General features: G+C 47.5%; 1 protein-coding gene across 2 annotated transcripts; it reads left to right on the forward strand.

Annotated features, from left to right (window-relative positions):
• The first annotated feature begins 29157 nt into the window (after nt 1-29157).
• On the forward strand, nt 29158-45602 carry pcdh1b (protocadherin 1b). 2 transcript variants are annotated; one of them, XM_030367805.1, is made up of 3 exons: nt 29158-29964; nt 38231-39069; nt 41683-45602. In XM_030367805.1, exons 1-3 carry the CDS (start codon nt 29910-29912, stop codon nt 43927-43929), a joined length of 3141 nt encoding a protein of 1046 aa, XP_030223665.1. In that variant the 5' UTR covers nt 29158-29909; the 3' UTR covers nt 43930-45602. The 2 variants fall into 2 exon arrangements, with proteins under 2 accessions (XP_030223665.1, XP_030223667.1); XM_030367807.1 differs by lacking the exon at nt 29158-29964 and adding an exon at nt 34897-35278.
• Nucleotides 45603-69872: the final 24270 nt, after the last annotated feature.

A 69872-nucleotide genomic window follows, 5' to 3' on the forward strand; every position in this document is an offset into this window, starting at 1 on the left:
AGGAAACGCACTTAATTGAAATAATAAAAAACAAAATAGGACCTATGTAATTCTAATCAGAAGTGTACAGCAGTTCTGCGTGTCACTATATCAAGTGATGTTCCCAGCAGTAGCTGTTACGTGCTTGCTGTTGGCAGGTACAATGTCAACCACTGTCTGCATTTCATGACTTTAAAATAACATAAAACATCAACTTTAGAAAAATAGAATGTCCTATGAGTTAATTAGGCTCCATCACTGTCGATTCTGAGCATTCTTTTTTTTTTATTCTGAGCATATTCCACACACTAGCTTTTGCATAAAGTTAGGATCCGTTAATAAACTGTACCAATATTTAAATATCTTTAAATTGCTTATTAACTGTTCAGTATTTTGAACATCTTCTAGCTGGTGTGGGGGGGGGGGCACAGAGTCGTGGGCAGATTTTGTGTTACCCAGCCTGGTCCTCTTTAGAAAAAGCTCCTTCAACAGAGGCTTACTAAAATATTTGAGAGATGGTGAAAGCTTCAGAGCCCAGACGGATTTCAAGACGGATGCCACATGCGTTGGTTTACAATTTGCAAAGAATAAATTAATATCAAACATAAACATTGGTTGATCAGCTTACTGTGTAAAATTGTGCTTATCGGATGATTTGTTCCTTGTATTGTCAGTGCCCTCAACAGGCAACCTGTTGTGCTTTAAGTATGGGAAGGAGGCGGCAATACTCTTTCCAATATTGTGACTTTGGATTGCAGTACCCATTTTAAATGCTTGGTTACATATTGTAGCTTTGAAAAAACTACCATTAAAGTTGTGATTGCAGAAATTAAAACATTTAAAAAAACAATAAAAACACAATAAAAACAATCTAACATTTGACATATATATATTTGCCATAATTGGCAAAGTCAATTAATTTGGAATGCTGCATATTGAAAAGTGTGTTTTTAGCTCACAAGCTAATGTTAAGAATGTTTTAATTCCACTACATTGAAAGCTCTTGTGGGCGGTGTTGGATTCATGTCAAAGCCAACGGAAGGAGCTAAGATGTGGTCTATGCCTCCATACTTGAAACATAGATCCATCCGGCTTAATGAGGGACAGCCTGCGAGAGTCAGCAAAACAAACACACTGAATCAGGATCAGATGTGTTGTTGAGTTAAGCGTAAGCTCGAACGCTAAAGACAGCTGACTGGAGGTGACATCTGGGGGTGGGGTGTAATTCTGCAGTAATATTTAGTGTGGCGAAGACATTGAGGTTTATTTCCTCCAATACTTGACGTATCTGTTGATGTGAAAAATCTTGACACCCACTCACCACCAACCACTTGAATAAAAACAAAATGTTCCATGTTTAAAAAAGAAAGAGAATGTGGTGGAAATTAGGAGATACTAGTTTTTCAAAATATTTTGGAGTCAATACGAGCCGTGTGTTCAGGCTGATGTGGAAGTACCCCATGATGATTGTCATTCTCACCTTGAGTGGGAAGTGTTGTGGAGAAGTTCATAATGCATTGTTAGCTATTCAAAAACCTCTGGTCATCGGACCATGAATACAAAAGACCAAAAACCAACCCTGACTTCTGTGTGTGAGCTCAAGGATCCCTCCAGGGACGGGAGAGAGATGGAGTACACAATCCTGTCTCCATTCAACCAAAGCAACCTCTCTCCCAGCCCAGAGATCAAAGTTCAAATGCTGTAAACTACGAGCAGGGCATCCCAAAGACCCCCCATTACCCAGACTACGGTTACTCTGCGAGGGCCCAGAGCGGGAGCACTCTGGATCAGGGTGGGCCTCCTCTTGTGCCGGTGCTGACACATGCGGGGCTCATTACGGAGACATGCTGTAGACGCCGAATGCCAAACATCGAAAAAACATGACATTTATTTATTTCAGCCAGGGGGGCAAAGGTCAATCGTGAAGGCTTGCCCCAGGATCGAGGCATGATGCTGGTGTTTAACTTCCAGAAGGTTATTTTTTTATCTGATCATCTGAACTCGGAGCGATGGAGCTACAACAAACGGTTGACACCTTTCCAATGGGACTTTTTGAAATGTGTCTTAAGGGAGCTATGATCGTTCACGTGAACAACAAAACTGCTTGAGACTGTTGTGATTGACCAACAAATTGGTATTTCAGAAGCTTGCGACCAACCATGCCTCACAGTTTGACTCTAGTATTTCCTGTGCAGTGTCCCATCCGGGGTTCCTTGCTTAATGTTGGACCTTACATTACTGTTTCCTCGCTTTACCAAGAGGTCCTTTGCAGTTCAACTGGCAAAGCATGGCATTGACACTACCAGGATTAGAGGTTCCATTCCCACTACAAACCATGGTAGAAAATGTATGGTACAGAATAGACAACCTTCATTTACAGTTTTCCACCAACATTACATTTTATAATATATTTCAAGCTTAGACCAGACTTAATACGTGCAGTATATTCAAATATTTTGTCATCTATATTGTCATATTCATGCACATTTGTGATGGAATATGGTGGGACGGATCAAGCGATGCATTATGGATTGATGTAGGGGTGGATTACGGATTAGTAACTGGATTAATTGATTAATGAAAAATGAAGGATGGATGGATGGAGGGATGGATGATGAGGAGCTGGGTTTAGGATTGGTGGATGACCATATTTATTTTATTTCTACAAAGCTTACTAACATGAATCAAAATACATTTGTGTTTAATAAGCTCAACAGCTCTATACTAATCGGGTTTGGGCCTCTCCCATCACACCTGTAAAGTACACAAAGTTATATTTATACCGCAGTGTACTGCAGCACTTATTTCATAGACCACATTTGAAATATGTTGCTAAAATAGTATTTCTTAATTGCACCTTCCTGTCGCGGATATTTCTGTGTTGGAGTAATGCTGTTACACCTGTAACAAAAATACAACCACTAGGAAAACCTTTCCCTCCAAAAACAAGAGGCATCGGTCCAGAAGGCATCGAGTGACACCCCAGAATAACCCATTCAGAGAGGCATTATCCTGCTCCCTGATGCAGCACGTGGACATCCGTTTAAATGGATAACCATACCCTGTGTTAATGGAGCCCTCAGCCTTATCACCATTTCAATAGGTCCCCCAGCCGTACAGCAAAGAGCAAAACAAGCCCTGCTTGGTCGAAGTAAGCCGCCGTAATGATCACATACATTAAATAATCCCTTTAAAGGCTTATTTATTTTATGGAACGATGGATGTGCAGGGTGATATACTTACTACCGTTTGGGTAGAGCAATTAAGTTGTTTATAGCCAAAAAAAATAAAAATACCAAAAAGAAAGGTGTCTTCTCATTTGTTATAAGATGCTTTGCTTATGCCTGCCTGAAAACTGTATCATGATAATCTCGCATAAAAGAATGTCCAACTGATGATTAACTTTGCTGAAAAAACGCTTCAAACGTAGCCAACCTTGTACTCTTTTTACTGTCTGAATGTTGATGAATGTTTAACCTTTCCTACTGTTCTGAACTGTAAATAAAAGTGTTCATTTGTTAAGGGCTTAAATTCAGCATAATTCGTTTTCTTGTAGCCAGTTGATTTACGATTGAGTGTAGTATGTTTTGTGTCAGCCATTTGCTTTCACAGGATGTTAATGACATGAAACCAGATAATTCTTTACTTGTTTCATGTTGCTTTATGTTTCTTCCTTGTATGTGCAATATACTTGGCAAAATACAGGTACTTTGATCTATGTTGATTATCCAGAAGTATTTATATTGTTAATTGTAGCACATTCTATGATTTATGTGGCATTACGTGGATTTAATTTATCTTAATTTAGTTCTATAATTAAGTCCTATGAATACAATTTATTTTTCTTGAATTCTTAACATAATGTTCATATGAGTTATGTGAACCCAACATGCTTCAACACTGAGCTAGTCAAAACGTAGTGGGAACAGCACAATTACAAGCAACTATATGCAACGTGAGCTGAGTTTTAGCTAAATTCCAATCTAGTGTGCTGCTCTCTTGCCTAATTGGATCAACAAAGGACATTCATTCAAATGATGACGTCATCAGGGTCAAAATGAATTCCTCTATCCATGTTCACTTGACCCGTGACCGACATCCGCTCCCCTCAGCCATTATTAGCCGTGTCACCCGTGCTGGCACCGCATTAGATAAAGATGATTCACGTAGTGCTTTGTCAGTCTGAATATGAATAGTACAGCAAGTGTTAATCTTATTAGTATGCACATAATTCTATTTATTCTGTACATCTGTAAAAGAGCCAAATCAGGTTGTTATTTTAAAAATCCCATTGTAGTTCATCCAGTAGAATTTGGAAAGCAAATGAGAATAGGGGTGTGTTTTATCTGATTGGTGGAACAAGAAGATTTTCAGGAAGAGGACAAGAGAGGTAGCTTGGGTGGGGGAGGGGGAGGGGGGAGAGAGAGAGGGAGATATAAAGGAATAGAGGGTGAGATGGGATGGAGAGAGAGAGAGAGAGAGAGGGAGACATAAAGAGCAGGGCAATAGAAGAAAGAAACGAGAGCAAACAGAGTGAGAGGGACCAATGAAGAGAGAGAGAGGGGGGGGATGGATCAGTGTGAGAGAAAGCCGGTGTGGTCCAGCGCACGGAGCTGTGTCATTTAAAGATGGCGACGCCATTTCCCGCCTCTTATTACTGCTGTCATTAGAGGCGGTCTCGAGGGAGTGCTGAAGTGCACGTTTATTCCCTCATCCGTCTAATGTGTCATCCTAGCGCACACGCACACGCGCACACACACACTGCCCCCACCACCCACCCCAATCTGCCCCATCCTGGCTTTCACTTTCAGTTCCTCACAAATGTATATTTCCACATCAAGGCTGTACGGGTGTTGATGGAATCAAAGGGCTGTGGGGCTTTGAAGCCGAGCTCATCAGATCAAAGAGCCAAGGTAGCTGGGGCTCACATCCTGTACATCTGACCCCACCCCGCCAGCCACCCAGCCTCTCTCCCCCCCCCACTCATCACCACCCCCCAGCCTCTCCCCCCCCCCCACTCATCCCCACCCCGCCAGCCACCCAGCCTCTCTCCCCCCCCCACCCCGCCAGCCACCCAGCCTCTCTCCCCCCCCCACTCATCACCACCCCCCAGCCTCTCCCCCCCCCCACTCATCCCCACCCCGCCAGCCACCCAGCCTCTCTCCCCCCCCCACTCATCACCACCCCCCAGCCTCTCCCCCCCCCACCCCGCCAGCCACCCAGCCTCTCCCCCCCACTCATCACCCCCCAGCCTCTCTCCCCCCCACTCATCACCACCCCCCAGCCTCTCTCCCCCCCCACTCATCACCACCCCCCAGCCTCTCTCCCCCCCACTCATCACCACCCCCCAGCCTCTCCCCCCCCCCACTCATCCCCCCCCCGCCAGCCACCCAGCCTCTCTCCCCCCCCCACTCATCACCACCCCCCCGCCTCCCCCCCCCCCCACCCCGCCAGCCACCCAGCCTCTCCCCCCCACTCATCACCCCCCAGCCTCTCTCCCCCCCACTCCTCACCACCCCCCAGCCTCTCTCCCCCCCCACTCATCACCACCCCCCAGCCTCTCTCCCCCCCCCACTCATCACCACCCCCCAGCCTCTCCCCCCCCCCCACTCATCCCCACCCCGCCAGCCACCCAGCCTCTCTCCCCCCCACTCATCACCCCCCACTCATCACCACCCCCCAGCCTCTCCCCCCACTCCCCACTCATCCCCACCCCGCCAGCCACCCAGCCGCTCTCCCCCCCCCACCCCGCCAGCCACCCAGCCTCTCCCCCCCACTCATCACCCCCCAGCCTCTCTCCCCCCCACTCATCACCACCCCCCAGCCTCTCCCCCCCCCCCCACTCATCACCACCCCCCAGCCTCTCTCCCCCCCACTCATCACCACCCCCCCGCCCCCCCCCCCCCCCACTCATCCCCACCCCGCCAGCCACCCAGCCTCTCTCCCCCCCCACTCATCCCCACCCCGCCAGCCACCCAGCCTCTCTCCCCCCCACTCATCCCCACCCCCCAGCCTCTCTCCCCCCCAGCCTCTCTCCCCCCCCCACTCATCCCCACCCCCCAGCCTCTCTCCCCCCCCCACTCATCACCACCCCCCAGCCTCTCTCCCCCCCCCACTCATCACCACCCCCAGCCTCTCCCCCCCCCACTCATCATCACCCAGCCTCTCTCCCTCCCCACTCATCCCCACCCCCCACCCTCTCTCCCCCCCCACTCATCCCCACCCCCCAGCCTCTCTTCCCCCCCCCACTCATCCCCACCCCCCAGCCTCTCTCCCCCCCCACTCATCATCACCCCCCAGCCTCTCCCCCCCCACTCATCCCCACCCCCCAGCCTCTCTCCCCCCCCCCCTCCTCCCCACCCCCCAGCCTCTCCCCCCCCCCCACTCATCACCACCCCCCAGCCTCTCTCCCCCCCCCACTCATCCCCACCCCCCACCCTCTCTCCCCCCCCACTCATCCCCACCCCCCAGCCTCTCTCCCCCCCCCACTCATCCCCACCCCCAGCCTCTCTCCCCCCCCCACTCATCCCCACCCCCCAGCCTCTCCCCCCCCCCCACTCATCCCACCCCCCCCCCTCCCCCCCCCCCACTCATCCCCACCCCCCAGCCTCTCTCCCCCCCCCCACTCATCCCCACCCCCCACCCTCTCGCCGCCCTCCTCATCTAGTCTCATTGGCCCCGCTCGCTCTGTCTCTTTCCTGCTTCACCGTGTCTTACCTCTGCTCATTTATGGGATGGGACCCCCCTACCTCTCCCCCACCACCACCCCGCACACGGACATAACACACTGTAGACACACACGCATGCTGCACGCACGCTCGTCCACACACACAAACGCATATTATATGCTATGCACGCCTATAAGTCCGGAGCGAGAGAAAGAAATAGTGTGTTTGGAAGGAGGGAGTGTGTGTGTTTGGAGAGGAGGAGAGAGTGAGAGAGAGAGCGTGTGTGTGTGCGTGTTATAGAAATAAAGAGACTATCACCAGGGACTGAGAACCTTCCAGCACTGCTGATCTGACCTGGACCCTCATAAACGCTTCCATTTCAAATGAAGATATTTTCTCTCTCTCTCTCTCGCTCTCGCTCTCTCTCTTTTCCTAATGCTGTGTTTCCGTCCTCCCATTCTGTAACCAGATGACAATACGGGGGCGAGGACAGCACAAGGTCAGCACCTGCTCTAGGCACTGTGTGTGTGTGTGTGTGTGTGCGCGTGTCCATTGTAGACGAGAGAGTGTCGGTATGTGGGCGGGACCTGAGTGGGTTGAGGGGCACTGTGTGATTGGTTGCCTGCAGGTGTGATTTGTGAGTGGCGTTTATCTAATGAGCACCCTGGAGAGCCAGAATGCTTGACTGTAAGCGGCCTACTGCACTCCAACCCGGCCAGCGGCGAAACAAAAAGCCTCCATCTCCCAGAATGCCTCTTCACACATGCTCAGGTCAGGTTGTAGCGGGTTAGACTAAATTCATCAGCCGCACCGGGCAAAGGACCTTGGGAAATGAAGTTTATCTTATGGTGGACTTGTAAGTTGAACGAGTGCTGTTAGTGGGAGACATATTGGTCTTTGTGAGCAGCTGTGTTATATAATAGAAATAACAATCCACTGTGTTCGATGGGTATGTGGCTGATGTAAGTGTTTCACCCTGTTACTCACTGCATCCCCAGAATAGACTGCACACACGCACACGCACACGCGCACACACACGTGCACACTTCACATCAGTGTATTATCCTGTCATTGTGTCACCTGATGCCTCAATCGAAGCCCGCCGAGCTGTCAATCATTTTGACAAACATATTGTGAGAGAAAGAGCCCAACCGCGGCGGCCCTCATGGCACCAAGATGGCTTCCTGGCCAGGGTGTGTGTTTGTGTGTGTGTGTGTGTGTTTGTGTTTGTGTAGCCCGCATAGTGCGATGAACATTGACCGGCTTCTGCATATTGTTGTGTCAAAGTGGAGTGTGTTCTACCATTAGCCAAGCGAGGCAACCATAGAGAGAGGAGGGAAAGGGAGAGTCATCGATGGGAATCTACTAAATGAATTAGTTGGTGTCAAAGAGAATTGGAGGGAGAAATAGATGGTATGTGCCACAGGCTTGATTTGGTTGCGGGTAAGCTCTGTACAAACTGTGTGCGTGTGCACGTGTTTGCATGCGTGTGTGCGTGCGTGTTTGTGTTGGAGAAAGCGCTTTGTAAGCGGTTGTATAAGAGCAAATAATGTTTGGTGTGTGTGTGTGTGTGTGTGTGTTGGTGATTACCCTGCTATTGTTTACCTCATCGCTACCAGGGCGACCTAAAAACATCAACAATACCATCTATTGTCCAAACCAAATAGCAGTGTCTGTGTGCCATGTTCATAGTTCTGTTTGTGTACACACACACACACACACACACGGACACACACACACGGACACACACACACACACACGGACAATGACCAAACAGGACTTAATGGACATTTATTTAAGAGCATGACATTACAACTTCTACAAAAGTAGCACTTAACTGGCCAAATTAGGAACCTTTTTTCGTCAAACTAACTTACCTCAAGTCGATCGATTGATCTAATATCCTTTAATAACTGCATTTTGTCTTTTAAATTATTTGGAAATAAGGCTGTTATATAATCTTTTTAGGTTTTTAGCTTTCATCTATGAACAACTATTCCTTGGTCCTTCTGTATAATACAATCACACTGTAAGGGCAAATATTCTGTCATCTGTTCTACAACCGTTTTAATGACATTTCTCGTGCTGAACACTTTTTATTTTGCTTTTGAACCGATACATACAGACCGCAAATTTCTATTTCATGTACGACTGTATTTACTATCAATTTAACAATAACTGATAACACAGGGCTACTCTTCCTTAAATTCGGTCAATTCTGAGCTAGGAATTCTCAAAGAGATTTAGTCTAAAGAATTAGTCTAAAAAAACAAAAACATTACTGAAAAAAAAGCCCAGTTCAGACCAAAGATTCACCTTTCAACGGCTTGCAACGAGACGGTTTTAGAACGTCGCAGGGGCGGTGTGAACGGGCCGTTGCAAGGAGTTGCAAGGCGTTGCAAGGAGTTGCAAGGCGTCGCAAGGCGTTGCAAGGAGTCGCCAGAGATTGAACATGTCAAATCGCAAGGTCCAGTTTTAGAACGCGGCGATTTAACTATTTCTCTTCAGCCAATCACAGCACAGAACAACTTGTACGTCACGGCCTTACTCCGTCCCGGTACCGTACTGTCCACTCCAGCATACAAATATCCGAAGATGACAGATTTCTGGTCCGAGGAGAGGGAGGAGAATTTAATTCGCTTGAGGAGCAACCTGTCCTTTACGACGTTGGCATGTTGTTGCGACATTGCGGTGGCACTTGGTGTGGTGTTTTAAAGCGTCTTAGAGTACCATATTAAGCGCTATATAAATGTCTATTATTATTATTATTAAGTTCAACTCGTGACCGTGTTAACTGGTGACCATTAGCTGAATGCGTCGTTTGTTGTCGTGGCTACGCCAGCTGTTGGAAATCGGGCCAGACACGTAGCTGTCCTTGCGAATGCCTCTTTATTTGTCTTTCAATAAAATGTCAAAAAAATTCCCATCTCATTCGTATTTGGAGTGTAATTGGAAGAAACTTGTCACGTAAAACCGTTTAAAGCCGAAATAAATGAAAAATGAATGCTTTAAATATGATTCATTACGGGATTCGATACTCATACTATCGTGGGGGGAAATATTAATAAGGTCGGATTTCATTCTGTTGTACCGTAGACCCACATAGAAATCTTCCGCAAAAAAATATAAACTCTTCGTGAAAACACGAAAGGCAGCCAGATCAACTTGTGAACTTGCGTTCACAGTTGCTAGGGAAACCACCTAGCGTCGCAGCCCGTTGCAGCGCGTTGCAGCCAGTATGAACGTAAGTTACGGATGTAACTATGGATCTGTGAGACCGAGGGATGACCGTCACTACGGTCTAAAAAGGAATGAGTACATCGTTCTGCCTATCACCGAAACCATATGTCAAAAAACGTCATGCCCATGACCTCCGGAAGCAGAACCTCCTGCGCTTGTAAATAGCATGGATTGCTACCGGTTCGTCCTCCTACCTTGATCGCCTCAGGCTGTTCTGAGCGACAGAAGATAGTGACGGTCATCCCTCGGTCTCACAGATCCATAGTTACATCCGTAACTTACGATCTGTATCGACCTCACTCTGACCGTCACTACGGTCTAAAAAGGGATGACTAATACCAAAATGGTCGCGAGGAACGTATTGCTAAAATTGTTAAAAATTAACTTAAAAACCTCGCTCGGTCATGGACATGAGGGCGGCATTGCCGACCGAAGCCGGGCGAGTTACATCCACCCTATAAAATCTTGTGAACGTGCATGGCGTAGACCATAAAGCCGCTGCACAGATGTCATCAGCTGGCACTCCCCTAAGGGCCGCCCAGGATGTTGCCATACTCCTGGTTGAATGAGCCCTTAAACCAGGCGGAACTTGCATCCCGCTCGCTTTGTAGGCATGGGAAATAACGTCTACCAGCCAATGGGACAGCCTCTGCTTTGAAAGAGGTAAACCCCTCTTTGCTACCCCGTAGCAGACGAAAAGTTGGGAGTGTGCTCCCCTTAGCGGCTGTGTATGGGTCAGGTAAGCTCTCAAGGCCCTCACTGGGCACAAAGTGAGCAACCTCTCCTGCTCTGCCTGTGAGGCAGAGGCGGGCTGAAACGCATCCACCTCCAAAACCTGATTAATGGACTGCCTATTAACAACCTTTGGCAGGAAGGCTGGATTTGGCCACAGTGACACACTGGTGCCACCTTCCCTCCACCTAAGGCAATCGTCACTGACAGAGAGGGCACACAGCTCCCCAACCCGTCTTGCAGAGCAGAGGGCTAAAAGGAATGCTGTTTTCAATGACAAAGAGCGTAGATCGGCATCCGCAATGGGCTCGTACGGAGCTCCAGTGAGTGATGCTAAAACCATCGGGAGGTCCCAGCCTGGTGCCCGTAGGGTACGGGCTGGGCGCAAACGGCGTGCTCCCTTCAAGAACTGGCCCACCAAGGGATGCCTCCCGAGAGGCCCGTTGTTCGTGCCCTGGTGGAAAGCAGAAATGGCAGAAGCGTAGACTTTCACCGTACTGACCGCCTTGCCTTGGTCCAACTGGGACTGCAAGAAACGCAGCACGTGAGGCACAGGGCAAGCCGCTGCTGGCTCAATATCCATACTCTGGCACCAGTCTGAGAAAATTCTCCACCTGAGCGCATAGCTGGCTCTAGTTGATGGAGCCCTAGCGTTGTTGAGTGTCTCCTGAACAGACGCATCTAAACGCTCAGTGACGGGCTCTGTACTGGCCAAACCCAAAGGCGCAGGGCGACCGGGTTTGGATGCCATATCTGCCCACCTGCTTGTGCCAGCAGGTCTGCCCTGCTCGGCAATTGCCATGGCTGACCCTGCAGTAGCTGGAGCAGATCTGCAAACCAGGGTCTCGCTGGCCAACGTGGGGCAACCAACAGGACTATGTGTTGGCCCTCCTTGATCCTCTGCAGAACCTGAGGGATGAGAGGGATCGGAGGAAAAGCGTACAACAAGCCTGTCGGCCACTCTTGTGATAGAGCATCCAGGCCCAAACTGCCCCCCTGCCCCCTGAGAGAGTACCACTCTGGGCAGTGGGTTGTTTCCGCTGACGCAAACAGATCCACTTGCGCAACCTCGTAACGCATCCAGATCTGTTCTACAACGTCTGTGTGCAGTCTCCACTCTCCCGGGAGTGGTCCCGTCCTGGAGAGCATGTCGGCCGCACTGTTTGCTACGCCCGGAATGTGCACAGCCCTTACTGAGGCAAGTCGAGGCCATGCCCATGTTAGTAGTTCCTCCGCCACCTGGAGGCATCTCCGGGACTTTGTCCCCCCCTGGTGATTGACGTGATACACCGCTGAGGTGTTGTCCGATCTCACCAGAACGTGGTTGCGCTGTATCGCTGGCAGGAATCGCTGAAGGGCGAGGTGAATGGCCTTCAATTCGAGGACATTTATATGCTCCGATGTCCACGGAGGTTGCCAAATGCCCCTTGCCGAACGTCCTTCCCAGACAGCCCCCCACCCTGTTAGGGATGCATCTGTCGAGATGACCTGTCTCCTGTGTGGAAGACCCCCCAGGGGGACACCTCTGAGCAGGAACTCCCTGTTCCTCCAAGGACGCAGGGCCCAAATGCAAGCTCGAGAAACACACAGCTTGACCTGCCTGTCGTCTCTTGGGTGGAGTTGGAAAGCATTGAACCAGCACTGGAAGGGCCGAGACCTCAGCAGACCTAGTGGAACCACTACAGCTGCTGCAGCCATCAAGCCCAGCAGTCTCTGGACTCTGTTGGCGGTAACCAGCTTGCCCAGCCGAAAATGCCTCAGGGTCTCGATCAAGCTGTCCGCTCTCCGACCAGTGAGAGACGCTTTCATACTGGCTGAATCTAAGTGAATCCCCAGGAACACTGCCTGTTGACGGGGCTGCACATTGCTCTTCTTCCAGTTGACTGTAAATCCCAAGAACTGGATGTGGGCCAGCAATGTATTGGTGTCGCGCACTACCTGCTCTCGAGAGGGGGCGCAAATAAGCCAGTCGTCCAGGTACGGGAGTATCTTCAACCCCCGTGCCTGTAGTGGGGCTAGTGCGGCGGAGACCACTCGGCTGAAAACTCTTGGGGCCAGTGAGAGGCCGAAGGGGAGGACCTGGAACTGGAACGCCCTGCCCTGGAAAGCAAACCGGAGGTATGGCCTGTGTTCCGGGCAGATTGGGACATGGAAATAGGCGTCCTTTAAGTCCAGAGACGTAAACCACTCTCCCTGCTGAATTGACCTTATCACCACTGCGGTGTGGACCATTTTGAATGGCAACACCTTGAGGTACTGATTCAGGGGCCTTAGATCGAGGACAGGCCGCTGACCGCCGTCCTTTTTGGGCACAATAAAGTATTTGGAATAAAACCCAACTTGCTGTGCGCTGAGTGGTACCTCTGCTATGGCACCTTTTAAAAGTAGCTCCTGGACCTCCTTGTCGAGCACTGACTTTAAAATTGGGTCTTTTACAGGCGTTACCTTGACCCCTAAAAAAGCCGGGGGCCGCCGTCGAAATTGTAGCCGGTACCCACGGGCTACTGTTGCCACAACCCAAGGGTCTGGCACAATCCCCTCCCAGGAGATCCGAGACAACTGGGAAGGGCATCCGACAGGCAGCCCCTGACCGCTATGCAGCACCGCCGCGGCGGCCTGCGTACTTGCCCCTACTTGGTCTCTGTCCCCGTCTCCCTCTAGATTGAGGATCTCGGGCTGGACCTTGGTTTGCCGCCTGAACAGGCCGGTCCCGAAAGTTACCAGCTGTCCGTGAAGGCCAGCTGGGCCGCTGTTGCCTGGGCCTACCCCTTGGTGCTTGGTTAGCGGCTAGCCCTGTTCTAATACATACGCGCTGGACCGCCTCCCTAGACGCTACAGCACGTTCAGTGCGGTCCAACACCGTCTGGGTCTCCGGATGAAAAACATGCCCAGGTGTCACAGGGAGGTTGAGCAGCTCCGTCCTGATGGCCTCTGGCAGAGAGGTCTGCGCAAGCCACACCTGCCGGCGGCACAACACTGCAGCCGCCATCGAATCTCCCACGTCACGTGTAAGCTGGGCGTGAGCCGATAGGGCAGCTTCCACCAGGCCCATGGCATCTCCGTCCGCCGGGTCTAGCGTCCTACGCAGAGCCGCCAGTGTCATAGCTAGAGCGTTGCCTGTGCGGGCTGCTCGTGCCGATGCATTAAAGGAGCGAGTGACCAGACGATCCGTCTTTGCACACTCCTTACGTGGGCAACTTGGGTTGGAGGACACCCGGGCAGGGCCCAGCGGTGTCAAGGAGGCAATTAACGCCTCCACTGGTGGCATGTCCCCAAGCCCTGTTTCAGCTGGGTAAACAGTCATTGCCAGCTGACGACAGCCTGCATTAAACTGGGGCCGCTTCGAGGCCCTGCCCCAACTGGACGTGAGCATCCTGGTGTAGTCCCCTGCCACAGGAATAGAAGGTGGGGGGCTAGTGTGCGAGACGCCATCCCAAACACCCCCCTGAGGGACTGGGTCCGGTGTGGGGGGCTGGAGGCCCAGGATGTTAGCGGCGCTCAGCACCCTGGACATCAGAGAGCTAACAGGCGTCTCCCCCACCCCTGTGGACTCATCTCTAGAGTCCGTACGTGGTTCACCACCGCGGCCAGCTCCACCTGTTGTGTCCTCCGTGGCCTGTGATGCCAGGAGAGATAACACATCATTGGCCTCGTCCTCTTGCTCATCCTGACTGTCAGGCCTGCGTAAGGGTAAACCCTGCTGGCCTGATGGTAGGGATGGCGGGCCTCTCTGCTCCTCCAGCCTGCCTAGCCTTTCTGTTAGTGCTTGGAGGGCTGCGAGGATTTGACGCGACTCGGCGCTACCGCCCCCTGCTGCCTCAGCCGGGGCGGGGCGCTTCGCCGGCCTGGGGGTCTCTTCTTTGTCAGACCTACGGGGAGACTCATACTGCTGATCTTCTGAATGTCTGCGTGTGTGCTTATGCCCACGCTTACGGGATCGGGGCGACGGAAGGGGTGAGCGTCGCCTCTCCGCCCTGCCCCCCTGCGCGTGACCACGCACCTGGTTGGCACGGCGAAGTCGCTCCCCCCTGGACAGGTCAACTGCTGCACTGCAGGGGTTGCCTACGTCCTCCAGCACGTGGACGGCCCCCAGGCAATCAGGGCACTCCCTGTGCCCATCGTCAGCGCTCATCGCCGCGCTGCAGATTCTGCAGTGGTGTGGGGCCATTCTGGCAAACTGCACTTCCCCCAACACCGAATAACCAGAGGGCTCTGGTAGCCGGCACGGGCGCGCGAACACACCTGACCCAGCTCACACTTGCCCCAGCGGCTGCGGACAGCGGCTATAGGGCGCTGTTGGATTAAGCACTTCTACCGACGCAAAGTCAGGAATACACCTTGGTGGCCGGCAAGGGCGCGCGGACGCACCTGACCCGGCTCACACTCCCCCCAGCGGCTGCGGACGGCGGCTATAGGGTGCTGTTTGATTAAGCACTTCTACTGACGCAAAGTCAGGAGTGACCACCCAGGTGAAGACAGTAATTGGCTGAATAATGACAATGCACACTAATTGGTAATTCAGAAAGCATACACTAATTCAGTACACCAAAATCATAAATAATTATTTATTTTAAATAAGAATCTCCACTCTACCTGGCTATTTAATAAATGGCAGTAGAGGAGCTAACCACAAATCAAAAGTATATGACACGATATTGTGCCTGCAATAATACAAATTATAGTGGCTCACGCCAGCGCACGGATGCACCAGCTGGCTTAATGCAAAGATTTAAATAAGGGAGACTTCACTCTGGGAATTTAACTCAAACAATATACTACCGGCAACAAACAATCTGCCCGTAGTGCAAGGTGGCCGGCAGGCACGCACGAATGCGTCGCAAAGGCTCGCCTTGTGTCTGGTCACAAACAGCAACTAAAAAGCGCAGCGGTGGCCCGCACCAGTGCGCGGACGCAACCTAGCGGGCTCACACAAACCGCACAGCTGCGGACAGCTGGCTAGGGTGCGCTAGTGCTCTACCAAACAAACGAAAAAGACAATTTTTAGTCCAACGTTAAGTGATCTGTACGTTTAACGCAAGAGAGTTAACTACACAGTCCACACACTGATCAACAGGGACACAAAGGCGCCTGTACCCGTGGGTTACGATCTTGTGGCTGCGTGCTATGGCTCTGAAAAATAGATCAACGTCTTACCTGGTCCGGTGAGGCGATCAATGTAAAGAGGACGAACCGGTAGCAATCCATGCTATTTACAAGCGCAGGAGGTTCTGCTTCCGGAGGTCATGGGCATGACGTTTTTTGACATATGGTTTCGGTGATAGGCAGAACGATGTACTCATTCCTTTTTAGACCGTAGTGACGGTCAGAGTGAGGTCGATACAGATCTGCCCAGTTTTAGAACGTCGCAGCCCGTCTCGTTGCAAGGCGTTGCAAGGCGTTGCGAGTTGCAAGCCGTTGCAAGGTGAATCTTTGGTCTGAACTGGGCTTATGCAAATAATTGATGTCAGTAAATACATATGTGTCTTAATTAATTTACATGATCTAATTAATGAGGTACCTGCAGAATGAGAATATGATACTCTCATTAAATGTGTACTAAACAACGCTCAATACAGTACGTTAATGCACACAACTGATTTCCCTCAACATCTCACCAAACACATTTATCAGATGAATTCCAAACTGGGATGGGAACCCTTTTACAACTTGACTGCCTGGCAGTAGCAGAGGGACATTTTAATAACATTTCTCTCTGTAATTTTTGATATCTGCTTTGGGAGAAAAACAAATAGCAACTGTCAAGCCCCTAATCTCGACCGTGCAAACTTAAAATACACAACAGCCGACCACATAAAATTGAACAAAGAAATTACGTAATGTCTGAGAAAGCAGCAATCGTAGGAGGGAGGGAGAGAGGGAGGGAGGGAGGGAGAGAACACTGGATAATGTTGCACTGCATTCTACTTTTTCAATTTAGAGGTATATTTCAGTTGTCATAATGTCCACACTTCCATGTAATCTAATAGTCTCAGTGGGTACACATTTGAGATTCTTTTGCACTTTTTACTAATAAAAGCTATGTTAACCATGCCAACAAACCCATTTAATTGAATAACAGAGAGATAAATATAGAGAGATATAGGGACATAGAAAAAAATAAGAGCTACACAGATAAATGTAAGGTGAAAGAGTCTGCAATACAGAGAGAAAGAAAGAGAAAAGGGGGATGATGCAGAGAAAGCAAGACAGAGAGACAACGCTACAGCTAGAGAGAGGGAAAGAAAGATGGAGGGGGATGAGGGAGGGACAGATCATTGCAGACTGATAGATACTGGGCGAAGGGGGGGGGAGAGAGAATAATAAGGAGTAATTTTGGAGAGAGAGAGAGAGAGCAGAATGATAGATACAGAGAGAACGAAAAAGAGAACACAAAGAGACACAGGTGAGTTTCTGGTAGCCAGGCGAGTCTGCCGGGCTTTCAATCTCAACAGAGAGAGAGAGAATATTGTGGGGTTATATGACAACAGGAACGCAGTTCAAGACAACATTTGCCTGTGAATCCCACCCCAGCAGTCAGCGCCTCCACTCTGCCCTCGCTGTTGATCGAGCAAGTCACGTGATTGGCTGACCTGACACTTCAACATCAACTTGCTTATTTTCCTGTAGCCCTCCAGTCTAGATCTTCGAAAAACAAACATGGCGTTGCGGTAACTGTGCAAGTAAATACAGGTCATAATGCCAGTTCATGAAGATTTCATGAGTACATTGGTCATAGGCAAAACGAAAAACACAAGCAACGTTCTGCCTCTTGATATGAAAAAATGCTGTGCCCTGTTACTCCCGAGTTAGTTAGTTACCACTGCTGTCTATTAATTTAAATGGTGATGTTATATATTTTGTGTGTGTGGGTGTGCACGTGCTTGCGCTAAAGATCTGACTAACAGAAGCTGATGTCAGGGTTCACTCAAACCAACAAGGCCAGCAGGTCAAATCCCAGTAGTTATTTTCCTTATCCAATCCAGAATTCCAGCCGAAGCCATGCAACTCATGTTGACGTGCATTAGCAACATGTATGGTCAGAGAACTCACACATAAACTTGATCTGCTCTTTTGATTCGGAATATTGAATAGGTCTTATGAAACTAAATTTAAAACAGGGGTATAAACTGTTTTTATACGATTCTAGAATTGAATGTAAGTGACAATAGTTGCCATGTGTTTCCTTTTTGAGTTGCTAGGCACATCTGGATTTGGTTAATTTAGATTTACGATGGTCTTATTATGCTATTTCCTATCATAATCATTTGGTTTGCCCTTCTCATTCCGACAAACAAACTGATTTATGATGACCCAACTTAATTACTTTTAGTTCAAGGTTGCTAAGCAACAGTTTGTTTGCTGGATGCTGTTGCACGTTTTGTTGGACACGCAGGCAGAGCTTTGTTAAAGCGACAGACTGTATGCCTGCACACTATGCAAACACCACTGTAGGGAACGCTCATTCCTCTCTGCAGTCTGTGGTCCTCTCCTAAATTTAATGTTTATATTTAGCTTAATTTATTGTGTTTTTAAGTGAGTTGGCACAACATATATCAAAGTATATGAAATAGAATATTAACAACATAAGCAGGCGCGAGCCGTCCATATGGGCAGGTGGGGTGGCCAACTCCCTGCAAAAGCATGATCCCAAAAAAAAATGTTCCTCAGTAAATCATTGCTCGAAGTTTATTTTTAATAATGTGATTGTCACATTAACTATCTATAGTTTCTGTAGGCTTTCCAACCATTTTTGGTCTGTTGATATTAAATTGATGGTGGCGATTCTAGTTGAGTTTAACGTGTCATGCAATGTGGGGCAGCGGAGCTCAACGACCGCGTCCCTCCGTTTGTTTCTCGCATAACCCTGCAGGCTGCAATAAGAATTGCAATCTGCGCTATAAGACGCCCATATGGTCGTAAAGTAGTCTGCCCCATGGTCATATTCTAGGACTGTTGTTGTTGTTTAAAATCGAATTACTCAGCCTGTATCTTTCGGCATTGTAGTATTGAGAAATTATTATTGAGAAATATCGGATTTCAAAAGTGTTGCTATTGAGAGATTTGCACACATCGTCGGGCCAAGTTCCAAATCAAATGTCTGCTTGATTGATGACTTGTATTTCTACTCTTCATGTATTTGCAATGCACTCGCTAAGCCTGTTGTTAAAATAAAATATGGAAGAAATAACTTCCCTATGAGGGACATCATATGACGAGTGTTGCGGATGGCACTTCAAAAGCGTGCTGTAACATTAGGCTATTAGTTTATTTTTAATTATTTTTCATAATTAGTTTAGTTAACATGTTTTAATGTAGCTCAAAATATACATGTTGAAAATATATATATATTGTGGGTGTGGTCATACGCCAGTAGTTTCTGCCCCACCGATATGAAGGGGCTCTGCACCCTACTGGACATAAGGGTGCTTGTGTTTACGCTGCATGCATCAGCATGACGTTGAAAAGTAAATTATAAGCTAAAAACGAACAAATAACTAAGCTGAAATGTATCAACAACACCCTTAGAAAACGACCGGGAGGATTTCAACTATTTTCTTTGGCCTCCCTTCCTCCACCAACTCCAACTCCCTCATGTTGAGACTGTACCTCACCCTCTCCTCTAGCCTACCTCTCTCTCACTCTACCCCTCCTCCCTCTAACAAAACCTCTCTCTACTTTATCTCTCTGTCCCCATCTTTCTGCATGGGCTGGTGTAATGGTTGAATCAGTGAGAATCCAGCGGCTAATTGGGTGAATAGAGCGACGGCCCATGAATACAGAGAAAATGTCATTCTCACAAGCTGTAATTTGAATTCCTATATTTAAGGGGAAAGGTCACGCACCCCCCTTGAACATCTTCCGCTCACTTCTATTTAAATGTCACTCAGGAACCATTAGTGTGTGCCAGAAAGTGCGGCGTTGGGACTTTCAAAAAAGCGCACACCGGCCCTGCATAATAGCCTTCTGCAGTCCTTCTGAACACTTAAACCTTGAGGAGGCCTGGCGCTCGGTCTTCAGATAGCCACATGAAAGATAAACAATTCAAAACCTACACTCAACAGCCCTTTTTACATTAGTTTACATCAAGGTTCAAACGCTCCACTGTAGATTAAAGCCCACACAAATTCACGCAAAAAACATAAACACACGGACGCTATGGCAGCCCATACGGTAAACTTCAACGAAACGGCTTTGGTTTGAACCCATTTAGGGCATCTTTATTTAAACGACGGCAGAAGGAACAATGTGGTTGGGGATAAAAAGGTAGCAAGGTTGTTACTGGACCAGGGTATCTTCCTTTGGAAAAAACATAAGACAGCAGACATGAGCAGATCAGCTGCCAACCCGGGGGGGGGGGGGGGGGGAGTGGTTAGCTGAGGCTAGCCTTCTTAGCTCCTCTTCTCTTTTTTTTGGAGTCCTTCACACTCATGCCCTCTTCATTGGATGGAGAATAACTTATTTTTAGGACAATTTGGACAGCAAATGATCTGATTAAATTTTAGAGCTTGATTATGGGCAGATGCAGCAGAGTTATTTATTATTATTATATACATTCAATGAAATGTTCACATTGTGGATGGTCAAAAGAAAGGAAACAAAAGGTGAGGCGGAGTAACTATTGTGGTGGGTTTAGGATTGGCTATGGCGGGAGAGACCAAGTTAAATTGCAATAGACTATTGGTTTAATGGAAATGTCTACAAGTCTGCAAGCAAGGCTGAAAGACCATCAAACGAATCTACACTAGAAAGAAGTCTGTTGATCGGCCTCAATATCCGCCTTGTGGCTACAGTTGCAATGCAAATTCAAACTTTCTTAACACCTTTCAATGAGAAGGGAGGCAACTCCCAGGCCTTAAGTAGGCCGGGAGCTGGTTGTTACTCCCAGGGCCGCAGCGATAATGATGATTGTCACCTGGATGATCACCTTTCCCAACTTCATTCTACCTGCCCACTTGCAGTGTCCCCCCCAGCCCTTCGGGGGTGCTGAGGTTGTGCTGGTCCTCCACATATCCCCACATGTATATCAGTGGTGTATGATCAGTCATCAAGGGGAATCGTCTGCCTAAAAGATAGCTCTGTAGCTTTGGCACCGCACACGTTATGGCAAAACACTCCTTCTCTACTATCGCAAAGCTTTTCTCATGCTGAAGCAACTTGCGGCTAACATACACAATAGGAAGCGCTTCTCCATTCACTACTTTGGACCGGACTGTCCCTAAGCTTGTATCCATATGTACGATGAAGCCACGGCACAGAAATGGAGGATGAAGAGGCGGTAGGAACCTATCAAGCCAAGGGCCGGTTCGCTATGCTTGCGACCTTCGCCTTTTCTGGTTCGACCATTCCCCAGCCTATGGTTTACCCCAAGTACTCTGCCTCCTCCAGCTGCAGAGAGCACTTTTTCGGGTTTGCCACTAGTCCTGCCTGCCTTAGGGCTTGTAGCCCTGCCTCTAGCCACTTCAGATGGTTGGTAATGTCGAGGCTATGGACCACAATTTCATCCAGGTAGGCGGCTGCATAGTCCTTATGGGGTCTGAGAATTTTATCAATCATGTACTTGAACGTGGCAGGGGCCCCGTGGACCTCCAAGGGAAGCACCCGATACTGATCGAAGGTGTTCACCCAAGATGTTCGATCTGCTCGTCGTCAGTCTTGGCATTGGGTAGGCATCGAACCGGGAGATCTCGTTCAGCTTGCTGAAGTCATTGCAGAACCTCAAGGACCCATCTGGTTTCTGCACTATTACTATGTGACTGGACCAAGCACTGTGGATTTCCTCTGGTACTCCTATATCCAGCATCCTTCCTTCCTCCTTGCTTTCTCCGGGATGTGGTGTGGCCGCTGTCTTACGATCTTTCTGGGTTTAGTCACAATTTCATGGGTGATGACCAATTCATTTTCGCAACAGTTGCTTCAGTGCCTTTCAATCAGACCATCGGTCTGTGGGTGACTAATAGAAGTACCCAGCAGTCTCACCTTTAGCCTCCTGCATTTCTTGTCCATGACTTTGGACATGAAGCATGATCCTTGGACTTGGGGAGAGGCCCCTACAATATCCAAGGGCATGCAGGCTGAATTGTGTCTCTGATGTGTAGTGAAATTAGTGGGCTATGGCAGTGGGCTTTGGGCGCAGTCCTCTAGAAGAGTTTCCGCACTACTCCTCCACTGCCCTCTTGACACCCAGCTAGCAGGATCGAGCAAACACCCGCTCCTAGGTTTTTCCACCCCCAAGTGTGCCCCAAAGGAGGTGAACATGAGCTAGGTACAAGACCTTGGAGAACGCTGTAGTTAAGACCACCTTTGGCGGGTCAAAGACCAGGGCTTTACAAGAGTCAAGACCGAGTCCAAGAGGTAAGAGTCCAAGTCAAGACAAGTCAAAAGAAAAAAATAATCCTGATGACATACACAACTTTGGAAACAGTCAACATATAAACTGCCCTTTAGGCCAGGCCTATGTGTTGAGATTAATTGATGCAGGAATTTATATAAAATCTTTATTTAACTATTGAATTGGGAAAGTACGGCATAAATATTATTCTTACTGATCCCGAGTCAGTAACAACAACCAATCCAACAACCAGTGCAAAAATATTATAAAATAAAGATATGTGGGTCTACCACTCTAAAGCTATTTAGATAACTCTGTCATTGTAATACACATGTAATATGTAAACAGGTGCAACATGACCACATGTCGAACCCCACAAACCCCACGAGGCCCGGTGTTTCCGATTGTGACCCTTTGATTAGTTAGATTATTTACATTAAAACAAACACTTTATTTATTTTTATTGCAGCCTTTGTGATTTGAAAATTGCGTTCCATTAAATTGCGATGTCGGTTTTAAAAAAATAATTAAAGGCTGGATTCAGTCAAGACCAATGGCTTAGGCCAAAACAAGTTTGAGTGCATCTACCAACGAGTCCAAGACAAGCCTCAGACAATAAAATAAAGTACTACAGCCCTGCTTTGGGGCTTTAGCACAAGCAATTTGTTAACCCACGTCCCTTCCTCCATCTTCAATACCCAGTACAATAGTCCGTTGTACTTACCCATCATTGACCATTATACCCCTCTGGGCTTGCCTCAGGTTGGAATCATGGGGGGACTCCAAAAATACTTCCCCAGGTGACACCTCATTGAGTCCTTCGACCTCCGCTAGGGCTTCTTCAATTTCACCGGTCCCTGAGGACAATGCCGGACATACCTGGGCATGGTCTGGCTCTTGGCAGGTCCGTCTTACTCCTTTTTGAGGTACTCCTTTTTGTCACATTCGGGTCTCCCAACCAAAACTGGGGAGGGAGACCCAGGCTAGTCTGGGCTGAGTACTTCTTGGTCTCCGGTAGCGCTTGGATGCAGCGGTCAAAGACCACCCTCTCTAACACTAGGGGTCCATGCCCCTTGGCAAGCCAACTCATAGTGACGCGGGTCAGGGCAGCTACTTTGGTCCGGGCTGTCAGAGCCGGGTCATAGGCCAAGGTATGGAGCCTCTGAGCACGGCCTGGTAGGCTGTACCCGTAGCGAACTAGGATGGCAGCCTTAAGGTTGGGATAGTTGGCCACCTCTTTGGGGATAGGTCTTGGCAGGCCCGCTTGGTCTCTCCGGACAAGTACTGGGAGGCGATTCCCGCCAAATCAGCTGCAGGCCATTTCAATTTGGCAGCAGTCAGTTCAAAAGGTAGGATTCCACATGGTCGTCTGGCCGAAGCTTCGTCAACACGTACCTGATGTTGTGGTGGACTTCACCGGGCCGGGGTCAACCTCTTGCACAAGTAACACAGAGATCTTCTCTTCCGCTTCCGCGGCCTAATTGGTTTGCTTTTTTTTCTTTGCTTTTTTCAATGAGCGATCAGCTAAGGTCAATGAAACGCTGTGATTCAAACCCATCGGGGCATCTTTTTTCAAACCACAGCAAAAGGAATAAAGGAGGTGGGGTTAAAGGCTAACAAAGTTTCCTACCGGACTGGGGAATCTTCTCTTGGGGGGAATCACTTCTTGGATAGGGCCTGGGGAACGGGGAAACATAAGACCGCAGACGTGGGCAGATCGGCTGCCAACCCATGGAAAAGGGGTTAGCTGCGGCTAGCCTTTCTTAACTCTTTTTCTCTTTGGGGAGTCTGTCACAGCCAAGCCGTCTTCATATAATCCACAAGGTCCTTTCATAAAAATGCTCGGCCAGAGGCTGCTTACCTTATTTACTGGTTCCTGGCCGAGCTCATCAGGGAGGCAAACATGAACGCGCATTGATGAACGCGCGCAGTGCACCCGCACATGCATGTATTTTCTAAAGCGTAGGCCTACACAATAAAAACATACTTGCGTGACGCGTCGTGTGGAGGCGCAATAGAGCAGATCATAACTAAAAACTAGACACTTAACAGTGTGTCAGCAGAGTGCAATGCTTCTAAATTTTTTTATCAAACGTGAAGACAAAGTTGAACTTCATGAAGTAAAGTTCATTCATGTTGCATGCTGCTTAAATGTAATACAAATGAGCCTTCTAATCAGTTGTCGCACAAGGCGGCAACTGAAGGCAGCAACTGAAGGCTCATTTGCTTAGAACGTTAAAAAATAAATAGCTGATTTGTGATTTTGTGATCGTGGTATGGATGATTTGCCTCGTGAAACTGAACAGTGAAGCTGAATTGGGATTGGTTATTTTTTATTCTCAAAGGCGGCAAAGTGAGTTTTGGCCTCTTTGCCGCCCTTCAGCGGCGAGCCCCGGATGTAACGTACTAATTGTAACGTCGACTAGCTTCCTGCCTTGCAAAGGCACTTTGCAATTTTTTTCAAAATTCTTAACATTTTCATGTAATTATTCAGTAATAAACAGACATTGCACATAGATAATTTTGAAAGTAAAATATTTCTTAATAATAATTTCATCATCACGTAATTTTTTATTTATATTTTTGAATCACCTTGCCTCCTCTAAGGAACCGCTCCTGGTTATTCAGTGTGCTACAGGCTCCCACGCCTCTCGCCGCGGTAGCCAACAGCAGGCTTTAGTAGGCCGGGAGTTGGCTGTTTCTCCCAGGACTGCGGAAGCTGCCATTGATAATAATGATTGTCAATCACCTTTCCCAACTGCATCCTACCTTCCCGCCTGCGCTGCCCTTTGGGTAGCTGAGGTTCTGCTGGTGCTCGACAACACACACACACACGTACACACAAGAACACTCAGACACAACACATTCTGCCGGAGCACCCTTGTTTATCCTGGTTGGTATCCACGGCAACAGCCTTTGGACCTCTGCGCTGTCTGACAGTTCCAGCAGGGGCCAGTCACAGCCCCTGCTGCTGCTCAGACCATCGCTATGACAACGGTGGCAGCAACGACACATCAGTCGAACTGCAGGATCGATGAATATAACCCCCCACAAACACTCACAGCATTAATACAACACATATTACAATAACCCTAACCCTAACCCCCCACAAACACGCATAGCATGTGGTTCATATATGCTCATTGGAACCACGGCAAACTGACACACACATATTCACATTTATTACAATATGTGTATATATATCTATATACATATATAGATATATGTATATGTATATGTATATGTATATCTATATATGTATATATATATATATATATTGTGCACACAAACACACGTGTGTGTGTGTGTGTGTGTGTGTGTGTGTGTGTGTGTGTGTGTGTGTGTGTGTGTGTGTGTGTGTGTGTGTGTGTGTGTGTGTGTGTGTGTGTGTGTGTGTGTGTGTGTGTGTGTATAGAAACATTTTATCACATTAGAAAAAGCAGAACAATATCCCGAGGACTATACCTCAACAATACCGCACACAGCAGTAATATCAGAGCTGACAGTGTGATAATGGTCTGCAATTAAATCCATCCTTTTACCTGTCTGCTGCGAGCATGCTGCCTGCATGCTGCATGTAGGCGCAGTGGGAGAGAAGGGGAGGTAAATGTTTTATCTGTTAGCTGATGAGAGGCCAGTGAAAAGGGGCCTGTGTGCACAAGAGGGGGTGGTTGTTTGTGTGGTTGCTTGCCCCCCCCCTCCCCACACACACACACACACACACACACACACACACACACACACACACACACACACACACACACACACACACACACACACATAAACCCAATACAGATCAGCCATGCTGTGGTATATGAGCCTGATACCTAGAACCCAACTGTTTATTTAAGGCTGCAGTGTATGTGTGTGTGCTTGTGTTTTTGCGTGTGTGTCTGCGTGCATATGCCTGGGTGAGTATCTGTGTGTGTGTGCACCAGTCGCCGTGAGGGTGTGCGTATGATTCAATCAGCCAGTGAACGGCGAAACCGAGAGGTCACATTTCCAAACTTTTCCCAAAGAAAAAAATAGGAACCCACTCCTTCTAATGACAGAAAAACAGCAACGCGGCTCGTCCGTACGCCCCGAACGTGGGCATGTTTGCAGGCCAGCTCTTAAAAAGCCAGAGCGGAGGTGCGTGGGCTCATTAGCGGGGGATTAACTTCCTCCACCAACAGGATGTGACCGTGGGGCTCGCACACATGACTCCACGCTTGGCAGAACACTTAGGAGGGGCGACAGCGGCCGGACCCGCTATCGGGATGTCACACGAAGCCCAGAGCGGACCATGCCAATGAATTAATACAACACATTTTAGGAATTATACCCGCACAGCACCGCTGCTGCGTTTTGGCTCGGCCGTTTGACCGTTGTGCTGTGGTTCCTTTTTTTCTCCTGAACGTTGGGTCTGGTGTGGTGTTGAGCTCCACCACACCAGGGATTGTGTGTGTGTGTGTGTGTGTGTGTGTGTGTGTGTGTGTGTGTGTGTGTGTGTGTGTGTGTGTGTGTGTGTGTGTGTGTGTGTGTGTGTGTGTGTGTGTGTGTGTGTGGGGGGGGGTGTGTGTGTGGGTCGATTCATAAGTGTAATGGATTCTGTGTACACTCTTTAATTGATACGGATAAGTGAGATGAATGGTAGCGACAAAGAGCAGGACAATGGATGATGGAGAAGTGACACAGAGAGAGAATGATGGAGAGAGGATACAGGAGTGACAGAGAGAGAGAATGATGGAGGGAGGATACAGGAGTGACAGAGAGAGAGAATGATGGAGGGAGGATACAGGAGTGACAGAGAGAGAGAATGATGGAGGGAGGATACAGGAGTGAAACAAAGAGAGAGAATGATGGAGGGAGGATACAGGAGTGACAGAGAGAGAGAATGATGGAGGGAGGATACAGGAGTGACAGAGAGAGAGAGAATGATGGAGGGAGGATACAGGAGTGACAGAGAGAGAATGATGGAGGGAGGATACAGGAGTGACAGAGAGAGAGAATGATGGAGGGAGGATACAGGAGTGACAGAGAGAGAGAATGATGGAGGGAGGATACAGGAGTGACAGAGAGAGAGAATGATGGAGGGAGGATACAGGAGTGACAGAGAGAGAGAATGATGGAGGGAGGATACAGGAGTGAAACAAAGAGAGAGAATGATGGAGGGAGGATACAGGAGTGACAGAGAGAGAGAGAATGATGGAGGGAGGATATAGGAGTGACAGAGAGAGAGAGAATGATGGAGGGAGGATACAGGAGTGACAGAGAGAGAATGATGGAGGGAGGATACAGGAGTGACAGAGAGAGAGAATGATGGAGGGAGGATACAGGAGTGAAACAAAGAGAGAGAATGATGGAGGGAGGATACAGGAGTGAAACAGAGAGAGAGAGAATGATGGAGGGAGTAAAACAGAGAGAGAGAATGATGGAGGGAGGATACAGGAGTGAAACAAAGAGAGAGAATGATGGAGGGAGGATGATGGAGGGAGGATACAGGAGTGACAGACAGAGAGAGAGAGAATGATGGAGGGAGGATACAGGAGTGACAGACAGAGAGAGAGAGAATGATGGAGGGAGTAAAACAGAGAGAGAGAATGATGGAGGGAGGAAGAGGGATTACAAAGAGAGACAGAATGATGGAGGGAGCGTGGAGGAGTGACATAATGAGGGAAGATTGGTGTGACATTGAGTTCCAGTATGATGGAGGGTGGATAGAGGAGTAACACAGACAGAATGATGGGGATAGAGGAGTGACATTAATGATGGAAGAATCATAGGAGTGACATGATGATGGGGGGATCAGAGAAGTGACATGATGATGGAGGTGGAAAAGAAAAATAGGCAGGGAGAGACAGGATGATGGAGGGAAGAAAGAGACAGAATGATGAGACACACTCATCTGTAACATATTATTGATGTAATCTCACCTTACATTTGACCACATCCTAATTTAAAGCTGTGTGTGTGTGTGTGTGTGTGTGTGTGTGTGTGTGTGTGTGTGTGTATCGGGGGGGGGGGGGTAATCTGCCATAGGATGGCATCCCCTTCAGAGTGTCCCATTGTTTTACGCTTCCAATAGATAGAAAATAAAGACAGATGAAAGATGGATGCAAGGAGATGGATTGATGGATGGATGGATGGGTAGATGCATGGATTGGATATATGAATGGATGGTTAAAGTGGATTGGATGGATGGATTGGATAGATTAATGGAAAGATCTAGGTTCTCAGGCGAGTGAAAGTTAGCTTTAAGCACAGGTTTTACAATTATTTGAACAGCATTACGCTAAATCAATAATTATTCGGATTCAATTATTTTTGGTTCGATTATTTTAAGAGAAGAGTAGAGAAAATAATTAAATACGCCTTTAATTGCATCTCTTCAGCTGCTGGAACAATATTCAGCATCCCAGACATTGTGTCTAATCCAGGATAGATACAAATTCCTTTTAACTAAGAAGTCAGTAAGTGGACACATGATTATCTCAAGCAATTGACAACATTTCATAAAAGAGCAGGTGGTAACCTGGCCGCTGAAAGGGATGCTGGTAGGATGCCCTATTAATGAAATCAATAGCATAGGCAAGGATTCTACTATCTGCAGTACCTCGAGCGGCCTGCGGGAGGCGCTCAAAGCACGAGAGAGACAGCCCCCCAACACGCCGCGGAGCTCTGGTCCCCTGCCTTGCTCTGGAGTTAAAACGGGGAGTTGGATAACCGGAGATTAACATCAAATCTATCATTCAATATCAGACGGAGTATTTGATATCGGGGCTACTAGCAATAGGGAGACGTGTATCATAGCCGTGCTTATAGAACACATGCTAGTGTGTGAAGAAAGTAGAAGGATTATCCATGCAGCTCCAAGGTGTGTTCAATTTCCTTAGGTATACTAAGATGAAAGTATATCCGTGTTTTTGTTCACTTTCTTTTGGTCATTTTCGTTGAACTGACCGGTCCTTCTCAGTTCTCAAGGACTGCTCCTCCTCCAACTCCAACATCCTTATCTAGCCAAAGGATGTCCAGCTTTTAAATCGTGTGTTGTATGGAAAACAAAAAAAGTTGGACCCCTTCCCAAAAACCAAAGTAATATCTACACACACTTGAGGCATTGGGGTCGCTTGCTGGCCCCGCCCCCCGCTAAAGTATATGACAGGACAGTATAGAGAGCGAGAGAGCGAGAGAGAGCGAATAGAGTGTGTGCGTGTGTGAGTGTGTGTGAGAGGGAGGGGATCGCTGAGAGAGAGGGAGAGAGGGAGAGAAACGACCAGAGTGAGTGAGAGAGGGGAAGGGAGCGCGCAATCGTTTGGAACCACTCCATTCTCTCTCTGCACACGCACAGCACCAACAGCAGCGCGCCAAGTGAGCCGTAGAGCGCGCGGAGGAGAGTTTGTGGCACCCAAGCCCACTGGCACAGAGGACTGTCTGAGGACCAAGGGTGATCGCTGGTATCACTACCGGCCATTGCTCGTAGATTGGGTGATTTCTAATTATTTAATTTTTTTGTAGTGCGTGTTTTCCTCGGTTCTTCCACTCTTCTACCTGCAAGCCGGAGGAGGAGGATGATGATGATGCTGTCAGAAGAAGGCGCCCGGTGAAGTAGCCTCTCGAGCCCCCGGAATGCTGTGAGACCGGACTGGACGGAACTCCCGCACAACCCGGTCTCTCGTCAACGACGGTCGTCATTCCGCGGCACAGCCCTTCGGACAAGCGTTTTTCGGCGTGTTAAAGGAGAATCCCTCCGACTTCTCCGCCACTCAGTGAGAGAAGATTGAAAAAAGGATTTGGAACTTCGGTGGAATCCGAAGGAATAATCGTCGCAGGGATTTTCGGTCCGGGGCGCTGGATGTTTTATTTTGCGTGTGGAGGAGACTTTCTCTGTGCAAGCGACACATAGTGGATCCTTAATTGTGCGTCGTGTTTTTTTTTTGGCACGGCCGAAGTGGCGTTTCGGAGAAGCACTGGAGCATTGGATGCCGGTTGGACTTTCCCTAGCTGGAATACTGAGCTACCCTCTCCGGTTTCAAGGTACAAACTTCTTCGTCACGAATCGCAGCGCCCAGTTGATCCCCCGTTTATCGACCCGGTGCGCAAACACACCAGTCCGTCATTAAGGGGGGGGCATGGACCCCTAGCTCCATGAAATATGTATCTCTGGTGGTTGTCATTATAAATTCCCCCATCCAACTATAGGATTTTCGGGGCTCACGTAATATTCTTCAAAAGCAATGTATGCAACAGAGCATTGCCTATTAAATAGAGCCAATATTTAATGCAGAAATAATAATTGCGTCGCTTATAATAGGAAACACAGTTTCGTTGCAATACGTTCGCAATACATTCTTGGAAATGGAATATAATAAGACGACTTCACCCATGGGTTCCTCATTTGGAGATTGATAAAACACTTGTTGGGTAGCACAAACCAGCGCCGTTTATCGGGGAGGCGACACTGGGATACAGTCTGCCCGCCGCACATCCACATCCCCTCAGTGGGGATCGCTGCTGGCTACCCGTGTTGTGAATATTTGCATCGTCTACCCTCAGAATTACCCTACCCTATCGATCATACATTAAGGAACTCCTTTAGCACAGCACACACCGCCCGTGTTATCTTGCATTTGCAGTCCACGCCAAACGGTGCAACAATCCCACCATCTGTATGGTCCGGGAGAAGGAAAAAACAAAACACTTCAGCGGTTTGTAGGCTAGTTGGGGCGTTTTGCTTCGGGGTTTAACTAGGCTATATGCACGGGAGTGTGTTTTTATTCGCCTGCAGGGACATCCGACAGCGCCAGTTTCGACGCACACGTAAAAAAGCAGCCCAAACAATGGTCCATTTATCCGCCGCGGGCGACGGCACCTGTAGCCGCGCTGCCGGCTCTCTGCGAATGGCCCTCAAGTTTCACCGAAACGCTCTCGGACTATAATAAGTGTGCAGACAGTCGCCCTCGACAAAAAAACAAAAAAAATCAGTCGGCGCTTAAAGCGAAGACTTTCACGGGCTGAGAAATGACAGACGGTGCTGTGTGTGTGCTTCATGTGTGAGGACTGAGTGCGTATGTAGCCTGTGGGTCATTGCCTGGGAATCCGGTCTTTCCTGCCTCACCTGCTCCAAGCCTTTGGGACAGCGGGAGGGGACACGGAGAACCTGCTCCTCCGCGGGACCACGGCGGCGGTAGGGGTGGATTTGCATTTCAAAAGGCAGACAGACATATAGGAGCAACGCTGCAAGGGAGAAATACTGGCTGTATGTCGAAGAACACTCTGTTTAAAGTACCAATTTATTTCGGCTCAACAATATAGGGGCCTTCACTATAGGGACCCTTCCGTTATCCCTACACTCTGTGTGATCTGATCCTAAAACAGAAGGATGCAAAACGCTATGAAGACGTCTATTGTTTAACTAGTCCCCACTTTACATTTCTGTCTTAAAATATGTCAAATCTAACATGTTGGCCCTATGGCTTATTGTGCTTCGGAAGCCCAGGGGTTATACTAGTATTTACTTTTACAATAAATGTTTTGAGATAGTGAGACGGCGCTGCATATAGCCGTCTTCTACCATTTCGTTAAATTGATTGATCGGTTATTTTGACCAATCGTGACCTGTGCGCCATGCCGGGGGGGGGGGGGGGAGGCGGGGTTCCGTACGTACACTCTGCGTTTAGTTTCTCGCTCCACAGAGATGCTTGTCTCACCGTGTAACTGCCTGTCGTGCGTTTAAATCGAATGTGCATTTACAAGTTAGATCAGCCGACTTTGAGGAGTATTTTGCTTTGTGTGTGTGCGTGTGCACGGTGGGTTTGTAATGTAGGCCTACTTCCCGGTGGGTCCTGGGGTCCTGCTCTCCCTCTCCCACATCACCATGTTAATGTTTCGGGGCTGGATTCATTCCGAGCGCGCGGTCTCCCCCGCTTGCTTCCATTAGGAGGCATATCCGTTCAATTTGGCCGAATAAAACAAACCGTCACAGCGATGTGTGGCCATTGCGGTGCGAATTAACCAGGCAGACACGGATAAAGTGGCGAAACGAGCGCAGCTCTCACTCCCTGTTCTTCACATTTTGTTGCGTAAAACGGAAGATCTGAGCGGACAGCATTGTTTATGCAGTCATTAAAATAAAAGGGGATGATGATGGTTGTTGGTTCGTGTGTCTTTGTTGGGCGGGGGGGTTTGAAAATAATCCTGACCCTTTTATGATCATAGTTCCTCCGTCGCCCCAGTTTTTCAGCCCTCTTGCATGCCTCCAATCATTGTATTTCACGGCCTGAGTTGGAAGTGTGAAGCTGCAATAGATGTCTATGTTTTCTTCAGTCTGGCCTCGTCTTGGTTTGCAGCAAATGCCGTCAGACCGCCAGAGGGACAAAACCAGAAAGGTTGCGGCCCTGCGTGTGCGTGTGCGTCTATTCACGGTCTGTGGAAAGCCTTTTCGTTCTCAGCCAGTCGCTCTGGCCGCTTCTCCTAACATCTTTTTATTCAATTGGAGCAGATTCTTTGCGTAATTCAACACAGCCGTGAAGCCAGATGCACGCTTGATCTTCTAATACTATCCCCGCACGGGCTCCCCGCTGCGGGGGTTAATCCCTGTCTGTTTATTACGGGTTGCTCTGCTCAGGCAGGTCTGAGTTCTTAAGCCAACCCAAGGGTCCTTGAGCAAGACGCACGGTGCACCTGCTGACTGGGTGGATGGGGCGCCAGCGAGACTGTCGGTGAGACTAGCTCCTCCAGTTTGTACCTCGCCGCCGTTAGTTTTCTGTGACGGCTGATTGTGATTGACAGCTCCCCAGTCAACCCAACTGCCACAATAGTTTCTTCGTACTGTCTGTCTTTCTGTCTGTCGAGTCCCCTGTCTGTTTATTTTTGTCTGACTCTGCCCCTTAGTCCAATTGCCTAGTTGGTCGGCACACCACAACGACAGATGGTGCCAATCTGATTCGTCACCTGACAAATTGTGTGTTGTGTATTTGCGTTGGTCTCTGTGTAATGGCTTAAAGTTGAACTGGTATGTGTCTAGCCAATGTGTCCCGGAGCCATGGAGAGAACACACACACACACACACACACACACACACACACACACACACACACACACACACACACACACACACACACACACACACACACACACACACACACACACACACACAGTCAGATTTTCGTTGAGAGACAAAAAAAAACCACTTGTAACAGTTGGTGGTTTCCTTACTGTAGTCATGTTTAGGCCTTGTGTGGTGTGTGTCTAAGTAAGTGTGTGTGTGTGTGTGTGTGTGTGTGTGTGTGTGCATGGTTGTGAGGGGGAGGGGTTACTTGGACTAATCTGTACCAAACAAAGGCTGTGAATGAAATCGTTAGAGTAATCCTCAATGTGCGGAGGGGGTTAGGGGACCACACACAGACACACTCACAAACAAACAAACAAACTGCGGGCAATTGCAGGGTGACAGCTGCCACCAGCGGTTTCCTACCTCTGCGTGACCCCTTCTGACTTTTCCTTCTCGCCTCTTTATATTTCTCCACTCTACTGTCTTCTCCTTCCTTGCCCCCTTTCCCATGTCCCTAGTAACACTGGCTCCTGCTTTTTACGGCAAACATCGCTCTGGTCCCCTCGTCTGGTCACCAATATAGCTCAAGCTTGGTGAGCTATTATTGCCCCCCTCTGCTGCCCATTGGTGACCAGGCCCTCCGATAAGGTTATAAATACCGGCAGGCCTTCTGTCCTCTTCCCATTATTTTGTTCTCCCCTTTTCTTTCCTTCCTCTCCTTCCGCAGATCTGCTCCCGATCTCTCTCTATTTCTCCCTCTTATCTCCCCTCACCACACCTCTCTCCTTGCACTTCTATCCTCCCTTAATTCTGCTCTTTCTCTCCTGCTCTCCTCTTCCCTTCCTCAGAAGAAGGTATTTGGACCGGTGAGGACACAGAACCTCTTGTAAGCAGTAGGTCTCAGAATCTGAGCAGCTGTACATGCTTATGTATTCAGGCCCCTCTGGGAGCGGGGGCCAAACACAACTAATGAGCTTCCCAGGGCACACATTGTCCTGGAAAATATAATAACACAATCTGGACGCAACAAACAGTCTCACATTACATCAGCATTGAATGTATATTTTTATTTTCGGGTGTAATTGTATGGATATAGTGCCGAACATAACTGGAATGCCTGTGGGAAACATAATTACTTTGTATGAAGTTGAGCATTGTACACCGCGAAATACAAAAGGAATGGCTTGTTGGATTTTCTGCTCTGTGTTACCGAATAATACTTAAGTCTTCAGCTGGTTAATTCCATACAACTAAAAAGCAGATTCAGATCGGTCGCTGTTTGCTGTGCATGCATGTGTTGTTCATTTACTTATGTCCATATTTAATGTGGGTTTCATAGAAAATACTTTACACTACTAAACTTTAAAGGCTGTGTGTGGGTGAGGACATTCCGCGCTCTTAATTTACATTTTGAGATTAGGCTGGCAGACAATGCCCTATGAGACAGTGTTTCGCACAAACTTAACTGTAACAAAGAGAGTGGGCTCAGCTCTTGAAATTAACAAAACAATGCGGTGTGTCTGCATTCCACGTTGGCATGACAGACCTCCGCTAGCGGAGGTACCTTTCCTTGCATAATAGGATGTGTGTTTGTTTGTGTACAGTGTAGGCCTGTAGTTTAGGCGGTGTTGTTAACCTCCGACCCACCTGGCGCTGTGGTAGTAGGCTCTTGTAGAGGGTGGGGGGCAGTTGTGGTTAATGTGATCATGGTGATGGTGGGGGTGGAGGAATTGGGGTGGGGGTGGGGGTGGTGATGCAGGAAGTTGTGGTAGAGGAAGTGGATATGGTTGTGGTAGAGTCCCCACACTACCAGTGGTAGAGTGGTGGTGGTGGGGGGTTCATGGTGATGGAGGAGGTAGGACTGGATGAGTGGGTTGTATTGGTGGTAGAGAAGGTGGTTTTTGTGGTGGTGCCGGATGTGGTCAGCCATGGTGACATGAACAGACTGGGTGAGTCAACACGGTCCTCTGTGTGTTTGTTTACCCCGGGGCCGCGAGTCCATTGGGGAACAGGGCTGACCTACCCAGTATCACAGCCTTGTACTATCTCCCAGCTTACACACTAACCTGCCTCTCTGTCCTTCCTTTCTTTCTCGCTCTCTCGCTCTCTCGTTCCCGCTCTCTCTCTATAGCTCTCTCTCGGGCGAACACAAACCTAGCAGGCTACTCATCTCGCTCAATCAGGGGCTGATTGTAATTGGATTCGTCGGTGGGAAATAGAGAGGGAGAGAGGTTGTGTATTTCCATGTTCTTGGCATGTCTGTCGTGGAACTCATCAGGCGATACTGCGTCACGTGGGGTAGGACAAACGTGTCGGACAGCGTTGATGACACACACCCGCATAGACACGCATACAGTCATGCTGACCTAGAGTTGTCAAAGCGTTGTGTGTGTGTGTGCGTGTGTGTGTGTACTGTGTGTGTTTTTGAGGGAGAGTAATGCAGGCTAACCAAAACTGTCTGTGTATCAGAATAGGGTTTTTCTGGTTTTGTGTGTGTTGATCTCTCGTGGAAGCGTGCAGATAAGAAGCAGGAAGGGAGAGAATGAGAAGCAGAGGTGAATAAAGAGGAAGGAGAGATGTGTGGGTCCCTGAGCGGAATAAAGGATCCGTAATCGGACAGATATTCAAAGAATTATGCACACGTCATACCACACATAACTACGGGTTACTGTAATTGTACCTGCCCGTGAGAAAAAGCCGCTCAGATATTGTTCCGCATCTTGTCGTCTTTGTTTCATAGAAGTGGAAGTCACAAACAAACCTCTCCTTTTGAAAGTTCCAACACTGGCTTAAGTAAACTGCGTTATGGTAAATAGGAGTGGTGCTAGGGCTGGGGTTAGCTTGGCCCATGGTAATGTGTCCTCCACCTTGGTGTCCACGCCAGCCATCTCCCCCACCTAGATCCCTCAATGACCTGACGGCCGTATTTACAAACACATTGTCTTGCTAATGCCGCCCATAGACACATACTGAGCCATTACCATTAATATGGGACACACCCAAACACACCCAAACCCATGCACACACGGAAGTTCTCATCTCAGTACTGTATTTGTGTCTGTGTGCGTGGTTCGTAGTCAACCTGAGTCAGGCAATAAGTGCCTAGACCTTGTGTGTATGCGGCCAGTTATTCTATGTAATATTGCTATTTCAACGGGCTAGAGTATATTCTAAAATCAAACCGAAATCTACAGGATAGATACATTCCTTTTATGCTCAGTTTCCTGACACGCACAAGGCACCATGGTGTTGATGTTTTTTTTTTTTTATCTGTTTACTTTCCCACATTTAAACTGACTGTGGACTGAAGCTTATTGGACAAATATGCATAAATAATATACATTGCTCGTCTCTCTTACTCTTAGACAAACAGATCTCGGTTGCGGCTAAAACGTATCATCTTTTAATGTTATATCCTGCGAAAATGATACAGCAATGAAAATGAAAAAGCCTGAGGGTTTATAGAAACAAATTAAAAATGAATTACTAAACCTAAAGAGATAGAAGACCGATGTGGCAATACCATCTTACAACCCGATCATTTAACGTCATTGATTAAAGCTTACACTATAGATCGATACTGGCAGACAATAATGACTGCAAAATAGGGTAGTCTACATTTAATAATCCTTGCTTTGCTTAAACATTTCTGGATGCACCATCATTGCTAAGTGACAGAAGGTTTTTAAAATAACCAAAACTATTACCTTCAGGGTGGCCATGAGATTACCAGAATGCAATCTACTGACCGCTTCTGAATGCAGAATCTTTTACATATAATTCACACCCACGTAGGATGTAGGTATTTTTTCTTTCAAACATTTTAGTCAGTCTTATTCATTGTCAGTTGGCAGATTTACCGGCTGAGTAGCTCAAAACAGTATTGAGCCTTCAAACGGGACTAAAAAGCATTTCGTGAAAGTCTCTAGTTTGCAGTCGCTGGACACCCTTGCTTTTTAACCATGAGGACCTGCAGGTTCGGTCGAAAGCCACACACACACACACACACACACACACACACACACACACACACACACACACACACACACACACACACACACACACACACACACGGGTTGAATGGGAGATCTCTTCCTGAAGAGCAGCAGATTTACGGCACTGTCATGCTGTGTTTCCCCTTAGAGGGTTAGAGACTTCCACGCCAACAAACATCTATGTGATGAATTACGATGTGTGTGCATGGCGTGTGTGTAGGGGGGTCAAGTGACATAGGTTGTATTCCAGATAACAACATACGTAGCTCATATAAGACAGCTTAAGTCTTCAGCTTTATGCTAAGGCCACCTTTCATTACATTCTGATGGACTACCATTTTTTTTCCTTTACTCTTGAAGGAAAATAAACCTGTTGACAACTGATGTCGTTGAGCCTTCCAGAGCAACCTAAGCTTATAATAACCACAATAACACTAGTCTTATATATCATCATACAAAACAAGTGCATAACTTCAGAAATATATATATAAAGAAATAGCGGATACAAAAATGTTGCCTGCGGTGACATGAAGGAGCGGCGTGTTAGGAGTGACGCTGATCTCGCTGATCCCAGTCAGGAGAGGCGCTTGGCACATGACGCCAGACATACGACGGAGCAGCCGGCCACAGCAGTGTCTTCTACAGCACTCTAAATAATACCCCATAAGACAGGCAGGCAGGGTCCCCTCCCGGACCAGCCATCATGTGCTGCCTGTACACCGTTTGTCATCGCAAATCGCTGTTCACCTGCCTTGCAGGAACAACAAATTCACCAGTTTTTAAAATTTATATGCCTTGCTCACAAATCCCTGGTGTGTGAAATTCCTGTCATGTTTGTTGTTTTATGTATAAAAACTGTTTTATTGTTTTATTTTTCCAGTAGTTTTAGTTATTTTTTTGTGTTCCAACCGTGGCCTTGTAGGAAAAGAAGAGATATTACTATTTCTTTCATTTCAGCTCAGGCTTTTATCCAAAGGCACTTACAGTGAACTCAGATAGAAGTCAATCATCTGCAGGTCGGGGTTAGGGCATTGTGGTCTTGGATGCCCACAGGTAGACTGGAAATTGCAATTCAAACTCTGAACCTTACGGTCAGGAATCAGACACCCTAAGCACTAGACTTTCCAGGGCCCAGCTGTCATAATACAAGACATTGTGTGGGAAACAATGGGTGGACATTATGATGTCACCAAGCTTGACCGAAACTACCTCAAAGCTAACTGTTCCTCCTCTTTTTCTTCTTCTCCTCCTCCAGGTTCTCCAAACGGTTCCTTTTCTGGTGGAGACATGACTCCGAGGTCGGTGGTGGCGCCGGTTCTGATGGTCGTGCTACTCCTGGCGGGCGGCGTGGCTTCGTCCGACATTCTCTACCGACTCCCTGAAGAGCAGCCCCCAAACAGCCTGATCACCAGCTTGGCGGCCGACCGCGGGCTCCCAGACACCGGCCATCTCTACAAGCTTGAGGTGGGCTCCCCTTACCTGAGGGTGGACAGCAAGTCTGGGGACATCTACACCACGGAGGTCCCCATCGACCGCGAGACGCTGCGTGACTGCCGCAACCTGTTCGAGGGCGACAAATGCTACCTGGAGTTTGAGGTGTCCATCACGGACATGAACAAGGGCTTCGGCACGGGCCCGCGGCTGATCGAAGGGCGCATCGAGGTGCTGGACGTCAACGACAACACGCCGCAGTTCTCCTCCCCCATCCTCACACTGTCCATCCCCGAGAACACCCACATCGGGGCGCTGTTCTCCATCCAGATGGCCACGGACAGGGACTCAGGCATCAACGGCGTGGCCGAGTACTCGCTCAACACAGGGCCGGACGCCGACCAGCTCTTCAGCCTCCAGGTGGCCGTGGACGCAGAGGAGAAGCTGCCACAGCTGGTCGTCATGGGCAACCTGGACCGGGAGGTGAAGGACTCGTATGACCTGAGCATCCGCGTGGTGGACGGAGGGAAGCCCCCCAGGGCGAGCAGCGCCCTGCTCCGCGTCACCGTGACCGACCAGAACGACAACCCGCCCAAGTTCGAGAGAGACCACTATGAGGCGGAGCTGTCGGAGATCAGCCCCGTCGGCCACTCGATCCTACAGGTCAGTGCACGCCCACACGTGGATGCCCTGTATTCACACACACTCAACACACCAACAAACTCTGCGATCACATACAATCAATGCACACATGGACGTAGACACACACAAACAGTGCGTCAATCTATGTTTTGCTGTATTGTCCAGAGGGCGCCTCCAGGAGAAAAGGTGAAAAATGTTGTCATTTATTTTTTAACTCATACCAACACCATCCTTTTTCTTGGGGAGGGGGGAGGAGGAGGGTGGGCTGCTCCTAGTGTTTGGTTTCTTCAAAATGGGGTCAAGGTGCAGGGCCCCTTCCCATCACCTTGCCTGGAAATGGATCCCTGCCTCCTGCTCATGTCACTTTAAACACTAGTGGTAATAAAACACAAGTGCATTATCGACAGGTGGGGGGAATTGTGTATTGAATTTTAAAGCGGTTGTGTGGCCGAGCGTGGAGTTTGGCCAGGGTTCAGGAAGTGTCTTGGAAGAGAGGGAGGAAGGAAGGTGAGTAGACGTGGTTTTAAACGTCGCTAATCTCCGGGTCAGCAGCGGGCTGAGTGGAATGTGTGTCAATCGTCTTCTCCGCGTGATGTGCCGTAGAGCACGGAGCGCTATCACCTGACCCGAGCTAACAGATTGCTCTCTCGCTCGTAAGTCACACTGTTCCAGCTGCTTTTTAAAAGATTGCTTTTCAGAGGCACATTACGCAGAATGAAACAAACTGCGGCTTTTCTTTCTTTTTTTCTTTTTTAAATAGAATGAGTCGCATACAGGGCAGTAATACTCTTAAGCTCCGTGAAACGTCGAGAGTAGCACTCTAGACTAAGCTGTGTCTGTTCCTGTTCAGTCTGGCTCGGGTGGGGGGAGTTACCAGAGACATGTAGCCGCCTCGTGATTCACAGCATAGTGTAGCGCCACCGAGGCTAAAGACAAAATATCTGGTTAATGTATACCTAAGCTAATGCCCCCAGCCCACCTCCCCATTTCAACACACCCTCTAGCTTGCATGCAGGAACTCAGGTGAGGTCATATTAAATCTTAGCGTTGCCGGGGTAGCAGTTGGAGAGATGGATGGAGAGGGGCGGAGAGGTTGCTGGTGGTATGATAGTGACATTTTTATAGCCAAAAGTTCCCTGATACACCCAGGTGGTTTTAAAATGAACAATAGGTGTGTTATCATCCTTATGGCAACAAGATCCTGCTATCGTCACTACTAGTGGCACAGTGTGAACCCTAGAGAACAAACTCATTATTTTACAACAGGCCTTGCAAACACAGCTAATCTGTTGAGCAATAGGGATCAGCTCAGACGATATCAATTCAGAAATCATCTAAAAATATTCTGGATATGCTAGGCTGTGTTGCATAAAAGATTTCGAAAAATTAGAGAAATTGAAAGTGGAAACTACCAAATGTGGAAAAAGTAATACTCTTGCTACTAAGTGGAAGCGCGTCAGTGGTTGAGTGTGAATGATGTTAATACAAAAAAATATGTGCTGCTTTTTAAAGACAAGCAGTTGGTAGAGATTAAATGCTCCCTTTCACCCTTATTTGAAAACAGATAATAATTTATATTCTATATAATATGTAATTTCATGAACTTTAACATCTATTATTAATTCATGAAAATGAATTGCTAGTCTAAAGATTTTTTTTCTTGAGACTAATAAGTTTACTTCAAAATAGGGCCGTCAAGCGATACATTTTTTTTAGCCAATTACATAATGGCAGGTATTACATAATTTTTCTTTAAAGTTCAATGTCTCTTTTATTTAAAACATGTCTTTCATTACCATACGGTGCATTTTAAGATCCAATTAATAACATTTCCATTTCCCTTAAGATTCAATGCATCTCAGGCCACATCCACACTAACCCGGGTATTGTAAAAACGCACACCCGCAATGAATATGTTTGAGCCAATATGTTGCGTTGTATCTGGAGATAAATAAGTATATTGTACAGAGAGATCATCATTTGCATTTCGGTTGAGGTGATATTTAAGGATTGATGAACTCCGTTGATAGGAACATTTCTTACTACAGAGATTGCATATGTACCTATCTACAGTTCCGTCTGGGAGTTGTTCAAACTTGAATTTTCCGTTCAAGGGGGCCGAGCATCATCTTCTCGTCTGCCTCCATTTAGTTTCAACGCAAATGACGCAGTGGGTCAAAGGGCACTATAGAAGCGCGATTAATCTGCGTTCATTTATTTCACGTGTTCTTTTTTCTGTGATTAATTAATCGAAATTAACGCGTTACTTTGACAACCCTACTTTAAAAGGAAGGAGATGAACTTACCTGCAGACCAGACTGAGTCTCAAAATGAGGAGGATCATATTAAATTATCATCATTATTATTGTCGTTTCACAGTGTCAGGAATACATTTGAATGGTTCATGGAACTGACCCCGTCGAGGTTGTGATGCATTGGCCTGTACGCCAACCTGGCCTGGAGGGAGCATTGTAGGTGTTGAATACGTTTCCATGGTGATTATGTCATCATCCGTGGCAACAGCAGTGAATCACAATATCAGTGGAAATACCAATCCTATCATGTATGTTTGTATGCGATGCATGTTAAGAGGAACCCCATTTACTGATAACCTTCTCCGTCCTTTGCCTACAGGTTCGGGCCAACGACGCAGACACTGGAACCAATGGCGAGATTGACTACAGCCTTCACCAAGCCTCCGAGACAGTACAGAGGCTGCTCCGCATCGACCGCTCCACTGGCGTCATCTTAGTCAAGGGCCAGGTCGACCGTGAGGAGGAAAACTTCCTCAAGTTCTTTGTCGTGGCCAGGGACCGCGGCCCCAACGCCAAGAGCTCCAAGGTCCTGGTGACCATCAGAGTCAGGGACCACAATGACAACGCGCCAGCTATTGAGATCCGAGGTATCGGCCTTGTTACCCACCATGAAGGCGTGGCAAACATATCGGAGGACATGCCCATCGGCACGCCGGTAGCCCTGGTGCAGGTGTCCGACCGCGACGAGGGTGAGAACGCCGTGGTGACGTGTGTGGTGGCAGGGGATGTCCCGTTCCAGCTTCGACCGGCCAGTGAATCGGCCAACGACCGAAAGAGGAAGTACTTCTTGCAGACGACCACACTGCTGGACTACGAGCGTGTCAAGGACTACCGGATTGAAATTGTTGCTGTGGATTCTGGCAATCCAGCATTGTCCAGTACCAATTCTTTGAAGGTCCAGGTCACAGACATGAATGACAACATGCCAAACTTTTCCCCAGCATTGTTGGAGGTGGACTTTGCAGAGGGAAACCAGCCCGGAGATAAGGTCTTGGACATGATGGCCACTGATGCTGATAGTGGCACCAATGCAGAGCTGAGCTACAGCATTGTTGAATCCTCCTCATCCAAGCTCTTTGAGATTGATGTCAACACTGGTGAGGTGCGTGTGAAGAACCAGCTGGATCGTGAAGAAGTCCAACGCTACCAGTTCCACGTGGCCGCAGCCGACAAGGGTGTCCCAAGCAAAACAGGCACAGCCACCGTTGTGGTCAATGTTCTGGACTGCAATGACAATGACCCAAAGTTCATGCTGAGCGGATACAGCTTCTCGGTCATTGAAAACATGGCCCCACTCAACCCAGTCGGAGTGGTAACTGTTACTGATGCAGATGAAGGGGAGAATGCCAGAGTCAAGCTGTATGTAGAGCCGGACAATGGCAAATTTGTCATCCAAAACGGCACAGGAACAATCCTCTCCAGCCTCTCCTTCGACCGGGAGAAGGAGAGCTCCTACACCTTCCGGCTCAGGGCAGTCGATGCCGGAGATCCACCTCGCTCCTCCTATGTAGGGGTAACCATCAATGTTCTCGATGAAAACGACAACGCCCCTTACGTAACCAAACCCTCAAACTCTACCTACAAGTACCTTCCCCCGGTCACGGCCCCAGACGCCCTGGTGGAGGTGGTCGAGGCAGAGGACATGGACTATGGTCAGAATGCGGAGCTGGTTTACAGCATCACCGGGGGCAACCCTTACAACCTGTTCCACATCTCCCCCAATAGCGGTGAAGTCACCCTGGCACAGGAATTTGCCCGCAAACACAACGGGCTGCATCGCCTGGTGGTGCGGGTCAGCGATAAGGGGAAGCCTCCGCGCCACACCACCGCCTTGGTCCACATATACGTCAACGACACTGTTGGAAATGTCACCCACATAGAGGCTCTGGTGGGGCACAGTCTCTACACCCCTCTAGACAGGGACATCGCTGGGGACCCCGAGTACGCTCACAGCCAACGCAACAACATCCTGTATGCCATCCTGACGGGGATCGCCGGGGTGATTCTTGTCATCGTAGCCGTTGTTGTAATTCGGCACCGACTGCAGAAAGACACAAAGAGCGGCTACCAGCCTGGCAAGAAAGAGAACAAGGACCTGTTCGCACCAAAACAGGGTCCAAAAAACGGCAAGGGGAAAAGGAGCAAAAAGGGAAAGGCCCCTAAGCCAGCCAAGGCCCTGGAGGAGGACGAGGAGGCAAGCCTCCAGAAGGGCCTCAAGTTCAACCTCATCAATGAAGACGTCAACGACAGCCCCAGGATCCACCTGCCCCTAAATTACCCGCCAGGAAGCCCCGATCTGGGCAGGCACTACCGCTCCAACTCCCCCCTGCCCTCCATTCAGCTCCAACCCCAGTCCCCCTCGGCCTCGAAGAAGCACCAGGCGGTCCAGGACCTCCCGGCCACCAACACCTTTGTGGGGACGGGAGACAACACCTCCACGGGGTCCGACCAATACTCGGATTACAGCTACAAGGCAAACCCGCCCAAATACAGCAGCAAACAGGTAGGCGAATACTACACCACAAGGTACAACAGGAACATCACGTGGAACAATGAGGTGTGGTAGTCACAGGGGACTGGTTGGCACTCACAACACTGCACTGATTACCTTGTCTATCCGTTGTCCTGTCCCATAGCTCACAGCCACCGCTCTTCAGCTTCTTTGATCAACATTTTATTTTGGTTCTGTGCACTATTTTGAGTTCACAACTTTTTTTTTTCTGTTGTTAGCTTCTATTAATTCATAATACATCATCAACTGTCTGTTATTTTTTTTGGTCATTTGTTTATTGTTCTGTTTCACTATTTTCCCACTGGGTGACATGAAGGAGTTTAAAGATTTTTATTTTCCAAAGGTTTGATTCCAAACTTTTCTGTTTGGGAGTTCCATTACTTCTCATTCATTCAGAATGTTTTGGTCTCGATCGCATTCCCTCCACGTCGAGCGGCTCCTAATCTGAGATAAGAAAGCTACTGTGAATCTTAAAGGCGTTTTATTATGTGGGCTATCCGTTTGTGATGACCAACTCAGCTGGACTTTAGACAGTTGGTCTCTGAATTGTGGCTTTAGACAAAACGAAGGGAGGGACCCGAGGTTTATACCGTTGATAAACCAAGCCGAAGAGGGCGCTTGTTTCACGGTCAAACAATCGAATAAAGGATAGGTACAATTAACGCCATTTCCCAACATCCGTCACCACTGCACCTGTCAGCTTAACTGAAATATAGCTTTTAATTATGCTGTCCCCATTCGCCAGGGCTAAAGTCAATTGTTTGCACAAATTAACGGGAGGCAATTCCAGGCGATGACTCTGCCTCTACCCATAGTGCCTTGCTACTATTTAATGTACATGCTGAGGGTCGTTAACTTCAGCCCCTAATGAGGGTCGATGCGAGTCCTGTGGTTCTTGCGGCAAGCGTTCACATTACAGGCCCGGTGTTTGTGGAGGTGGATGATGTTGTCTACTGTGAAATCAGAGAGGAAGATTGGCAGGTATAAAGAGACGCACCTCGCACAGCAAGCCGGTGACAATCAAAGTGAAGTCTTATGCAAATTGTACATATGTGAATAACAAAACTATTTTTTTGGTTCTTGTGATTTTTCCTTTGTTTGTTTAATTATGCTGTTTTGGTTCGTGTGTGTTGGCTTTGGCACACAAAACGCCTGTTCGCTGATACCTCACGTACTCACTCAGTTGTGTTCTAATGACTTGTGTTCATCGTTGAAATATGCTGTACCAAAGAAAATGCACAGACACACATTCTTTCATACCATGTACAAACAAATGCACACACTTGTACTCCGGCAGTATTGCAAATGTTACAAGACGTCATATGTAGTTCATTACCCTTAGGTAGTTCGGTTTCTGTTAGCCATAGAGAGCTAGGGATGACTACCGCTAGCATACCTGCCATACAGATGTGGTTCAGGTCTAGGTCAGGATTTGTCCTCATGAGGGTTGGCTAAGGTTAATGGAAATGTTTAATTCAAGATACTCTGTAAGAGTGTCTGAGTACGTGTGTCTGAGTGAGAGTGTGTGTATGAATGTTTTGCCTGCCAATTCTCCAGTTATCAGTTCATTTAATCATTTTTTTTGAAAGATTGTATCAGTTTTTCATGCTACTGTGTCTTCCCGGCTATGTTCAAAAGCTGTGTATTCTAGTGGAAAATGTACAGTGTGTGCGCGTGTGTCTTTTCCACAGATTTCTAAGACAACTTCAATAAACATGTTATCCAAACGTGTGCTTTACATTCTCTGTTCATTCACCTGGGGCATGGGGGATGAGACATGCAATGGGACATGGGCTCCATTCAGGAAGAGGCAAGTCATGAAAACAAAGCAGTCACACCATTACCATCCACCTACCTGTCAGTAATGACACACATCCTGATGCCGCTGTTGATGAATCATCCGCAACTCAATTTTGTACATCCATGCTATACTTCTTGGTTCCGATTGTTCTCCATGGGATTTGTCACTGCCTGTCTATCGTCTATTTGGTAACGGTAACAGCATAGCTGGTATCTAAATTTGTTACTGTTTATCTGGTGACAAAATCTGTAGCAGTCTGACCAATGGGGTTGTCGTATTTAGTGTACTAGGACCTATAGTTTATTTAGAAGGATTATTTAGATTTAGCTGTGTGTTGGGGAAGCAAACCACTAGCAGCTTTAGCCAGCTGATATCGCCACAACAAAACTCTAACGCTAGAATAGAGAGATTATTCTACCAGAATACTGTATTAGAAGGGCCCTGCTCCCAAACTCAAGGCTCAATCATATCCACCCAACCAGGCAACTTACTTAGTATGAGTTGCGCTTTTATGTTTGTATATGCAGTCTGTCTGTGAGGAGCTATTGATTGCCAAAACGTGTCCTTTATCAGTGTGGTTTGTTTGTTATATGTCTGGGTAATGTTGAACAGAAGCAGAAACACACAGCCAACCAAAACTATGACTAGCCACGAGGAGGCTGTAATCAAACGTGGTCAGCTTAAAAAACATAATGTAAAACAATGCATTAATTGTATCTGATCGTTTTGTTTTATGACAGTAGCCACTGGTAATAGCTCTATAACAGTGTTTGTTTTCCTTTTATTATAATCATTCTTTCTCTACCAAGTCTGCATCGAGTATAGTCAGGAAGAAAGGGGCTGATTTTTAAGGATAATGTCACCGCTGAAGGCCTTTCTTTTGTTCGGAATCTGCTCTAGCTTAGCATTAGGCAGGCATTATGGTGGAAGGTCTTCACAGGGAGCCGGCCTGCTAGCACCTTTTCTCACTACATTTTCATCAGAGAAAATTGCACCAATTTCAAAATGGCTCCATGTAGCTGCAATCAGCCAAGCAACAAAGAATCCCGCTCACCGCCGTTGAACACTTTTTTTCTGTTCCTTTGATTCAGTTTCCTTCCCCTTCTAACACCATTCTAATGCATATCTGTTGAGTCAACTTTTTTGTTTGGGTGGGGCTTTGTTGCTTTTGGATTTTTTGAGGGAGAAATGTTGTACACAGATCACACCAAACACGGCAAACCAAACCACAGGGTCAGCAACACACGCGCATTGCTGACCAATTGCTTCTTCCCATTGGCTTGAATTACCATCCGGTTCCGTCACTTCCCACCTTTTTGAGCCAATTAGAAGCAGCGTTTGGAAGTTAACTTTATTTTTTTACTTAGCCTGTGGAAATGTTTTTAGCGCTTGGTTTCGTGTGTGTGTGTGTGTGTGTGTGTGTGTGTGTGCCATCAAATCAGGTCGGTGTACTTAGTCTCCTTGTGGTTAAAGTGAGGGACAGACGGGGTTGGACCGGTATTTCACAGAAAAGGTGTCAGTGGTGTGTGTGGGTGGATGTGTGTCTTTGGACCAGGGGGAGGAGGGGGAGGTGGTGGGAGAGTGTGTGACAGGGCTAGTTGAAACACGCCGGAGACACGGAGGTAAGATAAATCGGTCACAGGCAACAGGGTACAGCACCGTGGTCACAATAGAGCTTTTGTTCTACCTTGGTACGGATTCCACAGTGTAGCCATCACTCAAGGCCGTCTGCCTGCTCTGGAGTGGGTGTGCACGTGTGCGTGTGTGCTTGTTGCGATGGCCTGCAGGTTTTCGGGGGGGAACAGAAAGGTAACAGAGACAGATGTACTATGGAGCGATACGCATGAACAGACATGACATGTATGCAGTGGCAGCAGAGAGACAGACATATGAATAGCGAAACATACACAGACCGAAAAAGATAGACACGCCGTTGAATACAGCGAGAGACAGGCGGCTGAATGGAGAGATGCAGAAATGGGGAAAGACAGACAGGTGAACATAGTGAGAGACAAGGAGTTGAATAGAGAGGGATAGACGGGCATATGAGTTGAGCGCGATAGAGAGACAGGGCAGGAAAAACGGAGGTAGACATGCTGCTGAATGGAGCTGGACTGGTGAAGAGAGACAGGAACAGTAGAATAGAAGGGGCACCCTGTCATTTCTCCCTCTTTGTCCTGTAATTGGACTTCTTGACCTCTGTCCTCACCCAGTTCCTTTAACCTTCCCCCTTCGGAAACAAATGCACACTGCACTGCTTTCAACCCATGACGGGTGTGGCCAAGGGCCCTTGACACAGGGCTTAGGGGAAAGGGGCCCAGAACAGCTGAAACGTCCTCTGTTTTATTTATTCATTCTCTCTATCCCTCTCTCTCAAACACACCTCTCAGATTTGTATTTCTGTCTGCCAAGGGAAACAGACTTTTCTCTCTCTCTCTGTCTCTGTCTCTGTCTCTGTCTCTCTCGTTCTCTCTACCTATCTCTGCTTCAGGCACATGGTTTGACAGGCTGACTATCATGTTGCTGGAAATCTCAATACAAAGGAGAATGTTTATCTAAAGCTTTTGTGTGTCCGTGTTTGTTGGTGTGTACATGTGACTGGGGGAGTGTATCAGTGTTTGCATGTTTATATGTGTGTGTGTGTGTGTGTGTGTGTGTGTGTGTGTGTGTGTGTGTGTGTGTGTGTGTGTGTGTGCGCGCCCTAAGGCATGATTCTGTTCCACTTCGGTCCCGTCTTAGGAGCAGGTGGCATAGCAACACGCACAAATAGCACAACAAACACATACACCCATGCACGCACACACACACACACACACACACACACACACACACACACACACACACACACACACACACACACACACACACACACACACACACACACACACACACACACTCCAGATGACACTAAATGCTCTGCAGTCACTTGGAGGTTCTTTAAAGGGAGAGATGACAAAGACAAAACCAACATGATGTCTGAAGACGACAGGAAGGAACAGAGCTGGGGAAGCAGGGGCTCGGAGCCTGAGAGCGTGGAGAGAGGAAGATTAAGAGGGGATACCGTCTGTAGAGTCTGGAAAGAGAGGGGGAGAGAGTTACTGAGAGAGAGAACTGGGGGAGGAAGAGTGAGAGAAGAGAGGGGGCAAGAGTTACTGAGAGAGAGAACTAGGGGAGGAAGAGTGAGAGAAGAGAGGGGGAGAGAGTTACTGAGAGAGAGAACTAGGGGAGGAAGAGTGAGAGAAGAGAGGGGGAGAGAGTTACTGAGAGAGAGAACTAGGGGAGGAAGAGTGAGAGAAGAGAGGGGGAGAGAGTTACTGAGAGAGAGAACTAGGGGAGGAAGAGTGAGAGAAGAGAGGGGGAGAGAGTTACTGAGAGAGAGAACTAGGGGAGGAAGAGTGAGAGAAGAGAGGGGGAGAGAGTTACTGAGAGAGAGAACTAGGGGAGGAAGAGTGAGAGAAGAGAGGGGGAGAGAGTTACTGAGAGAGAGAACTAGGGGAGGAAGAGTGAGAGAAGAGAGGGGGAGAGAGTTACTGAGAGAGAGAACTGGGGGAGGAAGAGTGAGAGAAGAGAGGGGGCAAGAGTTACTGAGAGAGAGAACTAGGGGAGGAAGAGTGAGAGAAGAGAGGGGGAGAGAGTTACTGAGAGAGAGAACTAGGGGAGGAAGAGTGAGAGAAGAGAGGGGGAGAGAGTTACTGAGAGAGAGAACTAGGGGAGGAAGAGTGAGAGAAGAGAGGGGGAGAGAGTTACTGCGAGAGAGAACTAGGGGAGGAAGAGAGGGGGAGAGAGTTACTGAGAGAGAGAACTAGGGGGATAAGGGAGGGAGAGTGAGAGAAGAGAGGGGGAGAGGGCGAGAGACAGACAGAGAACGAGGGGGAATACGGAAGGGAGAGTGACATACAGGAACAGAATTATGTAAAGCAACCAAGGTACGAGTACGTTTCCGCACCACACACACACACGCACACACACTCATAACCCACAATGTAACATATTGTTCCGCATTACAGGGAACTACTATATGTTACATGTCCTTACATCACATCTCCGTAACAAAACCAAGACAAGTAGACGAAGAAAAGACCAGAATACAAATTTAAATACGAGGAGTGATCCCCAATCCCTGTTTAACTCCCAAAGCGTTGAAATATTATAGAGAATGACCCTACGACATGTAATGTTGGGGATACAGATGGAGGCTGTGTGAGTACTGTGTGAGGGCTGTTGGGTTGGTGTAATGTTGGGGATACAGATGGAGGCTGTGTGAGTACTGTGTGAGGGCTGTTGGGTTGGTGTAATGTTGGGGATACAGATGGAGGCTGTGTGAGTACTGTGTGAGGGCTGTTGGGTTGGTGTAATGTTTCCACTCTGATTCCTAGATGCCAACTGACAACCATGGCTGACACGGTCTCCCCCTCCCCCCTCCACCCCCTCCACCCCCTCCACCCCAACTGACAGGAGTCAACATGAGGACGGGTGTATGGAGTAGAGAGGCGGAGACAGGGACAGTAGAGATACTTACCATCAGCTCCAGTATAGTCTTTGCACAAATTCAACAGCAACCAAACTTCAGTATGTTCAATGATTGTGATTGCTCCAATAACGATTGGACCCTCTGTTCAATGACTTCCGTACTGCAAGACATTTGGGATGCTTCCGAATTCTCAAAATGATTTCCTCCAGATTTTTTAATAGCATTGAATTAGATTCTGTGGTTCACCTATTGACAGCAGGTATCCTATGGTGGTAACAGTACCTCTCCCCCAACACATGACAGAACTCAACCAATCACAAACTACAGTTAATCGAGAGCACAAACTTAACTCTCTTGATCAAGATCGGACTGCCAATCTGGTCGGCCATTGACTGACGAGAGAGAGAGAGAGAGAGAGAGAGAGAGAGAGAGAGAGAGAGAGAGAGAGAGAGAGAGAGAGAGAGAGAGAGAGAGAGAGAGAGAGAGAGAGAGAGAGAGAGAGAGAGAGAGAGAGAGAGAGAGAGAGAAATTAACCGTGACAATGAGCATTGTGTATAGGTTGAGGCGGGGAGAGAATAGTAGAGAGATGTTTGTAGACAGTGATTTGAACCTAATCGCTAAGTGACCCCTCTTCCTCCCCTCCTCCTCTCTCTGCAGAGCCGTTTGACTCCATCTTCTTCCCTTCCCCATCGTCCTCTTTAGTCAGCGCTTCAATTAGAGTTTATGATCGCACAGCGTTCCTGAGATCATCATTAATTTATTGTGTAGACCTCCTTTAGAAAACCCAGACTGTAATCCTAGTGTTATTAAACATAATATTATGGTTATTGGTATAATTGTTTATTTCATTATATGAATGAATGTATGTATATTATGTAATAGATACATACACATGCAATATATGGATACATGGATATATTATCTATATTTACACTCTTTTATCCAGAGAGAGAGAGAGAGAGAGAGAGAGAGAGAGAGAGAGAGAGAGAGAGAGAGAGAGAGAGAGAGAGAGAGAGAGAGAGAGAGAGAGAGAGAGAGAGAGAGAGAGAGAGAGAGAGAGAGAGAGAGAGAGAGAGAGAGAGAGAGAGAGAGAAAGAGAGAGAGAGAGAGAGAGAGAGAGAGAGAGAGAGAATGTTGTTAGCTAGCTCTTCCTGTCAGTTGATTGGTGGACATATAATAATATATATTATATTCTAGAGGTTTCTAGAGCAGTGGATTTGGTACCACGAGTGGAGCACTATCTCCTCTGTCCTGACTTCTCTTCTGATGAGCTAGAGAGAGAGAGAGGTGTGGCTAAAGGCTGTTAGCAATGATAGCTGGCTTCTGACGCAGCAACACTCAATGTATGGGAGCTTTCCAGAGTTCGTGGCTGGAAAAAGGAAATCCATGTCGATTTTTAGCATTCATTTTAAGAAATTCATTAAATTACGTTAAATGAATTTTGGATGAATGGTTAGGACGAAATGGCAAAATATATATATCTTTTTTATAACACATAAATCAACAAAATCAAAAGTAACGAAAAGGCAAGGAACACGTAATCGGCCACAGAATGTTCATCTCCACACAGGCATGCTTTGGCACAAAGTTAGTGAACCACCACAGTTTATTATGAGCCTGGCTCACCGCCCTTTGGCACAACCGGCATGGTGGCCACACTGTTTAAGACTGACTTTACCGCAGACAACATCCCTGCTGCATTGTTACCCTACACTAACATACCCCGCTTCCCGCTGGTGTCCCCACCAACCCTGGGAACAACACACACTTAAATAAACGCACACATCTGTCTCCGCTGGGGAACGTTTAAGATGGCCGCCTTGCTCCTCACCTTGAGTCTCCTCTCCGTGCTGTCTGCAGCCCGATAACACGGATCGTTCTCTTCTACACGCGCACACAAACCAACACTGACGCACACACCGAGCATTGAGGAAATTAGATAAGGGAAATAAAAGCTGAACCCTGATAACACAACCTTTCTTTTGTGAAACAAACCATACACTGACGCACACTAACGCACACGGGTACAAGCACACACACACACACACACACACACACACACACACACACACACACACACACACACACACACACACACACACAGAAACACACACTGTACACTCACACCACGCACACTAAAGCACACGGATACAAGCACACACACACACACACACACACACACACTGAAACACACACTGTACACTCCCACCACGCACTCTCACACAAACACTAAACAAACTCTACACACATTCTCATACTAAACACACACCACACACACACAAACACAGATTTAGATAAAGAGAGTGCAAGATAAAGAAAAGGAGCGACAGATGGAGAAGGAAATAAAAGGAGAAGAAGAGAAAGGAGTGAGAGAGAGAGAGAGAGAGAGAGAGAGAGAGAGAGAGAGAGAGAGAGAGAGAGAGAGAGAGAGAGAGAGAGAGAGAGAGAGAGAGAGAGAGAGAGAGAGAGAGAGAGAGAGAGAGAGAGAGAGAGAGAGAGAGAGAGAGAGGGAGGGAGGGAGGGAGGGAGGGAGGGAGGGAGGGAGGGAGAGAGAGAGAGAGAGAGAGAGAGAGAGAGAGAGAGAGAGAGAGAGAGAGAGAGAGAGAGAGAGAGAGAGAGAGAGAGAGAGAGAGAGAGAGAGAGAGAGAGAGAGAGAGAGAGAGAGAGAGACTCTACGTGTTATCAGAGCTAATTGGCAGTAGATCTGTTTATTTTAGAGTGTGAATAAAGATCTCTAGATCAATCCATCCGTCTGTCTACCTGGTAATGGTGTGTGTCTGTGTGTGTGTGTTTGTGTGTGTGTGTGTGTGTGTGTGTGTGTGTGTGTGTCTGTGTCTCTGTGTGTGTGTGTGATCCCTGTGTCCCCCCCCCCCCCCCCCCCCCCCCCACTCTTACGTAGCCCTCTGTACATGCTGGGACCTCTAACCACTAATGACAGCCTTAATACAGTAATGGATGTCATCTGTTTCCTTCTCCATCCACGGCCATTATTCACCAACACCAACACCAACACCAACATGTTAGACTGGCCGTATTGATGCAGAGATCACAGATACACATTACTAACACTCACACACCGACATTGGTAAAGGTGTGTGTGTGTGTGAGTGTGTGTGTTTGTATGATGCATCGATGCTTGTGAAGGTATAGATGCTTCTACAGGAGTAGGGTGGGGGGAGGAGGAAGGAGTCTTTGTGTGTGTGGGGAGGGGTTCCAGAGCTTAGTAGCGATCAGAAGGGAGGCCGTCCCTCCTACCTATAGGATGCTAATTTACACCCGTTAACCACCTCTTACAATCAGGGACACCTTGCCTAGTGTCCTACTATGTTGGAACTGTGTCTGTGTTTTAGAAAAAGAGTTGTGTGTGTTAGTGTATGTGTTTGTGTGAATTTAGCCCCCATCTACCCCCACTCATTAGTGGTGAATGTGTGTAATCACGTGTGTTTGCAGTTTTGGGGCCATTCCATTGACTATTGGAAGGCGCAGAGCGATCCAACACAACAAGCTGAGCACAAGGCACCCTGTGGTTGGGTTGGGGCTGGCTCTGCTGCGTCTCTCCCGCTTCCCGCCACAGACATTAACCAGAACCGCATGCCAAAGCCACTAACTGGGTTTAAATCAAACTCACTGGAACTCAACCTGATTAAACACAGATGAAGTCACTGAGACCGAGACGGAGAGAGAAAGAGAGAGGGAGGGAGGGTGTTTTGTTGAGCCAGTTGATCCAGTTTCACTCTGTTTACCCCGTAATGGGAGAACATGGTGCTTCCTCCGTCTGAGTTCCTTCAGAGACGTCTCTATCCATGACATTTCAATTCAATTCATATTCATGCAAATAATCAGGAAACGTAGAAATGCAGTTTAAATAATACCAACTACAATACTCTCTCTTTCCGTCGCATCTTTCTGTCTATCTCTCTATCAATCTCTCCCAGCCCGTCGCTTCCTCTCACGGCTTCTCCATTACCTTATTCTGTCCGTCTTCATTACTCTCTCAATCTATCTCACTCTCCTTCTGAATCAACTCCTGAATTTAATACATTTGACACAACTTTATGTCAATTTGTGTCAATTCTTTCTTGATATTAACATGTATATGTTCAAAGCAGGTGATTCATTCATTCATTCATTCATTTAACCAAGTAAATAAAAATAGTATAATTGTAAATATAAAAAGTCCAAAAGGAGATGGATGCAAACAGTAAATACTATTGTTGGGTTGCTTTCTCAAAAATGTAGAAACATGCCAAACATAGAAGTAAACGGAGGACAGCATGTACAGCAGACCAGCCAAGGCTGTTACCCTGCATATTGTATCCCTCCGCTACGTCGTTGAGTGGATCTGAAGTGGGCTGCTTCATCCATTCATAAATATTGGTAATTACCGTCTCCAGAAACCGGCGACAAAGGCAAGAGACTGAATAAAAAGTAGAATAGTTCAACAGCGGAAGGAGCATCCAGTCGTTTTTTCTGCTCTCCGTCTTGGTCTTCTCTCTCTTTGGTGTACTTCCTCTCTCTCTCCCTTGGTTGTCCAATTCACTAACATGTTCTCTCTCTCTCTCTCTCTCCATCTCACCCTTTTCCTGGCCTTTACTTTCTCTTATGTCTGACAGGAGTGAGCCTTCAATGGTGGCCCTTGAGAAACCTTCCTTATCCTTTCTTTGCCTTTCACTTACTCCCATATACTTCACCGGGTCTCCTTGTAACTGAATTCAATTGTTTTTAAATATCAGATGAATAGCTGTTCAAAGAGTGAGGTGAATGACAGAATTGGCCCATCATGTGCAGGTTTCTAATGTCCTTCTGCTCCCTCTTTCTCAGTTAACACTCCTTTAGTGTCGAGTCGTATTATAATCTTTAATGGTGAAACTGGGCACAGTAACATTTTTATGTTGAGCGTAATTGACAGGCATTAAAAGTCACATTTTCTTTGCCGTGTAGAGAGTTTTGCTTTCAATTATTGCGCCGTCTCCTGTTCACTCCTGTTACAAACAGCCTGCGGTCAGAATCCAACACTGAGAGACCATTTTCTGTGTACGTGTAAGTGTTGCAGTTATGGAGACATCTATGGAGATAATAATGCCCGGGGAAGTGCTTTATGATTTAATCAGAACTATGATGGTACACTGGTTTTAAAGATCTCTCAGACATCCCAGTCGTTGTTTCTTTCCTTTGTTCTTTCTTTCCTCCTAGCATTCTCTCCTTGTTTCTTTCATATTGTATAGTCAATTGGCTACAGATGACTTTGATTAGATTTGGTCTGTCTGTATGTGTACTTTGAACATGCCGAGCTTCGCCTACCATTTCTCTCTCTCTCTCTCTCTCTCTCTCTCTCTCTCTCTCTCTCTCTCTCTCTCTCTCTCTCTCTCTCCCTCCCCCCCTCTCTCTCTCTCGCTCTCTCTCTCTCTCTCTCTCTCTCTCCCTCCCCCCTCTCTCTCTCTCGCTCTCTCTCTCTCTCTCTCTCTCTCTCTCTCTCTCTCTCTCTCTCTCTCTCTCTCTCTCTCTCTCTCTCTCTCCCAATGCACAGCTCTGGCTGAGGCTTCTATTTGAAGGTCATGAAGAGAAAAAAAGAAAAACGTTTTAGGGAGGGGGGAGGGCTGTGTGTTACTGTTAAATGTGGATTTCCGTATCATTCTACAAATTCAATTTTCCTCTGATAACAGCTGTGGCTGCCTCACTACTGGATAAGCTCTTCCTCTCTACCCTCTCCCCCCTTCCTGCTTCCAATTCCCTCCTTTAAAAGACTTCCTCTGATGCACTCATACCTCCTTTCCTCTCCTCTCATATTCCCTCCTCTCTTCCTTCACCTCTCCTCTCTTCCTTCACCTCTCCTCTCCTCCTCTCTCCCCTCCTCTCCTCTCTCCTCTCCCATCTCCACCATGTCTCCCTGCCCAATCTACTTCTCCCCTCGCTCCTCTCTTCTACTCCCTGCCTCTCCTCTTCCTCTCCCCCCCCTCCTTATCCTTAACCAGTCCTTTGCTATAAAACACTGTGAGTGTGAACAGAGTAACTGTTGTAAATCTGTTGCCTCATTCCTTCTAAAACATATACACCATTACCTCTTTCACTGCCCAGCTCTTCTCTGCGTGTGTGTGTGTGTGTGTGTGTATGTGTGTGTGTGTGTGTGTGTGTGTGTGTATGTGTGTGTGTGTGTGTGTGTGTGTGTGTGTGTGTGTGTGTGTGTGTGTGTGTGTCTTTATCCTGCTTAAGCCTCCCTCACTCTTACCCCGACTGTGTCTGTCCTCTCGCACCCGCTTTGTCTGTTTAATCTCTCTTTCTCTCTCCTTTCTCTCTTTCTCTCTCTCTCTCTCTGAACCAAGCCCATATTGTGTGTGATGGTAGACGCCTGAATTATCTTTTACGTTTGGAACGTCATCTTTTTGGAGTCATTTTTACACGACTGCCAGCTGGGTCATTCTCATGAATACAGATGACATCACTTCCTGTTCCAATCATAGGCCTTTACTAGGGTGCCCCACCCGAACCTTCATGGCTCCTTAAACCCTTACAGCTGACCAAGTAAACTTAACAGACGTTTCCTCTCTCTCTCTCTCTCTCGCATGCGCACACGCAAGCGCACACACACACCAACGCACACAAACGCACACAAACACACGCACATACACACACCTCAGCTTCTTCCTGACACCTGATATTTTCGCAGGTTATGAGGAAAGTTTATTTCTGATGGCGTTTAAGATATGGGAACGTAATGAACACACTTGTTATTTTACCCTGGTTTCTAGATTAACTTTCACATTTCATCCACTCAGTTTGCTTCTCTGACATCTTAGGATGAACATTTGGCTGCTGCCAAAGCAAACTCCATAAAAATACATAAAGGTCCATTCATAATGTAGATAAGAAAACATACCTTATGAAAAATGACCTCTAACTCACTCTCTCTGCCACTCCCCTTCTCTTGTTTTCCACCACTATCCTCCCCCCTTTCTGGCCCCGGCCCAGCCTCTCTTCTCCCCCTTCTCTCTCTCTCTCTCTCTCTCTCTCTGTCTCTGTCTCTGTCTCTGTCTCTCTCTCTCTCTCTCTCTCTCTCTCTCTCTCTCTCTCTCTCTCTCTCTCTCTCTCTCTCTCTCTCTCTCTCTCTCTCTCTCTCTCTCTCTCTGCCTCTCTCGCTCTCGCTCTCTCTGCCTCTCTCTCTCTCTGCCTCTCTCTCTCTCTCCCTCTCTCTCTCTCTCTCTCTCTCGCTCTCTCTCTCTCTGCCTCTCTCTCTCTGCCTCTCTCTCTCTCTCTCGCTCTCTCTCTCTCAGCCTCTCTCTCTCTCTCTCTCTCTCTCTCTCTCTCTCTCTCTCTCTCTCTCTCTCTCTCTCTCTCTCTCTCTCTCTCTCTCTCTCTCTCTCTCTCAGCCTCTCGCTCTCTCTCTCTCTCTCTCTCTCTCTCTCTCTCTCTCTCTCTCTCTCTCTCTCTCCCCCCCTCTCTGCCTCTCTCGCTCTCGCTCTCTCTGCCCCTCACTCTCGCTCTCTCTCCCTCTGCCCCTCTCTCTCTCTCTCTCTCTCTCTCTCTCTCTCTCTCTCTCTCTCTCTCTCTCTCTCTCTCTCTCTCTCTCTCTCTCTCTCTCTCTCTGCCCCTCTCTCTCTCTCTCTCTCTCTCTCTCTCTGTCTCTCTCTCTCTCTCTCTCTCTCTCTCTCTCTCTCTCCCTCTCGCTCTCACTCTCGCTCTCTCTCTCTCTGCCCCTCTCTCCCTCTCTCTCTCTCTCTCTCTCTCTGTCTCTCTGTCTCTCTCTCTCTCTCTCTCTCTCTCTCTCTCTCTCTCTCTCTCTCTCTCTCTCTCTCTCCTCTCTCTCTCTCTCTCTCTCTCTGCCCTCTCTCTCTCTCTCTCTCTCTCTCTCTCTCTCTCTCTCTCTCTCTCTCTCTCTGTCTCTCTCTCTCTCTCTCTCTCTCTCTCTCTCTCTCTCTCTCTCTCTCTCTCTCTCTCTCTCTCTCTCTCTCTCTCTCCCATCCACCCTTCTGGTCTTGGCCTGATTCTGCTATGTGTGATTGGAGCTGATAGGCTAGCATAGCCTCAGCACTAAGCTCGGAAACATCTGCACTCTTATTTAAGAGATTTCTCTCTTTCTCCACGCATGCTAACATACGCAAACACATGCTAACCGTTTTTGCTAAGGTCTGCTCTCTCTCTCTCTCTCTCTCTCTCTCTCTCTCTCTCTCTCTCTCTCTCTCTCTCTCTCTCTCTCTCTCTCTCTCTCTCTCTCTCTCTCTTCAACAGCACATTATGAAGCTCGCCCAGTTTTTCCTCTGTGCTTGCTCAGCGCTACACCTGAATCCTATTAGCCTCTGTCAGGGAGATTTAACACTCTTATCAATAAGGCATTCACATCTCTTCTCCCCTCGCTCAGCCGCCCGCTCTAGCCTGCTCGCTCTCTTCATCAGTCATTCCAAGTCTCACTGCCACACTTTTTTTCACAGAAACTGCTTCCTGTTCTTGCTCTCTCTTACATTCTCTCTCTCTTTCTCTCTCTAACTTTCCCACAGACACAAACACACACTATTGCATGCATGGACATGCATACTGGGCTTGTGTGTGTGTGTATGTCGTTGTCTGAGAGTTGTAAAGTAATGATGAATTACTGAGAAAACAAAGCGATAGAGAGGAAGAGAGAAGAAGAGATAGAGAGAGAGCGATATGGAGAAACAGAGACAATGAGAGAGAGGGGGAGAGAGTGAGGTGCAGTGAGATGGATAGGGAGAGATGGGGAGAGAGATAGACGGAGAGGGAGAGACATAGAGATTGGAAGAGAGAGAGATGTGACAGAGGAGGAATGTGGGTTTTATGAAGAGGCAGCCACCCAGCTGGTTGATGGATGGGTGAGGAGAGGGAGGGAGTGAGGGGTGAACAACTGGGAGAGGTGAAGACAGACTCTTAACGGTCCACTTAAGCATGTCCCCTGTGGAGTCCATTCAGCCATCGCCATGGTTACAGACTCAGGAAGTTGCCAAGGGTTATAAGATGTCATAGGTGACATTGTGTCCGTGTGGTTTGTGTGTCTGTCTGTCTGTCTGTCTGTCTGTCTGTCTGTCTGTCTGTCTGTCTGTCTGTCTGTCTGTCTGTCTGTCTGTGCTGTGTGTGTGTGTGTGTGTGTGTGTGCACGTGTGTGAGGAATGTAGGTGTGTGTTTGGCTCTGTGTGTGTGTCTTTGTGTGTGACCCTGGTAACACAGTTGTTCGACTGGTTGATAGCGGATCCAATACAGTCCAATAGGATTCCAGAAGATTAGGTTGTTGTTGTTTGTTTGTTTAATCATCCACAACATCCCATAATGAGCTTTCACTTCAGCAAAACACTAACTGGAAAGGAATTATTCCAACAATACAATCCACATTATATTCATTCAAAGTATTCATCAAAGATCCGGTCTTTCCTTTCCTCACAGTCGCCCACACACTTGCTCACTCACTCAGTTTCTCACTTCCCTTTCTCCCTTTCTTTCTCTTATCTCTCTCACTCGTGTTAAACTGTTAAACTGTGCCGGCTGTTCCAAACACTTGTTTATAATTATTCTACCTCTTTCTCTCTCCTTCTCTCTCTTCACACTGGCTCCATCTTTGGCTTTGCCCTCTGTTCTATCTCCTCCTTTCCCTTTTTTTCCTACTCTTTCACTCTACCTTTCTCTCTCTCTCTGCTCTTCTCACTAACTCTCCATTGGCCCTTCCTCAATGTGTACTTCTCCCTCATTCTATGTGCGTCTATCCACTCCTCTTCCTATTGACTGCCTTTCTCCCTCCCTTCCTCTAACCTCCCTCCCTCTCTTTAGCCTACACCTCCCCTCCCTCCCCCCCACCCCCCCCCCCCCCCCCCCCCCCCCCCCTCTCTCTCTCTCTCTCTCCCTCCGGATCAAGAGTGGAAGCTGAGCCGTGTGTCTGTGTAGTCTGGACCAGGAGTCAGTTGGCTGTCTTTGTGTTGGACAGGCTGTCAGTACAGGGTGTGACAGACCGCTTTGTGTGTCACCTGGTGTGTTTGTCTCAGAGGCCGCGGTGACCTGCCGAAGCTCTAATCATAATAATAATCATGTAATTGAATAAGCATGCCCTGCGTGCACCTCTATGTTTTAGCCTGTTGGAGATCGGGTTTTTTAGTGTGTGTGTGTGAAAGGGGAAGAGCGAGAGAGAGAGAGTTTTTGTGTTTATGCATGCATGCGTGTCTTTGTGCGACTTTGTACGTGTATGCATGACTTTGTTTATGTGTTTGTGTGTGTGTGTTTGTGTGTGTGTGTGTCCATGTGTGTGTGTGTCCGTGTGTGTGTGCGTGCGTGTCCGTGTGTGTGTGCGTGCGTGTCCGCGTGTGTGTGTGTGGGGGTGTCAGGTATAGAGGTTATTCTATCATTAGCCAGGTAATTACATCACAGCACATGTGGGCCTGAGGCGTGAAGGCCCTCCGTCAGAAACTACACAACAACCACCTGACACAAGAACAGCAGCTTGTTTTACCACAAAACAATCACCTCACCTTTGACCTTCAGGGCGACAGCTTTTTAATAAGGAGGCAATGAAAGGCTTTTGTACTTCATTTGCCCTCAAAATACTGTTCACCAAATTACTCAAATACTATGGTCTGTTGATGTCTCTCTCTCTTCTCTCTCTCTCTCTCTCTCTCTCTCTCTCTCTCTCTCTCTCTCTCTCTCTCTCTCTCTCTCTCTCTCTCTCTCTCTCTCTCTCTCTGTGTGTGTGTGAAAGCCTCCACCATCCACAGTATTTCTAGGGTTATTGTAGTGGTGCTCTGCTTCAATTGCTGAACTTTGACCATTTGAAAATGCTGCTTCATTAGTTTAAAAACTGGGTTGATTCCACTGAAACGCTCTCAAGGATGTCAAATGTAATAGAGAAAAACCAAAGAGTCTCTTCTCTCAGAGTCTTTGATATACTGAGGTGCAGACTCAGAACTGATTATGGGATGTCAACTTTCTCTCTCTCACTCCCGTTCTCTCCCTCTTCTTGGCCGAGCAAAAGCACAAAGAACTGGAGACGCCGTGACATTGCGCCGACACGACTACAGATCGAAGTTTTTTAGAGGACATTTTGTTTAAAGTTACCCCTCCAACAGGTCAGTGGGGTTGACCAATAGACCGCCTGAATACTAAACTAATCCCCCACCTCTGAGTCGTTGGTATTCTGCCAATGCCCCGGACTCTTGTTCTATGTCTGGAATACAAACCAACCAAGATGGCTGTTCTGGATGGAAATGACAGGGTGGGAAAAAAAGAAATCCTGTCATTTTCCCCTCTGAAGTAAGGGAAAGTGTGCTCATTAGGGCTGTCTGAGGACTCACATTTGGAGATAGAGAGAGTAAAAACGGTTTGCAGAGGGAGAGAGAGAATCAGGAAGATTGTATTTATAAGTTTACTTTACAATATCAAGTGCCTTTAAACAACTCCCCCCACGAAGTATGTACTGCTTTGTTGTGTCCTCTCTGGAAGAAATTGTGGGTTTGGAATTACCATTAAGTAGCCTTTCTTTCATGTAAGAGTAGAACAATAGATGTGGGCCAATCTCACAGAGGTATGATACCCCTGCCGTTGAGAGGGCGTTGGCAGGTAGACATTGGCTTCTTCTAAAAACAGTTACCCAATAGAAAGTGAGGTTCGCACATTTTTATATTGTGTAGCCAAGAGAACGGCTGACGATTGGATGTCCTTTGCTAGACATTAATGAACAACAATGTAGCAGGATAGGGCTGGCTGTTGAAGTAACCTGCTAAGAAAGAAATAATAATAAGACATCGATATTTGACATTGTGTCTTGACTCCGCGGCGGGTTTGGAACTCAAAACTCAGATTGAATCTTCTTCAATAAGAGAATAGAGAAGCTAGAGTGAGAGCGAGAGGGGTCTGTTGCATAATTTCTGTCACGCTCAACTAAATCTTCCTTCTGTTTATTTTCCACTTGACGGGGAGAACAGTCATCGGCTGTCTGGACGAAGGTCTCTGGTCCCCCCGTCCCCCGTCCCCCCTCTCTCTCTCTCTCTCTCGCTCTCGCTCTCTCTCTCGCTCTCGCTCTCGCTCTCTCGCTCTCGCTCTCGCTCTCTCTCTCCATCTGCTGCCATGAATACGGAGTTGTTATGTAGATTAAGAAATGATTAATGACACACTCAAAGTAAGCGCTGCAGCCACAGCCCCAATACCACCCCCACCCCCACCCCCACCCCCACCACCACCACCACCATCTGAAGTGGTCAAACATCGAGCCGTTAAAATAATCACATGACAACATGACAAAGCGGGATGATATGAGACGTGACTTGCCGTATAATTGATAATAGCAGGGTGAAGGGTCACTTATCATAGTGTAAGAAATGCAGGATATAAATGCATTTAATTCCGTTTGTTTCGGTTCACTACAGTTCAAATCCGTTCAATTGAGTTCAATTAAAGGGCTCTATCAGTACTGGGATGTACGTTTGCCTTGCCAAAATAGGATACAATAAATGATGTGAAGAAAACATATTTCAACCGTTAGAACCGTTGTTCAAAATAAAATGGAATCGCAATCAAAAAATCCCTGTTATGAGAAGTCTTTTAGTAATGTTGCGTTGAACATGACCGCTGTACTCACCTCTACTTGGACTACTACACACACAGACACACACACACACACACACACACACTGGCACCCACACGACACACACACACAAACCCAGCGTCCAGTATCAGATACAGAAACAGTCGGAAAGCAATTGATACTCTGTGCCGGCGCAACTTCAAAAAGCTGACGTTTGAAAAACAATATGGACACCGAGACCGACAGGTCAACCTGAGCCCTGTGCCGTTCCTCTTTAGAGCTGACCTGCTTATCCCGTTTCTACTTATCAAGACACACAGTGCTGTCCTTACCCTGGAACACACTGTCGATGGATCACACCGCTCCAACACACAGACAAACGGACACAGGCAGGCTGACTGGTACAGGGACAGCCAGACAGAAGGACAGACTTATAGAGACAAAAACACAGAAATATAGATTGACGAATATAAACACAAATAGACTGACGGACAGACAGGGAGGAAAACGGACTGCCAGATAGATATACAGACAGAGAAAGAAACATAGACAGACTTGTGTCTGCAAGCAAGCACTCACACATCAAACTAAAACTAGCAGGAGCTTGAAATCTAGATGCTTGATGTCTAGATTTAGCTCTCTAGACAGACAGACCGATAGATGGACTTTTTAGTGCTTTCTGCTGAGTAGTTGCAGTGAAGTTGGATTGACATTAATCTGCTAAAATCAGTCGAACAGATGGCTGTGTGTGTGTGTGTGTGTGTGTGTGTGTGTGTGTGTGTGTGTGTGTGTGTGTGTGTGTGTGTGTGTGTGTGTGTGTGTGTGTGTGTGTGTGTGTGTGTGAGTCCTTGCGTGTCAGTCTGTGTGTGAGAGCGGGTGCGTGACGGATAGTTATTTTTGACGGATACGGTGATTTACTGTCATAATTACAATCTTAACACTCTTTGTGTTTCTTAAGTGTCCACGATCTGCACAGTTCCCTGTGTACCTGTCAACAGGAAGTATTTTCCAATTCCTCTCCTTGTAAAACAGGTTCTCCTCAACCTGCCCCAAGTCACCCTGACAGAGGAATAACTCGCTAATAACTAAGAGAGAGGGAGAGAGAGAGAGAGAGAGAGGGAGAGGGAGAGAGAGAGAGAGAGGATTGAGAGATTAACGTGACTCATGCAGATGGAGGGGTGAGCGAGGGGGGGGCGATGGATGGTGCTTGGGGGGAGGGGGGGGTGGAGTCATGTTGATTGTTTTCAACTGATGCCAACAGACTGGCATGTCAGAAACTGAAGGTTTTAGACGTGTGTGAGTGTGTGTGTGTGGGGGGGGATAAGTGTGTGTGTGTGGGTCTGTGTGGGAGGGTTGGTGGGTGGACGGGTGTGTGTGAGTGGGTGGGTGAATGTGTGAGAGGGGTGAAAAAGTAGGGGATAGAAAGAGCAAAAGTGAGAAAGAGGGAGATGTGACTTTAGATCACTGTGTTAGAGAGAGAGAGAGAGAGAGAGAGAGAGAGAGAGAGAGAGAGAGAGAGAGAGAGAGAGGGGGAGAGAGAGAGAGACGGTTAGCGAGAGCATGACAGTGAGATATATTAAGGATTGGAATAGAGTGCAGTAAAGAGAGAGAGAGTCACCAAGTCTCCAGCGAGTGCTGCAGATGGCCGTAGCATGCAGCCCATTAGTGGTTTGACCTCACCTTACCTAACGCCGGACTCCAATCTCTGCGTCAGAACAACACTTCCCTGCTGCCGCAGCACTGCATGGATGAATGAATGAACGTTATATGAGTGGATACATTAAATTTATGAAACTCCATGTTTAATGCAACCACTTTAGCCTAGGCCAGGAGATGAATTATTCATTGTTAAAAAACAACGAAAAAGATGGAGGGAGAAAAATGATTTTCAATGCAACACAGTGTCTAGATTAATCTGACAATAAAAACCTTGTTTTTGTACCGCGACCTGAAACTCTTGTTTTTGTTTAGCTGTTGTACATTGGAACACACTGGACAGGTGTAATGGTTGGGAGGATTATCCATCATATGGTTCACAATGGTTTCAACGTGTGTGTGTGTGTGTGTGTGTGTGTGTGCGTGTGTGTGTGTGTGTGTGTGTGTGTGTGTGTGTGTGTGTGTGTGTGTGTGTGTGGAGAGAGAGAGTGTTTCTGTTTTACTCGGACCAAGCACTGGTAGCTATCGACAAACCGTTTGGCCAATTAGCCAAAATGATCTGGGTGAGGCCTTGGGTTCAGCCATGAATGTAGGCCAATCACAGCACACGAGCGCACACATACACCATAGATACAGATCTATCTATCTGTGAGCAATAATAAAAGCAGATTTTTTTTTTGCATTTTTACATTATTATCTAATTTCCCAACTCAGTAAATAGTGCCTGTATTACGTTATACATATGAGAAAGATCGATCAAGTTAATTTACTATACATAATTAATCCTTACATTATCTCATATTATCGTTGACTATAAAACATTAAGCCTTGGTTGAAATGTGTCCTTTAAAGACATGTCCCAGAAATGTTTTCTGCAAATGTCATTTTCGAGTCAGGTTATTACAAAGGGCTTAGTTCCCCTAGAACTAGTCCCTGGTTATGCCTCACTAACCGTTTACATTTCACTTAGTTATGCGAAACAAATAACATTGTCAATGGCCATTAATTAACATCACAAATGTGGTGGCAAAATCGACACCTGATATAATGTCTTTCCTGTATATATTTACCGCTGCGGCAGAAGTATTCACTGTGTTGCTTTCTGCTAATGGAGACGGTGGAAACGACACCTTTTCTACCCTTGACCTGCGGTCACTCCGGTGAAAGAAAAATCACGTCGCAACATTTCTGTAATTTATCGGTCGGCTTCCGTCCTCCACAGGGCGCTCGGATAACCCAGCTGTCCTCTTTAAAGTAAATAAAAAGAATAAATAATAAGGACTTACCACAAGCGTGATTTCCTGCGATTTATTATTAGCAACGCCCTTCGCAGGCTGGTTGATTCTGTGTGTTACTAGCCTGGTGCTCTGCGACATGTCGCCCTGGGGGTCCAAACCCCGGGGGCGCACAAGGTTTTTTCTTCAGAGAAGGCGTCGGCTGTGGGGTCTGTACGTTTTCAAAGGGGGACGCCGGGGTGATATTATTACTGCCGTTTTTCCTCTAGCCTCCAACGACTTGGAGTACGAGGGAATTACTTCCACTTTGAGATAAAAAGAGGATAAGTTCAATGATTCGGGTGATGATCCGACTGAAACGTTCTCGGTTTGGATCCCAATAAACCCCTACCTCCTGCTAAATGGCATGTAGCTACGAATACAATTTACTGTAAGTCACTTTCGGTGAAAGCCTCTGCCGAATTACTTGATTGGTAATAGTAAAAAACACTTATCTGTATGAACATGCTGGAGTTGAACAGCTTTAAGAGGTATGTTAATCTCCTCAGGTCTTTAGTTTCGTAATGGATATGTACACAACTAATTTAGCCTTTTTAATAAATTAGTGCTTATTAAGGTTTGGCTGCCCCCTAAAAGGCTTAGATCCTGATTCTGTGGTTCTGATCGTATACCGTGCTTAAGTCAGAACACCCCAGGCCTATAAATACAGTCCTTAACATGCATTCAAGCCCACACATACACACACACACACACACACACACACACAAACACAATCAAAAACTTGCACAAACACATACAGACACACACATACACACACTGATGCACACTGAAACAAACACCCACACACCGACACACACAGAAACACACAGACACACACATCCAAGTAGCAGACCATACATACCCAGAGAGTCAATTCTCTTGCCGACTGCTTGTGTCGTTTACAATAAATCAAACAGCACATCTACACAACTTTTCCCAACACAATTTGGCCCCCCACCCTCCCTCCTCCCTCTCCCCAGGCCCCTAAATCTCCTCTGGGTTCTAGGAAGATGTCCTTACCGGTTTGTTCTTAACTGGGTTCTCAGCTGCATGCTTACCTGACCATAGTTCACACACACACACACACACACACACACACACGCACACGCACACGCACACGCACACACGTACACACACGCAGGCACGGATGCACGCCTGAAGTGTTAGCTGTCTGCTAACATCGTTGAAAGCTGAGGGCCAAAGCAAATGTAATCTATTGTGCATAGTGACTGGGGCCATGGAGCAACTGAGCACGCTCAGAAAGCCTGACTGTCTCACCCTGACCTGTTCAACATGGCCGCCGCTCTGACCCCCTGCCCAGCAAATCAGCTGTCGAGTGAAGTCAAAGCACAGAGAGCATTTGGGTTCTGCTGATTAAGTAAGCAGAGCAGCCTTCTGTAGCTGGTAGTGGGGTCTCCATGATACTTTTAATCCTACATTTCCTCATACATTCATACATTTCTTCACTCCTATGTTCCTCATTTGTTCAATCAGTCCATCTGCACGTATCGGTTAAATAAGTAATGGTTTAAGAATAAAATGAGTCGAAACGTCATAGTCTCGTGCTATTACATCAAAGTACAATAAAGTTAAGATATGGAGCACTCTGAATAAAACATTACACATGCAGATCCACCCATACACACTCAGATACACACTGGTCAGTGATGAATGATGGCTGACTGGACGCCCCAATTGAAGCTCTATTCGTCCTCTTCTTCCCCTCTTTTTCTCGTTCTTTCCATCTTTCCTCTAGTCCTCCACGCCAAGGAGGACAAATATTCCATCCTTCTGGATATCTGTAGCGAAGAACAAGAGAATCACCACATCCTTTAAAATGATGAAGGTAGAGAGAGAGAGCGAGAGAGCGAGAGAATGTAGAGGTAAAAGAGAGTGATATAGGGTGAAGAGTTTAAAATCTGTTGACTGGAGAAAATAGGTATTAATGTGATCAATACGAGCTTGGCTGTGTGTGTGTGAGTGTGTATGTGTGTGCATATATGTGTATGTGCTTGTCTGTTCATCCGTGTGTGCTACACATGTTCCCACTTAGTCTGTCCAGGTCCCACACTGATTAAAGCCTTTTGCTGCTAATGGACAGGAAGTGGCCACCCGTGCCCTTTGACCCCACTGACCCCTGCGGCATGCTGGGTAACAAGCTGGATACCTGTTAGGAAGACGGGCATCTGGAGGCCATTCGCAAGATGCACATAAACATTTACACAGGCCCGTGCACACCAATACCCTCACACATGCGCACACACACCAACACACACACACACACACATACAGTAATTAGTGGGATCTGGACTGTGTGTGTGTGTGTGTGGACGGAAGCGGGGCTGGGTTAATGTCACCAGGGAACGGGGGGGGTGTTCCGGTTGTGCCATGGCTTCCTGTGCTGTCGCTTTGGATCGCTGTGTCTTGTAACAAGGGGTGAAATTCACATCCATCAGGCCCCTGACTGCTGTCTAGCTTGTTCCCTTCCCCTCCACCATCTGCCTCGTCCGTCCACCACCAGCACCAACACCACCACCACCACCACCACCACCACCAGCCCAGGAACAAGTGCTCTGGACTACAAGTACAGCTAGCAGTAGAACAGTGAGAGCCCAGTGGCTCGTGTGGCCTGTGGTACTGCGTGCTGCTACAGCTATGATGGTCGTAGCGAAGAAGGGGCGGTGTTGACCGTAGTGGTGGTCTGAGTGAAGGTACACACGCCCGGTGGGGCGGAGGGGTGTGACCGGGTTGGATGGGGGAGACCGCGGGGGAAGTGGGGGAGGAAGTGGCATAGCTGGTGGTGTGTTGTGTTGTGAGGTGGGGGTTGGGGGGGAAGTGATGATGGTGCTAGAGCTGATGTTGGTTTGGTTGAGAGTGGGCCACGTGGTGATGGCAGTGGTTTGGGGGCGTAGTGATGGTGTCGAGGACGGTGGTAGTGGTGGGGGCGGTGGTGGTGGAGTCGGTGCTGATGGTGGAAGTCGAGGTGGTGATGGATGGGGTGTCTCTGGTAGTGGTAGTAGCGTTTGGGGGATGAGCTGGTGGGGGCAGATCACAGTGACAGGACGCCAGCAGGAGAATAGTAACAACAGCAGTTAAAATGTCAGTCTATTTCCTCAGTTTTATTTCCTGTTGTGGGCGAGACATTGCTATCCTGTTGCTAGGAGCGCCAGACAAAATGGGATTCCAAAACTGTTAGGCATGTACTATCTATTGAATCAAGGACAGACATAGACTTCTGTTTATTAAATTCCATTTATTTTAGGAATATAACATTTCCAATAAAGAAAGAGGTAGATTCAATCTGCTCTAGCAGAATGAGGTGTAGCAGAGATGGAACGATGTTTCAATCGAATGGGTGCTTGACTCCCAACGGAAAACGGAAAAACGCTTTCCAGTTTGGATCGATTGGACTGACCTTGAACGCTGTATCTCATCTGGGCGATATCATTCTGGCATTGATTAATTGGAGGTTTGGATATGCATTGGACATGGATGCCCTGATTAGAGGTGTGTAGGTTCAGATGTCGGTCCAGCCCCGTCCTCAGGGGACAGAAGACCTCTGTGTGAGTGAGTGGATGGAGGTGCTGTCACAGCTGTACCTCGTCGATTATCAGGAGCCCTTGGAGAGGAAGTGGGAGGAACTTATTCTTATTGAACTCCTTATTGATTTTATTCCTGTTGCAACTTGTTAATTAATCGGTATGTGCGTATGTGTGTGGTTGTCTGTGTGCACTTGGAATTCTTCAAAATGGGTGGGATCTCCAGAAAGGCCTGATAATTATCCTATTTAAACTGACAACATTATAACTTGAACCCCATCGAAATTAACTAATTAGCCTAATCAGCCATCACAGAGATTCTGTTTATGTAGCTAAATGTATGCATGCTTACCTGTGTGTGTGTGTGTGTGTGTGTGTGTGTGTGTGATTTATTGCGGTTGTAATTGCCTTCCCTGAGTTTGCTTATCCCTTGTGTCGCTAAAATAACTCTACTTATAAGATATATAATCATATAATCTACCTGGATTTAAATCATGATGCTCAGGCAGGAAGCGCACTCGCCTGTTCTAATGTGCGCTAACACAACCAAACACACACACACACACACACACACACACACACACACACACACACACACACACACACACACACACACACACACACACACACACACACACACACACACACACACACACACCATCTGTAATGCAACCTAACTATTCTAACAAGTTGGCAAGACAACACAAAGCTTTTTCAGGGTGAAAGGCTCCGACCCGACCCTGTTGAG

This window comes from Gadus morhua, chromosome 10, assembly GCF_902167405.1.
Source record: "Gadus morhua chromosome 10, gadMor3.0, whole genome shotgun sequence".
Taxonomy (NCBI): Eukaryota; Metazoa; Chordata; class Actinopteri; order Gadiformes; family Gadidae; genus Gadus; species Gadus morhua.

What these genes read in the sequence shown, in the direction of transcription:
- pcdh1b (XM_030367805.1), top strand. Translation starts at nt 29,910, where the DNA reads ATGCCGGTTGGACTTTCCCTAGCTGGAATACTGAGCTACCCTCTCCGG. An exon ending in CTACCCTCTCCGGTTTCAAG is followed by an intron (nt 29,965 to 38,230) that starts GTACAAACTTCT and finishes CTCCTCCTCCAG; the next exon opens with GTTCTCCAAACGGTTCCTTT. An exon ending in TCGGCCACTCGATCCTACAG is followed by an intron (nt 39,070 to 41,682) that starts GTCAGTGCACGC and finishes CTTTGCCTACAG; the next exon opens with GTTCGGGCCAACGACGCAGA.